The sequence below is a fragment of the Pleurodeles waltl genome, chromosome 12 (genome assembly GCF_031143425.1).
Source record: "Pleurodeles waltl isolate 20211129_DDA chromosome 12, aPleWal1.hap1.20221129, whole genome shotgun sequence".
Lineage (NCBI taxonomy): Eukaryota > Metazoa > Chordata > Amphibia > Caudata > Salamandridae > Pleurodeles > Pleurodeles waltl.
Window position 1 is genome coordinate 380,034,606 of NC_090451.1, and position 72,089 is coordinate 380,106,694.

Genomic DNA, 72,089 nt, shown 5'->3' on the forward strand with positions numbered 1-72,089 from the left:
GCCACTTTTAGAAAGTAGGCATTTTCTTGCTCAAACCATTCTGTGACTCTGCCTATTTGTGGATTCCCTGCACCTCTCCTCTAGACGGTGACAGAAAGGGAGCTGGGGTGTAGATTGCATATCCTGATGGGCCATCTGTGCTGGGAGGGAAGGAAGGAGTGGTCACTTAAACCTGAATGGACTGTGTCTGCCCTCACACAATGCAGTCTCCAATAACCTGGTGTGAGTCTGGAGCCTGGCCTGGGCACAGCAGCATCGTACAAACAAGTGAGACTTCCCCTTTGAGGCTTGCTGAGCAGAAGTGCTGCCCCTCCCTGCGACAGTGCTTTGCTGGGCTCTAGGCTATCCTGCAGTTGCTGCTTCTGCCTGTGAAACGGGGCAAAGACTGGACTTTGCTGTGCATTCCTGCTTGAGAAGAATCTCCAAGGGCTTGAACTGAGCTTGCATCCTGTTGTTGAAGTCTCAAGGCCATCAAAGACTTCTCCTGCAGGCACCTGGACTCTCTTCTGAGACTCCTGCCTTGCCAAGTGGTGCCCTTGAAAGTTGAAGCTGGCAGACAAGAATTGAACATCCACACACAGAATGACTTGCAGGGAAACTTAAGATGCCCCTACTGCAACATGGCTGATAAACAATGTGCCGCCGGCTTTGTGGGTGTAATCAGCGCTCCACCTCCATCGCGGCTGGTAGATTAATGCATCGTGGCTGGAGAAACAACGCACAATACCCACTTACTGAGGCTGATAACGACGCAAACCCCACGCGGTTTTCGAACAAAGCTAAACCTCTCTGAAGAGATGTAGTGACATTGAAACACATGTCAGGGGTTGCTTTTGCTTATTCCAGGTTGGTTTGGATGGCATTTTATCAATTCAAAGCTGTCCAGTCGAAGGCTTTGGCCGAAACGCATTGCCTTTTTCACGAATTGGCATCGAGCACTTTATAATTTGAATTGAAAAAATAAAATTTGAATTCCAGATCTGGTGGTGCTGCAGTCTCTTTTTTCAGGACCTACATCAGAAACGGAAGGTACAGAGGTCCCTGGAGAAAAAAAATATATATATATATGTATATATATATATATATATATATATATATATATATATATATATATATATATATATATTCAAAAAACAAGATTCTCTTTCTGTTTTAGCAAGAGAAAACCGCACTCTGTCGTTGTGCCAAAAATACCTTAACTTTTAATACATTAGTGAGATCATAAACAAACAAACAGGAAACACCTGTGAACAAGGTCTGGTGAGACCGAAACGCGTCAGGGGATTCCTGTTTGTTTGCTTATGATCTCACTAATGTATTAAAAGTTAAGGTATTTTTGGCACAACGACAGAGTGCGGTTTTCTCTTGCTAAAACAGAAAGAGAATCTTGTTTTTTGAAAATATGGTTGTCCTGCCTCAAACCAGCACCACCGGAGAATTAAGTGCGCCGTAACACGCAGATCAGGACATCTTTTCTTTCATATATATATATATATATATATATATATATATATATATATATATATATATATCATAGTTACATTTTCTGACCCCACCAGTCACATGCACATCTCTGTGCTCCCCCTCCAAAGGTAAGTGCCTATGTGGTGCAAGATGGTGAGGGGGACAGAGCAATCATGTGAAGCAGAACCCAATCACACACAGCATCAGGTTCAGCTTCACATTAAAGGCGTATTATATGTGTGCCGCCTGTTTCATTCATAGAAAGGCTGGATCATGCAAAAAACTCTCCCCCATTGGCAGGCAAGTTCCATTCATCTTGGGCACATTTTACTGTACAGACATGAGGACATTTTTCACCATCTCTTCTACTTATTTCTTGAATGAATAGTTCATATTTAATTGCAATTCATTTTCATAAAATGAGGCATTAGCATTAGTTTACACATTTTTACATAACTTCGTATAGAACCAAATTTTACTTCATATTCAAGCACACAAAGATGCCTAGTCATTAACAAAATATCAACATTTCCTAATCAATAGCACAAAAAAACAGAAAACTCAAAAAAATCAGGACACATACGGTATAGTAGCCCAAATATTAATAGAACAAAATACTTGGAATTAGTCTGCTCTTGGAAGTTCCAAATTTATTAGTCCCAACTCTTGATTCTGAATGCTAATAATAGTTATAGAGTCCCTTTGAGTGGGTGCTAATTGGTGTTTCTTCTTTTAATAAATGGTGACCAAATACCATTAGTGCATTGTACCAAAACACTGCACCACTGTGCCTACGTGTTTCAATCTCTAAGGGGTTTTCATTCTCTGAGATCTTCCTCTGGGACTTTACTTTCTTTAAAGAAGTGTGATTATATTTCCTTGTTCCGCTGAAGTTGCCACAGAAGTAGACATCAGGGGAAATGAAGACTCACTGGCAGTAAACCAGAACCAGCCTCTTAGATTTTCAGTCTGGGGGCCACTGCCTGAGGCGTTTTCTCTTATGAGAGAGACAGGAGATAGCATCAGCAGCTGGACCAGTCAAGAGGCCAACATGTGTGAAGCCTGAATTACTGGCACATTTAGGGTAAGGAACATGGTCTGGTTTAGGTAGTTAGAGAAATTGCATGACACATATAAGGGCTTATAAAAAAGAAAAATGTTTCTGGTAGAGTCTTTAAAAAATAAAAGACCTAAACAAAGGAGAAAAGATCCAAAGATTCCAAAATACACTTCATTTAATTTATCACCTGTGGCCACCATGACCCACGAAAATCCTTACATGTGTGGTGACTATACACTCAGAAGACCTAGAGGAACAAAGCAGGGGATCAAGCTTTGGCAGGGGTATACTCCTGTGCAAGGAAAAGGGGAGGTCATTACAGTGTTTTTGGGAAAAAAACATCTACCCCCCAGCACAGTTTATTTTTTGAAATAGAACTAGAAAATATATAGTTTTCATATTTTCCATACTGCCCTGAGTTTGGCAACATTCATCAATGAACAGCTCAGCATAATCTGTGATTCTGCAGCAATTCTGTGTTTGGTAGTGATATTAATTAAATGGTTGGACATACAATGTTCCTTAGGAAAATCCACATATATTTGGTTTTTCCAATGCCACACATTAACAGCAACATTTTCTTAGTGTAGGAGCCTGGCTCTCTATGTTGTGTGCAAAACCAGGCACACTGTACAGAGAGTCCAGGCAACCACACGTTGGTTTACAGAGGTAAAACTAGACCACGTAATGCTCTAATTTTTATGGTAGCTTGGTTGAGCAGTTAGGCCAATCTTTGAGAAGTGCAAAGCATTTGTTGTACTCACAGTATCAATTAAGCAAAACACACACTCAAAGGAATAACTCAAGAGCAATTTACAAAAATACTTCAGATTGTTATAAAATGTTTAAGACCAAGATCATCAAAATCGGGTAACTTTAAAAAATGTCAACGTTTAGCAAAAATATTCCTTTTTCTGTGTGAATACGCACCATATGAATCAATGGGATAAAACTTTAAAAATACATATCATATCAGGCAATGTTTTTACTAATGTCTCCTTTTGCATATATATTGAGGTCATCAAGAAGTCCTATGGACCAGCCAGAGGAGTTCAGGTGGTTCCCTGATTTGGCGGGAAAAGCTGCAGAATATTCCTTGGTGCATGTGCAAGACCACTGCAGTGGACCACTTGGGAAAGCAATGCACAGGTGGACTTCGAAGTGAGTCTGTTAGGTCCCCTTGGAGTGCAGATGTCAGAAAAGGTCAGAGACCCTTAGAGCACAGCTGGTTTTCCAGTACAGGGCCCAGGGAGGCCGGGTGCAGAGCAGATAGATGAGCCAAGAGCTGTGCACAAAGGTGCCCTTTAAAGCAGGAGGGAGGTCACTTTGAGGCTTGTTAGCAGGTTGGCAGAGCCACTCTGGTGTGTGGTTCTCGGAGTTTCTGAAGTTTCTTGACTGGGGAAACCTCCTGGTCCTTTGGGAATCCAGAGTGGTCTTTCCTTTCGGGTGTCTGACGATGAGTGGCCATAAGCTGGGCCTTTTACACGGTTCCGCCACTGGAAGGTACAATTCTACTAAACTTAGCACACTTGTAGTTTTTATCTTTATAGCCCATTAGGTGAAATTTGGTATGGGAGTCATGTCTGGTTCCTTGGTCAGCAGCCGTTCAGTGAACTGGACTACACTGGTCTTTTGGTCTTTGTTGCAGGAGAGTGATGCCTTCACTCTGAAGGGAAATTGTTGGCAATTTCTTAGGCGAGTTGAGGTCCTCTGGGGATTTTTAGAGTCTGTTTGATGTACGAGCAACCTCTCACTGCGATTGTCGAGTCCTGGGTGCAGCAGCCAGGGGTTGGCACCTTTTTCTTTGGAATCTGACTGGCGGGTCTAGGGGTGTCTACTAAATACTGCATTTAGTGGGTATTTGGGGAAGTACGTTGTAGTAACCAATGGGTCATCTACTTTTGGGTGTTTACACCCTCTGGGTCCCACTTCCTGTGGGCTGAGGTCTTTTCCCTATACTTGCTGGCCATGTTCCTGCCAGGCAAGATGGAGGAAAATGAAATGGAGGGTTCACCTTGCATGTAACACCTTAGCGGTGGTGCAAGCTGGGTTGGTCACTCCTGTCGTTTGTGTTTTCCCGCCGTTGCTCCTACCAAAAGTGGGGATTTGCAATGGGGGCAGCCATCTGCCGCTAGCAGCAGGGCTGGGGGTTGATTTCAAGGGCGGTAAGCCGTTTGAAACTCATAGGCAGGACTGTGCACATTCCTGGGGAGGAGGTGTAACACCTCTGCCCAGAAAGGGCTTTGTTCTGTGGACCCAGAGAGCACAGGCTCTCACACCAGAGTCCCAGAATCCTTTCTGGTGGTGGCAGGCTGGTTGTGAGCGTCCAGAAACCATGCCAGAGTAGTTCACTTTTGCAGGTACCACCTCTAAGGTGACTCCGGGGTACTTTTTGCATAAATTTAGTACTGGTACCAGTTTGGAGTCATCATTCTGAGTTGTTTGATACCAAACAACTCAGGGTGCACAGTGGTCATCATGTAGCTGTGAAATTCGTACTGAACAGTGTCCAGTATATGCATGTAAAATTGTTGCTCTGTTCACTTACCATGTCCCAGGTTTGGCAGGGGCACAGGAGGGGCATATTGCTCATTCATCTATGCTCACACATGCAGTATAGTGCACCCTGCCTTATGGCTAGAAGGTCTGCCAGAGGGGGGACTTACCTACATTGCATGCAGTGTGTAGTGGACAGGGCACACAGGCTGTGTGCCATGTGAGTTTTGCATTTTAGAATTGCACCAGGACTTCTCTGGGTGGGACTTCCATCACAATTGTGACAGAGTAACTTCTCTACCGATATCTAAATCAAGCCCTCAGTTCCCATTTGGCATTAAGCCCTTTGGATTGCATTGTGTTGAGATGGTTTATCCAGTAGATTTCCCTTTGTAATAGACGGCTATATTGATAGCCACAAAGGATTTCAGGAAAGGATTGTTTCAGAAACTTGAAATCTTAATTGCTGATTTTTGTTAATACTTTTAATTACATTTTATGAGATTACTCCAGCATAACAGAAATGTTGCCAGTGCCTAGTTATTACAGATTCAACTTTTTTATCTGTTTGTTGTTTTCAATATTGGACTCCTTCATCTAGAAAACATGTATGCACATATCTCATTGTAGATTCAAACACATTGTGATAACAGTCTGGTACATGTGTACAAATGTCATGCATTTTGTGAAATGTGGTATATCGTAACACAATACAGGATTGGCAGCTGCCACAGATCATGATGTACAATGCAACAACATAAAATGAACAATTTTGAAAACCTTAACATCCCACTCACCAACACAACCATTTTGATTGCTTGAATCCCATTTCCAAGATATCAGTCACAGGCTTTGGGACCCCAGTTTATTCATGTTCTTCTCCAGGTAGTGTATCCAGCACCTGCCCCAATTCTGAGTGTTCAAACTTCCCCAAGAGTTCACTCTATGCTTCCATGATGGGGTATTTTTGGCATCTCCTGCTATCTTCCAATTTCAGTGCTATGGGCTCACTCCTTGCCCATTGGATCATATTCCTTCTCAAGTGTGTGAAGGATGGGGCCCTACTGTCCTTTCAGTGAAGGGCTATGCATCTTTTGGCCAGTGTCAAAGCCAACATCAAAAAACCTAGAACCCACCGGTTTCTCTCTGGTCCCTTGTATAAGCCCTAGTAAGCATACTTCAGGCAGCCTTGGAATCTGACGCCCCAGGGCTCCACACAAACCCACCGGAATCTTCTTCCAAAACTCCTTCACCTCCACACATTACCATTCCATGTGCATAAAATCAGCATGGACTAGATCACATCAGGGAAAAGTTTGGACAACGGAGGGGAACATTTTCACCAACTACTTAGGGGTTGAGGAGAACATGTGGAAATAATTAAACTGCGTATTTTTAAGCCTCATGCTCTCTGTTCTAACCAACACCATAAACTTTTGCTTATATTTGAGTTGCTTCTGGAGGTATGTCTCTCATCTGGCCATTAAGGAATGAGGAGTGGCGTGAACATTTTCAGGAGTGTCTTGTAAAACTAGGATATCAATCTTCCTCCTCCTTCTAAAGTGAATAATAACTTCAGGGCTTCATGTGTGACCAGTTCAGAGTGTCCATTTCCCCACAGCTCTCGCACCATACATAATATTTATATATAAGAGAAAATATGTGGCTGGGAGGCCCTGCTCTTCCATCTTAGTCTGCCCCATCATGATTGTTCCTTCTCTATAGAAATCACCAATAATGAGGTTGTCCTATTCCGCACACCTCTTTGCGAGAGTCTCCTTTGTGCAGGATCAGCCTAGAAGCAGGTTTCTGAGTGAGGTTATTGGAGAATAAAGTGTCACCCGTTTTGTCTTATGTCTACAACTATTCAAACGCTGCACCACCATGACTCCCAAGCTTGGAAGGTCACCCACTTCCCAACATCATCCCAGCAGTCTGGACAGCAGATAACCTGGCATTGTGCCACTAGGTTGTGCCACCACATCTGATAGATGCTGCCCATCAAGCCACCTAGCTGCCCATTGCAGTGTTGACGCCAAATATCAAAATCAGGTACCTCCAGACTGTCACCAGCGAGCTGGGTTTTTAACCCCGGCAAGGGAAATCTGTATGGCAGTGTCCTCTGTCCATATGGTGCTCCAAACACTGGTAAATACAGTAATTATCAGTGGTCAGACGGGAGCCAGCAAAATCTGCATCCTCACTCCATGCAAGTAAAGCCATGCCCCCTTAGAGGTTGTACAGTTGAGAACAACAGTGTTTTTAATTCAGTGCAGGGGGAGTAGCATTGTTTTCTCGGTTTTGGGAGTGTTTCTCTCTTCTCTTTTTTTAACTTCTGGTGTACTCCTGTTTTCCAAGTTCAGAACGTTGGTTTTAGTGTTTTTGCTCCGATGTGATTACCTTTCTCTGTTAGAAGACAGTTTTTGTCTTTTCAATTCATTCTTTCCTTCATTTTGTGTATGATGTCATAACTGTTTCCTTTATCAAGGAATTATTTGCACATCTTCTGTCTTTCTTCATTGAAGTGCTCAAGTATGGTGGCCATGGTTTTTACTCTGATTTGTTGAGAATAAGGGAAGATTAATTTTTTAAAACCAAGAGTGAAACAAGTTTTAGTGAAAAATGTTGATATGGCCCTTGCTTTTAGTGTACAGATTGGTTTTCCATTTGTTGCCTGAGAGCTCATTCTCACATGCAATGGTTATCAAGGATAACAAGAGACACTGTAATCCACAGAGGACCAGTGGTAATTGTATGAAGTGATGCTCTTCATATTCTTTTCTAGAGCACCAAAAGCAAATCCTTCAGCTCAGACAATGACAAACACCACAAAGGGTCTCGGCCTTTAAATCTGTCGGGAGCAGGTCAGCTGCTCAGCAGTTTCCATGTCACTAAACCTAATAACCCATGTTAATGGCTCATGCTTCTTCTTTTGAGACCTCAAAATGCTCTGTTCCCTTTCAGCAGCTATGCTGGTTGTGTTTGATCATTGGAATATGGTGAGTTATGTAGTTGTGGAAACCCAGTCAGAAGCAGAGTCAATGGAACAAAAACATGCACTGGCTGAGTAGTGGTGGTGGATGTGGTAATATAGTGGTGTTGTAGTGGAAAATATATTAGCAGGACTGTTGGTGAAACTGGATCCAGACACAGACACAGCTCTAGTAGTTGAAATGGTAGTGTACAATAGTGCTGATACTTCATGGATGGGCACGTTTATTCAACATTCAAAGGGCATTGGAAATAAAACCAATGTAGGAAGGGGAATGGCCTATCGTCATATTTGTGTATGCTAAAAGAGGGTTGGTCAGTATTGTGAATGACACTTCAACAAAGCTTAAGTAAATTGACCCAAAGCCCATCTCTAACTATGCAATTTGTATCATTTAATGTGTCTAACAGATAAATATGTCATGGCAGTCGCAATCAGTCATTAAATGTTAGTCCTGAAGTAATGCATACTCCTGGTTTTTCAGGCTAGGTTAAAAATGTAAACTTTATCATGCTTTATCTTTGATAACTTTTTGTAGTTGTCTTTTCTTTAGGCTGGCAGTTCAGTTTCTTTCATTATGAATAATTAATTTACTACAAGAGACACATGGAGGTAGAATCTACCAGATACTTGAAACAAAAATGAATCCACAGAGACATGTAACCACATTCATATACTTGCATTTTGAATCACCAAGTCTTGAATACACTTGTCTTGCACCCAGTTTGTGCTAGTGGAGGACCACCATCCCAATTTATTAAATTCAATATATAGTATTGGAAAATGTTTGCATTTTGAAACTTCACTTAGGTAATACTGTGTTACTTGTTTTTGTCCCATGATATGTGTGCCTTTATTTGCATTCAATACGTTGACAGTACCAAAACATAAAACAAAGCTATCATAGTTAACATGAAGATAGGTACCTCTTAAATACAATATTGTTTCAGCCTCCAGTCTTAGTGCAATGGTTGTTAGGTGACTTGTAAAATTATTTGCACTCAAACCCATGACATAAACCCCATCTTTCACCGAATCCCAAATTACTTGACTTCACCCAAGGAACACATCACCCAAAAAATGAAGATGACCTGCTATCAGCTTTCTCTTCTAAAGAAAGTCTAACAGTTTCTTCCAGAAATTGACTTCAGCACTGCTGTTCAAGCAGTCGTACTCTCACATCTGGATGGTGGTAACGTCCTACTCCGTGTCCTCCCAGATTTCACACTAGCAGCCCTTAGGGGCATCCTGTATGCACAATACATCTCATTCAGGGGCTGTAGAATTATGATAACATCACCACCATCCTGATGAAAGTCCATTTGGCTCCCTAATTTCGACCTTAAGCACCTTCAAAACCTGCTGCTTCATTTAAAAAGCCATCACAAACAGCATCCCAGCATATCTTACATACAAGTTCACCGTCTATAGTTTTCAGCCCATCCACAGCCAAGACACCATGAGAATGCAGACTTAGAAGTGTAAAACAGAAACAAAACAAGACAGCAAGCCTTTTCGTCTATGATATTGCGATCTGAAACTTCATCCCCATTTCCATCAAGACCACCACAATGGTGCTTCAATTTATGAAAGTATTAAAGACACATTTTTGAAGAAAGCTACATCACAGCCCAGCTTTTTATCCTACTACTTATTGACTTAATGCTTGTCTTTAACCATGAACAGCATTTCACTGCTTTTGACTAGGTTTGTGCTTTAGAAATACCAGATACATACATACATACTCAATAATAAGGTGCATAAGGCATGCACATGCATCCCTTATATATATTATATTGCCAGTAACAGAGAAGTGCTAGTTATGCACGCTAACTGATTTATGGTGGTATTATACCTTTCATTGCCCCATTGAACTGTTTACACATCATGACATGGTGTCCACAAGATGCTCTTATTGCATATTTATATGTCAAAAAGGCAAAATAACCACTGTGTCTGACAGCAATTTTGTTAAGATGTCTTTTGTCCTTCCCAATAGGGGACAAACTCTTCCTGGTCCTGGGGAGGGAAAGGGGAGTTTGCCAGTGTATGATCATTTCTGTGCCCATGCAAACCAACGCTCACTTTCATGCAGCTTCAATATTATCTGTGTGACTGCTAGTGTTCATCACAACACATCAGATGGGTAATGGATTCGCCTGTGCAAATATACGCTTTTTTTCCTTCTCTGGGAAATATTTTTCCCCTTAAAGAAATCCTAAGGTGGAAAGAGAGCTGACTGAAGTTTGGGGATGTCCAAAAATGTACAGATTTCCAGGCATTCTCAAACATCTAAGGCTAATATCACCCTGGAACGTTCTTTTGCTGCCCCTTGGATCAAATTTACAAATGTGTATTTCTTCGCTATCTTCGAGGAGAAGTCTATACTCCTAAAACACTTTACCTCTGCCATTTCAAATTCATGTGGCATCCCTTTGTGATTTCCTGGCAGGAGATAAAAAAGGTTAATTTGTGTGAGAATAGATAGCATTGCTTTTAATCATATTTGATGTGCCACAGGTTTTGGAGTATTATGTGTAGTTTATTTTGTGTATTGGGCCATCTCAATTTCTGGACATCTCAACATGAAATATTGTTGTTTATTGTATCTCACAAAGGTAATGGAATATTGAAGAGAAATACTACATATGTTTGAGAAAACTGGGCTGATTGCAGAAGCCCCTAACATTTTGCCCCAATTTTTTGTTGGTACCCTGGGTATGCTAACCAGTCCCAGGGCCTGTGCGCTGTGTAAAATGAGTTTGCCAATTAGGCTAATTATAATTGGCTATATAAACCTACCCATAAGCTGGGTTGGGTGCAGTGCATCTATAAGCAGGGACCTTATAAAATATGTTTTATAAGCCCTGGTAAGGAAAAATAGCCAAATTTATTTTCTCTCATTGTAGTGGATAGGTTCCAAAGGCTAAAATGGTAAGACTTTATTTTAATCAATAAAGTTTCAAAAGGAGCTAGATATGACACGTTTGGTCACAAACTGATTGTTATAATAAATGCAATAACCTTCCATTGTTAGATTTAATATAACTAGTGTAGGGAAAGAGATTTAGAACTCCTTCTAAAAATTGCCAGTTTCAGCTCTGCAGTGTCCTTCTCTGATTAGTGAGCCTCTGGCAACTTGGCCAGGCTGCCTTGATGAGGTGTCAAGTGGCCTTGGAAGAACACAAAGGAAGTACCTGGGGGAGGAGATCTGCCTCATCAGATGGTAAAACAGGATGGGGAGAGAAGCCAAATTAGTCTTCAAAGGAGGGAAGGACATTTGAAGCAGGTCAGGACCTGCGCCATTTCCTGCAAACCCAGACAACCAGGTGCCCTCTTGATTAGATTAGGAGAGGGCGGGAGAGGGGTCTTAAGGATTTTTATCCACACTAGTGGTTGGACTCAGCCAGACCTAACCTCCAAAATTCAGTTTCTGCCATTTTGGATTTTAAGGAATGTTGCTCCCTGGGATTGATGTTTACCACACTTCCCAGGAAGAGGTCATCTAACAGGGCTGTGGCCTGCCTGTGATTGAACAGTTGCCCCCCTGCTTTTCACCCCAGGAGCAAGGATACATTTGGCAGAGCTGCACCCACATCTCATATCCCTGCTGGAAGAAGATACTGGAGAAGAAGGACTGTCCTGCTGGAACCCTTGACTGCACCTGGACACTGCACTCACAAGGACTGCACTACCTTCTCACTTTGGGCTTAAACAAGAAAAGGACTTTGTCTTGCTTCTGCAAGTCCAGGAGTGGAATCCCTGTAAGCTACAGGTACAAAGGAGCTGCTGAGAGTCCCCTGCATCAAGTCCTGCAAGAAGAGCACAGCTTACCTGCGTCCAGTAGCCATTTGAGGATTCTGACCACATGCATTCTTGGAATTGTAGTCCAAAATCCCAAGGAGGAACTCAGAGATTCTGGAAATTTGGATCAAGTTGTGGATACTTCAAGGACCCAAGAAGGACTTCTGGAAGAAGATCCAGGAGTTTGGAGACATTTGGAGCAACTGTTGTAAATAGCTCCATGAGCTGAAGAGGTACATTGTGGGAGTTGTAGTCCCAGATCCCAAGAGGCAACAGAGACTCTGAATCCATGGCTGGTGCTGTGGACCACTTCACTGTATCAAGAAACACATTGGAAAGTAAACGTAACAGCGTTACATCATGGGTGGCCTGAACTCTGGATTTTGTCCCTGTCCAGTGTGATTTTTGTTTACCCCTTGAGCGCTATTTGCTTCTAAGCGCTAGAATTACTTTTATTCTTTAAAAATTCATATCTCCGGTTCCCTTCATTGGATTGTTGTCATTTTGGTGTCATTCTAAAGATACAAATATAATCTATGTTTATACATAGGAGTTGGATTTTTATTGTGGTTTACTTATTTACTGTTTTGTGATTTTTAAGTACTTGTCTCCTGAGTTAAGCCTAACTGCTCATTGCCACGCTACCGAGGGTTGAGCTGGGATTAATTTGTTGAGGCCTGACTGGACCTATTGGGGGTTAGTGGCCTGTTGCTAAATGTAGGTACTTACCTGCCCTTTCCAATAATCAATTTCCAACAATATGTGTGATTCAAAGAATGACATACAAACAACATCATTGTGTAAAATAAAAGTGAAAGGATGTGTGCTCTTACAGATACAAATAGCACGTAGGAAGAGGAAGTGTAAAACTGAATGGTTAAACACTTACTCTGTTTACGTGTAAAATGAATAGCATGTTTACAGGTTTTAGACATGCTTTTTAAGTGTTTTTAGATTTTTATATGCCTGTATACTTTGCTAGGATTCATTGTTCTTCTCAATTCAGTTATTTGTAAGCGAAGTTGAACAAACCTTTAAAGGAGTAGCCTCTTATGGCTCAATTTTAAACCTGCATTCTCACACAATATATTTTTATGTGTAACCTTTCTTTAATATACATTAAAACACTTTTCATGGAGTGAGGATTGTAGAAGTTTTAGAAGAATAAGGAGAAGCATAAGAAAGTTCTGACCTTGCAATCTGGATTCAACGTGAGCAATGAATCTTTCAGCAAGGGTCTGTAACCTCAGTTAACCAAATAAGATTTAAATATGTTGACTAGCAGCAGACCTTTGGAAGGGAGAAAGGGATTGGAGAGAAATTATATGCCTTGATATCGTCATTTGATTTTTTGCTCAGCTGACCTCTACTAAGCCATACCAAAAATCTAAATACAGCATTGAGATCTTTAGTATCCTATCAACATGATTCAGTGACTAATACATCCTATTACAAACAACACATGTTCAGTATATCTCTACATTTCTGACTTTGCGTTTCAGTTAATTCTGCAAACTGAAACACAATATCATCAATAAATCTGAAGCCATCAGTTTTCACATATTTTGCTTCTCTCACTGATGAGCAGATACCTTATGTTTTGTGAGCAAACACTTACGTTCAAGAATATGTTCAAGGTTGTTTTCTCAACTGCAGACTTCTCTTCTTCTTAATAAACGTTAATCAGAATTAAATGTTCACATAAATACCACATAATCATTTCCCTGTCCTATGCTGCTACTGTTGACGCAGATATGCTAATTGAGAAAATGATTAATGATTCATATGTTGATTACTAATGAGAAAATGCAAAGAGAAATTAATCGTAGAAAAATAATGTGCATGTTTGAAAAATGTGCCCTCGGGTTATGGTCACCATGTGTACTAAAATTATTGAAAATGTAAAAAATAATGAAAATATATGAGAAAGATGTAGTAATATGTCATAATGAGATGCATAACCTCTGTTTTGTATTATGAAGTTAGATGAACTAAAGGCCTACTTCCACTGGGCCTCGCACACTCTGAACATGGAGAAACCGGACGTCTTGCAAAGGACTGGAAATCATGGACTGCAGCCTTGACCCATTTGAAGTTCAAGTTACTTAGGCTATAATTTTCTGCCATGTACCGGCGGAAAGGAGATGATGAAGACAATTTGATAAATTACGTGTAGAGCAGGCCAAATGTACTTTCCCAGGACTTGAACAATAGAGGCACTGACTGGAGAGCCATATGCAACAATTTTGATACCTGAAGGGCCTGATGATGAGGGCATCAAATGAAGAACCAATCCGTTTCGTGTAACTTGAACTTTATGAAAATCAGAATCAGAATTGCGGGGAGAAAATTGATGACGTCAGGAGGCGCTGTCCGAGGTGCTGATATTGGGTTCATGCTCTGTGAGCCTGATCCGTAGCTGGCTAATTGATGACCTGAAGATGAAGACTGACTTGTTGTTGATACATCCTGGATAGGTAGCTTTGAAAATGTGACTGACAATTTTGTGCCTTTTCTTCTAGGTACCAAATGCGCTGTTTATAGAGATTCACACTTAGATAGATTTTTCCAAATTAATGTTTTCTCTATATTGTCTTCGCATGAAGACCCCATGCTAATCTTGGTTAGGTAGGCTGCTAGGGGTGACGGTGACGGTGACAAATGACTGACAAACTGAATTGCTAAATTACATTATTAATGCTGGTATTCATGGCTTACGGTGTTGCTTTGTCACATACTTTTTCTTTAAGAGATATTGGCCCTCATTACAACCCTGGAGGTCGGTGGTAAAGCGGTGGTAAAACCGCCAACAGGCCGGCAGTAAAAAAAATGGAATTATGACCGTGGCGGAAACCGCCAACATAGACAGCCACTTTAACACTCCCACCGCCACAGCAGTACAAACAAACAGCATGGCAGTCACCGCCAACAGACAGGCGGAAGACAATGTACTACCTACACTATTATGACAGGCCAATCCGCCATATTTTCCGGGGCAGATTCAACGTAAACAAAAATACGGCGGAAACAGGACTTGGAAGGGAAAACACTCACCTCTACACACCCCACGAGGAACCAGGATGCCATGGAGCCTGAACTCCAAAAACTCCCTGCGATAGTCTTCCTGTTCCTCTACCAGGAGAACGACTGATGGCGGCGACGACCGCGGTGAGTACTGCACCTACAACACAGGGGAGGGAAAAGAGAGTGACACACACACACACACGCAACACACAACACCCCAACCCTCACCTACAACAACACACACATCAATACATGCTGAAACATTACATTTACACCCCCGCTGGAAGAACGCAATGACAAAAGGAAATGATTGTAACCGTTGTAATCAATAAACATCCATTAGTCCAAAATGTATATACACTATAAACAAATATGTACACCAAGAATTCAAGTCCAGGTACTGCACCTATATAGTCCGTGGACCACTGGGCCCAAAATGCATGGGCATGGCCCACACAAGATACCCGATCGAAATGGAGAGAACACTGCAAGGGCATCAGATCGAAATAAAACAGGCACATCAGGGGGAAAGGAAGGGGGGGCACCTCAGCCGGATGAGTGCACAACACCAGCTCCACGAGGGGGCTCCATGACCATTAATGTATCCTGGGGAGTGCAAAGCCACAGTCTCTCAAGTCTCTCCAGTGGGTGGTTTTCCCACTGCTTTATCCTGAGGAGTGGAAAGCCACAGTCTCTCAAGTCTCTCCAGTGGGTGGTTTGCCCACTGCTTTATCCTGGAGAGTACAAAGCCACAGTCTCTCAAGTCTTTTCAGTGGGTGGTTTGCCCACTGCTTTATCCTGGGGAGTGCAAAGCCACAATCTCTCAAGTCTCTCCAGTGGGTGGTTTGCCCACTGCTTTATCCTGGAGAGTGCAAAGCCACAGTCTCTCAAGTCTCTCCAGTGTGTGGTTTGCCCACTGCTTTATCCTGGGGAGTGCAAAGCCACAGTCTCTCAATTGGATAACAGTCTCCACTGGTTCGGGAGGGGGCTTTGCTCCCAGAGTGCTTCATCCTACCAAGGACTGAGGTAGTGGATGAGATTCTCCACTGGTTCTAGAGGGGGCTATGTGCCCACAGTGCTTCATCCTGCCAAGGACTGAGGTAGTGGATGTGTCAGTCCACTGACGGTGGGGCAACATGGAAGCTGCCCAGGCCCCTGGAACTGATCACCAGCCACGTACAGATGACCACTGGGGATGGCAGCCATGTCTGCGGTGGTGCCATTGGCTCAGGTTGTCGTGGGTCTTCTGGCGGGGCTGGCGGCGGTGTCATTAGCGGCGGTGCTTGCGGCAGTCATTGTGGCGGTAGTGCTGGTGGCGGCCTCACTGACTGCTGTGCAGGTGGCTGGCTCACTGACTGCCGTGCTGGTGGCTGGCTCACTGACTGCCGTGCTGGTTGCTGGCTCACTGACCGCAGTGCTGGCGTCGGTGTCAGTAGAGGCGGTGCTGGCAGCGGTGTCAGTAGCTGTGGTGCTGGTGGCGGGCTCACTGACTGCGGTGCTGCTGAAGGGCACAGTGTCTACGGTGCTGGTAAAGGGCTCAGTATCTGGGCTGCTGGCGGCGGTGTCTGTGGCGGCAGTGCATGTGGCGGTGTCTGTGGCGGCAGTGCATGTGGCGGTGCCGGTGGCGGTCTTGTCCGCCGTGCAGATTGGCAGCGATGTTGACTTGCCTTTATTCTTCAGGCCCTTCCCCACCTTGGATGGTGGCACAGCTGTCTTGCCACTCCCCACAATTGTCTTGCCTGAACCTTTGGTGGCAGGTGTTTTGGCCTTCTCCCTCCGGGATGTGTGCAACTTTTTCTGTTTTGGAGGTGGGGGAATGTCCTTGGCCTCGCTCCTTGGGACACTGGCAGCCCTGTTGCTTTGCGCACTCCAAAATCCGGGTATTGCTGGCACCACTGTGCCCGGTGATGTGGTGGCTGAGGTGCTGGGTTGGGACCTGGAAAGGTGGGCCCTAGGGGATGGACGGGGGGGGAGGTGTTGGGAAGAAGTCAACAATTAAGAGGAAAAGTTTTTTAGACACACTGGGACGGGTAGATGGAGGGGGTTTGGTAGTGGAGGAAGAGGTAGTGGTTGTAGGAGGTGTTTGTTTGCTGACTTTGGGTGAAGGTGCATGGGCTGGAGGCTGCTGTGAGGTGGATGGCTGGTGGGTGGGTGTGTGACTGTGTTTGTGTACTTTAGGAGGAGGGCTCACAGACACACTGGGGATGTGTGAATGGTAGTGGGGGCGGTGAGTGCACATGAGCCGTGTGTGGTGATGGGCGTGCTGGTGATGGAGGTAGTGGCCGAAGATGTAGTGCATGCAGGTGTGAGTGGAGATGTGACAAGGAGGGAGAAGGGAGACGTGGAGGAGGGGGACACAGTGGAGGCAGTGGATGTTGGTATGTGTGCATGGGTATGATGCTTGTGTGAGTGCTAGTGGGATGTGTGGTGCTTATGTTTGCCAGAGCCACCCTTGTGTGTTGAGGTGTGTGCCTGCTGGTCTGATGGTGTGCTGGGGATGGGCTGAGATACAGGGGATTGGGTCTGGGTGGAATAAGTTGAAGGGGGGATGCTGGACACAGGGACAATGGATGCCATCAGTGCAGAGGCCAGAGCCTGAAATGCTCACTGTTGGGCTGCCTGGCCAGAATGAATGCCCTCCAGGTATGCATTTGTCTGTTGCAACTGCCTCTCAACACCCTGGATGGCATTCAGAATGGTAGACTGCCCAACAGTGGGGGTTCTCAGGAGGTCAATAGCCTCCTCACTGAGGGCAGCAGGGCTGACTGGGGCAGGGCCTGAGGTTCCTGGGGTGAAGGAGATGCCCACCCTCCTGGGTGAGCGGCCACAGGACACACGCTCAGGGGCTGCTGGGAGGGCGGTGCTGGTAGGGGTGGTGGCGGCTGTACCTGTAGCTGTGTTGGGCACAGAGGGGCCCGCCACCGCAAGGGAGCTCCCATCAGAGGAAGAGTCGGTGTTGCTGGTCTCCGCTCCTGTCCACACTGTGGAGCTCCCCTCGCCCTCTGTCCCACTGGTGAATTCAGACTCCATTGTCTGGCCCTCCAGTGCCATGTGGGATGCAGCTCCCTCCTGCTCCGGTGGCACAACTCCTCCGCCTGATGATGCTCATACACACAAGAACAGGGAGACCACAAAAAGGGGAGGGAAGAAAGAAGAAAGACATGTTCAGTGCATACAATACCGCTACCGTCGGTGGACACTGCAGACACAGCAGCCCTCTGCACTACGCCATGCACTTAGAGTTCCCTAATTAATCACAGGGACATGGGGTACATAGCCGATGCCCGATTACTGCACATATGGAATTCACAGGAGCCTGACTAGGTGTAGATGGCTCTTACCACTGGTGGGGATGGGGTGCCACTTAGCCTGCCTCTCAAAGGGTCCTTGCCTACAAAGCTCATCCTAGCCTAGGGGAACCCACTGCCCACCTCCCCCACCCAGACACCTCCAATGCATGCAGAGACAGCTGAATGAGAGAGTACTCACCTCCTTGTGGCTGCTGTGATGCCCTCAAGTGCCCATCCAACTCCAGATACGCCACCGCCAGGATCCGGAACATCAGTGGGTCATGGTGCGACGGGCACCCCTCCCACATTGGGAGGCCATCCCCAGCTGGGCCTCCACTGTCATCTTGCTCCAGTGGCGAAGGTCCTCCAATCTTTTTCGGAAGTGGGTGCTCCGTCTGTGGTGGACCCCCAGGGTCCGGACGTCCTTGGCGATGGTTCGCCAAAGATCCTTCTTCTGGTGGGCGCTGACGTAGAGGAATAGTACAGGGGAAAATGTAAATCTTTTACCGTCCGGACTGTCACAGTCATTGTCCAACGTTCCCACCCTTGCCCTGATGCACATACACTCACCGTCCGATCATGCAGGCCTCATCTCTCCCCTTGTATCTTCCATCTACACCACTCCAAAAAGGCATTGCCCATACAGCATGCTCACAGTGTACTCACCTGTTTGTCTGGAGGACTGTAGAGTAGCGTGTATTGGGGGAGGACCCCATCCACTAGTTTATCCAACTCCTCTGATGTGAAGGCAGGGGCCCTTTCCCCAGACACATGAGCCATTGTCACTTCCAGACTGAGGTCACAGCAGCACTTACAGTGTAGGTCCTCTCCTGTCGAAGATCAGATATCAAGTGAGTGAACAGAGAGAAAATGGCAGTCCCGTCCGCAGCAGTGCGTACCGTCACCACTGGCGTACATCGTCATTGGCTCCTGGAACCCATAGGGCCCAATGTTAACCAATGCAGGATTGCGCTGCGGTCTTCGAATGCCTACTGCAACGGTGTACAACGCCAGTGCAGTTACCTCATATCCCCTTGTCCCACATTAGAGGTCAGGCAGACGCCATTTCAGGGGGCCACATGGCATCAATTTTTAATGCGTCACACATTTATAGGCCTTGCATATACACAGAGACAGGCACATAGTGTATTGACAAATGTGTGCAATAAAATTATTGTCTTACTACCTCAGTGCTGGCTGACTCTGTGCTCGCTGTTCTCCTCCATAGGGCACGTCCGCCAGGGCAGGTGAGGAGATGGCGGCATCCTATGGTGTACAGACTGCTGGTGGACCTGTCGACAATGGAAGAGAAACATGTAATAGTCACCTACAGACTTGATCGTGCCACAATCCATGAACTGTGTGCCCAGTTGGAGACAGACCTGATGTCAGCTATCCGCCATCCCACAGGAATCCCCCCTCTAGTGCAGGTCCTGTCAGTACTCCATTTCCTGGCAAGTGGGTCTTTTCAAACAACAGTGGCCATAGCATCACATGTTCTCTAACGTGTTGTCCAGAGTGTTGTCTGCCCTGCTGAAACACAAACGCAGCTACATCGTGTTCCCTCAGGTGGAGGATTTGCCTACAGTGAAAGGTGACTTCTATGCCTTGGGACATATCCCCAACATCTTAGGTGCCATTGATGGGACACATGTGGCCTTGGTACCCGCCTGCAGGAGTGAACAGGTGTACAGAAACAGGAAGAGCTACCATTCAATGAATGTGCAGATGGTGTGTTTGGCCAACCAGTACATCTTCAATGTGAACGCCAAGTTTCCAAGCTCAGTGCATGACGATTACATTTTGAGGAATAGCAGCATCCCTTATGTGATGGGGCAACTCCAGAGGCACTGTGTGTGGCTAATAGGTGAGGACAAAGACCCTATACCGTGTGAAGAGTTGTCTGGGTCTGGGGTTGTCCCTAAGGGTTAGTGTGTGTCTAACAGTTGTCCCTCGACATTTGCATGTGACTCTGGGTACTCCAACCTGTCATGGCTACTGACCCCAGTGAGAAATCCCAGGACAAGGGCAGAGGAACGGTACAATGAGGCAAATGGGCGAACTAGGAGGATTATTGAAGGAACCTTCGGCCTCCTGAAGGCCAGGTTCCGGTGCCTCCATATCACAGGTGGTTCTCTGTACTACTCACCAAAGAAGGTGTGCCAGATCATTGTGGCCTTCTGTATGCTGCACAACTTGGCTTTGAGACGACAGGTGCCTTTTCTGCAGGAGGATGGTCCAGAAGGTGGTCTTGTGGCAGCTGTGGAGCCTGTGGACAGTGAAGAAGAGGAGGCAGAAGAAGAGGACATAGACAACAGAAATAACGTGATCCAGCAATACTTCCAGTGAGACACAGGTAAGAAGACATCACTGCCTCCTACATCTGATAAGTTTGTTAGACCTATCATCTGTCTGTCACTTTCACCCAGTGTATGGACCCTGATTTGTCACTTTGCCTTACCATTTCACAGATGTGGCTCCCACTGTGTGTCCTCTGCTATGTTACCTCATGGACTAGAGCTGTGTGACATAGGTATGTTGAAAATAGAATGGACATTGCTATTTTCCTCAGTTATTGCAAATACACATTTGTGAAAGCACAGACTGAGTCCAGATTGTTTTGTGATTCAAGGGTGTTTATTTAAGTGCAAAATAGTGGAGGGGGTTGTAAAATGGTCAGGGGTGATGGTGGAGGAATATCCATGGCAGACTCCAGTTATTAGTCTCACAGGTGCATTGTCCAAAGGGGCATAGGAAGTGGAGCTAGGGCATTTTAAGGATGGACAGGGTGACAAAGTGGGACAGAAGGATGACATTCAGGGCGGTCTCATTTCTTGGCATTGTTCTCTGTCTTTGTCCTGGATCTCAGGGACTGCTTGCTGGGTGGTTCTCCATCTGCAGGGGGTGGGGTGCTGGTGTCGTGGTCCTGTGATGGTGCCTCCTGTCCACTAGCACCGGCGGAGGTGGTGGGCAGTTCATCATCCCGGCTAGTGTCAGGGGCCTCTTGTTGTGCCACAGTGTCCCTCCTGGTGTTCACAAGGTCCTTCAGCACCCCTACAATGGTGCCCAAGGTGGTATTGATGGACTTGAGTTCCTCCCTGAACCCCAAATACTGTTCCTCCTGCAGCCGCTGGGTCTCCTGAAACTTGGCCAGTACCGTTGCCATTGTCTCCTGGGAATGATGGTACGCTCCCAGGATGTTGGAGAGGGCCTCGTGGAGAGTGGGTTCCCTGGGCCTGTCCTCCCCTGTCGCACAGCAGACCTCCCAGTTCCCCGGTTTTCCTGGGCCTCTGTCCCCGAACCGTGTGCCCACTGTCACTGCCCCCAGTTCCCTGCTGTTCTTGGGTTTGTGGGTTTGCCTGGGTTCCCTGCAGTGGTGGACACACTGCTGCTTGACGTGTCCTGGGGACAGAGGTATGGGCCCGCTACGTGGGTGCTGTGCTGGTGTTTCCTGGTGGGGAAGTGCTGTGGTGGCCTGTGACTGTGTCAGGGGAACCTACTGTCCCGAGGTCCCTGATGGGCCGGGCTGGTCATCTAGATCCAGTTGGACAGAGCAGCTGTCATCACTGTGGGCCTCTTCTCTGGGGGAGTGGACATGTCTTAAACCTCCTGTCCGGTGACGTTGGGTAGGGGTCCTGAAGGGGTGTAAAGGCATGATTATTGCATCTGTGTGTGCCATGGTGTGCAATGGGTGGGTGACCCTGAACCCCAGTGCTTACATTCTTGTGTAGGACCTTGTGTGATAATTGTTTTTGGGTCTGTGTGGGTTTGTGTAGGGGACATGCTTTGGTGATGGGTGTCCATGCTTTGGTGTTGCATGCAGGGCTTGGTGTTGGGATGTGTGGTTTGTGATAATAGGACATATGTGAGGAGTTGGAGAGATGGGGGTGAGGGTGGGGGTATGTGTTGGCATGCAGGTAGGGTGGGGGATATGGTAGTTGAAGATTTGACTTACCAGAGTCCATTCCTCCTGCTACTCTTGTGAGGCCCTCAGGATGCAGTATAGCCAAGCCGTGCTCCTCCCATTTTGTTAGTTGTGGGGGAGGAGGTGGGAGTCCGCCGCCAGTCCTCTGCACTGCAATGTGGTGTCTTGAGACAACGGAACGCACCTTCCCCTGTAGGTCGTTCCACCGCTTCCAGATGTCATCCCTTGTTCTTGGATGTTGTCCCACTGCGTTGACCCTGTCCACGATTCTGCGCCATAGCTCCATCTTCCTAGCTATGGACATGTGCTGCACCTGTGATCAGAATAGCTGAGGCTCTACCCGGATGATTTCCTCCACCATGACCCTGAGCTCCTCCTCAGAAAACCTGGGGTGTCTTTGCGGTGCTATGGGGTGGTGTGGGTGATGTGTGAGGTGGTGTCTGTTGTGATGTGTGGGGTGATGTTTTGGGGTGTGTGGTGTTTTTTTGTGTGGATGTGTATGAGTGATGGTGTTGTGTGCCTCAGTATGCTGGTGTGGTCTTTGCTTTTCTGTCTCTCTGCTTCTTCCAAATTGTTCGTTGTAAGGGTTTGTGGGTAATGTGGGTGGGTGTTTTATATTGTATTGGGTGTGTGGGAGTGGAGTGTGTATGTGTATCAGGTGTGTGTATTTCGCATTGTCCAATATGGTTGTGTTTTGTAAATGTGTGTGTATTTTAAGCACAGCGGTGTGTACCACCAATGGTTTACTGCGGTTGAAAGACCGCCACGTGGATTCGTGGGTCGTGATAGTGTGGCCGTGACGGTGGAGGTTTTGTTATCGGCAGTTTATTACTGACCTTTGGTGCGGCGGACTTGTGTGGCTGTATGGATTTTTGCGGATTCCGAGCTGTGGGTCGTAATAGCTGTAGCGGATTTCTGAGGCCACAGCAGTGTGTTGGCAGTCTTCTGCACAGCAGTAAGGGGGATTTACCGCCTGTTGTAATGAGGGCAATTGTCTTTTAACTAATTAATTAATGAAGAGTTAATTTGAATAAAGTTGATCTAACAGATGATTTAGAAATTGTAAGCAATAGGGAAATAAAACTTGTTAACCCTTTTCTGAGTAGTGGTTATTCTTGATTAGTATGGTTTAACGTTGTGATTTCATAGAGTGTTTTCCTGATTTTTGATGTTAGTTATTGATTCAATAGTCCCTGCATGACTATGATACTCCATGCGATTCAAAAGATTCATTGAACTATATGCATCCCCTTGTAAGTTTACTTACTAAGGACCAGGCGCGCTAGCACTACCTTGATACAAATGTTCATCATGAGAAAAATAGCAATCCTTTGAAAGTGATGAGGCCCTGGCACTGGTGGTTGATAATGCAAGCTGCGACTTTTGGTGGGTGAGGTTTGTAATGAGCATTGCCTAACAAACCTCATCCACCAGAAGTTGCAGCTTCCACCACCACCCACAAGTAAGTCTCTAACACATTCAAGAGTATACATTCTAACAACCAGGAAACTACAAGGTATTCTAGAACCGACTTCAGGAATGCTGATATCAGCTGCTCTTGAGCCAGCTGTCCAATGGGCTATGGAGAGATGAGAGGTGAGGGAATCATTGAAGAACCCCAATAAAGATTGCTGTATCCTGGTGCTCTGTAAGGTCATCATATACTGTTCGTCAAAAACGAATACAATTGAATATATATTGAAAAATGTGTTGTAGAATGCACTGTTTTTGCCACTTTTTCCTAACTTTTCATGGAGGGGAGAACCCATCTAAGCCCCATTGTAGTGGCCAGGATTGCTTGCTTTTCACCCTGTGGGGGCTGGTCCTGACAATATCTGCAAGGGCTGCTTTGTCGTACCAGTCCAGCCCTGGTGACACCAATCCCTTTTTCTGCATGTATCCAGATGTTTGGCTTTTCTCAATGAAGTTTATTGGCCTTTCAAGGAGTGTTGACCATATACTACTTTTGAAACGTGTGTCAGCATAATCTATAGGTTAGACATGCAAAGGAGCCTTTTTACCATGTGCTTTTATGAAACCTATTTTTATGTTTGCTTTTTCTCAGCATGAAAGGCTTCAGGTAGTGTGGGACGATTCACTTTACACATCCCCTCCAATGCAATCTATTCATGCGCTTTTTTTTCCTCCAAGGAAATAGGTCATCCTTTTGATGCAATTATGTTAGAATTGTGTTAAAAGCATACTCTGATGAATTTGTATGCTTGCCTTTCTCATCAGAAATATGCCACTTGGATGTCAGCACACTTTTATCTTCTTTCAATAGGCATTCGCGGAGTTTTGAATGAGTGTCGCACATGCAATATTTTCACAAATGTCCCATCGAAATCTAGTCAAATGCTTATTTTTTCTGAATAGAAATACATCTACCTTTCAAGGAGTGTGAGTAAGACTAATTTTGAACACCTGTTATTCAGTTTCTATTCATGTGTTTGTTTATTTTCATTAAATACAAATAAGGCTTTCAAGTGTAGGGTAGTGGGCGAAGTCAAACTAGATTCTTAAAGATGCTGAAATGAACTCTACTTTTTATTGAGAGTTTAAATGCACATATAGCAATTATGTGATGAAAAAGCATTAGTTTAAGGAAGAAGAACGGGGAAAATATAAACTGATACTTCAAAGGAAACTTTTTGTATAACATAACTAACTTTTCAATGATATCAAGGACCTGTATGAACGTTATAGACCAGGTATAGACAAAGTACGGACCGCGTGCCTCCTGCGGCCCCTCTGACCTTTACATGCGGCCCCTGGGGCAACAAGAGCACTGGGCCGCTGTTTGCTGGACTCACACTAACAAAAATATTAAATACACATGCAATCATTTATTTCAAACTTAATTGGTGTTTAAGAAAGGAAGTAACTAGGGACTCCTGCACTCAAATTTAGAAACGCCTTCATTTTAAAGACGTCTTGCAGCATAAGTGTAAAACTAAGACAGTCTCTTCAAAATTAATAAAGTGTATTTGGTTAACATGCAGAACCTTTTCCTCTTAGTACAATTTATTTTATCAGTGCATTGAGATGTATTCATTTAAAAGTGATAGTTTTCAAACATAAATTTGGAAACATTAATTATTTCCCTTACCCTGAGAACACCACCAATAGTAAATTAAAGAGGTGAGTCACTTGGTATGTGCACTTTAAGGGTGGCCTGGGTTCCTATCATACATAAACAACATTATAGTTTATTAAATCAAGCATAGAATCAGGTTTTGTGTAGCGCACACCATGAAACATGTATTTCGAGGTCATCCTAAATGTGATAATGCAGAAAAAGGAGGGAAAGTGACACTAAACAATTGCCTAGGATAACACAATTTGGAAAAGTTGGTAAGCCGGGATTAATTCCAGGTTTTCTGGTATCCCATTGTTTATTTCAGCCACTAGATGTATATCCTTTGCTTCCCCTACACCTACCTTGTCACCAATCCCCCTAGCCAGCCCACCCAACCGCCACTGCCATGGCAGCAATGCAGCCTTCAGGCACGTCACAGACCAAACTTTTTGGCCCCTGGGAAAATGTTTGCGAGTACCCATGTTATAGACCCTCTTGTTTAGAATGAGTATTTGATACATTACAGCCTTCTAAACAGCACTGACTTATGATGACTCTGAAAACTGTCAACTGTCTTATAAGCTATTGTCTCCACTCATTTCCTATAACAATAAACTTGCCACAGAAATTGCAATAAAATAGGAACTTGGTGATGGGGTAGTTCCTTATCATTGTACACCCAATGCAACTTTCCATAATGTAGGAATCTGTTCAGCTCTCGTAGTCCTATAAATAACAAATACCAGTATTTTGAGAGTATTTTGGTGACTATAGCCACTTCCATGGTAGCACGTTGGTGTTAGCTAAAAAAGTGTGTGGGTCAGTCGATCCAGTGTCTCATTGTATTCAATAAACAGTACTGAAATGCTGAAAATTGTTTTGGGGGGGCTGCTGCATTATGTTTGTCTTAGTTACTGACATTTGAAAATCATCTTTGCTTGTGAAATCTCTGGTCCATCCAGAATATTTTTAGCTTTGTTTGTTTATTGGTATATCCACTCAACGAACAAGTCATGGATTTTATGACAAATTTACTTTGCTACAAACATTTTTCTAGGAAATGTGTTGACCATCAACTAGTCTTTATTTTTTCAGAAAATATCTTAGACTTGCAGATATTTTTTTTTAAATGCTGTGAGATTTTAAATGGTACCAGTTGTCTAATCATGCAAAATATTCAGAATTCCCTCGAAAAAAGTGATGAATTTTGGTGGAGTTGGCTGATTCCCCAAAAAAGCAGCTGAGTCTGAATAAACATTAGGAAGCATAGGATTTACAAAAAGATGAAAGAAGATAGGAATGGATGAGTACCACAAGTACACAATGTAATTTGCCATTTCTGAAAGATTGCTATCAAAATAATCAGCGGAGACCATCACTGAATGCCAGTCCTTCATATTACACCTTCTCCACACAGTCTTGATCCAACCATGTCAAGAAAGTATCCCAAATTCTAGCCTCATTGCCACATTTCCCCCACTTAGAAAAAGTATGTGCATTGCTTCAATTCATTTAATAAAAAGTTGCACCATGGCCCCCAACACTAGACAGCATACCAACCTTTGTGCAGAGATATCTTACATACGCTAGTCATTGTTCATACAAAAAAAGAATCTTAAGAGTTGACATCTTGACTCTTTCTTGGAAATATTGTGATTGAGTCTTCCACTGCAGATCCATATAGTGTTCTTTCAGTTCTTTGAAGGCTTATACCTTCTGGCAATTTCATTTCATTTTGTCCTTCCCTCCTTGACCTAGTAATGTTCTTTGATGATCAAACTACTGAATGCCCCATTTACTGGCAGAAAAGGATCGCAATCCGTGTGCCAATTAGGCAACATTTGAATCTCAGTACCCTCAGGGGAATCTTGCCTTATATCCTTATTGTGATTAGGGAGCATTTAATTGAAATTTCTCTAACAGGTCACTTTGTTACACATTTCTTCCCTGTTCATATTGTGTCAAGGGTGCAGTCTCCCATCACTTGGCTACGTTCTGGCTACAATATGTTGCCTGCTAGCTCAATGTTAGATCTTGAGTATGAGTATAAGGGTGGATGCTAGAGTAAGATGTCAACATTTAGAGTGCCAGAGATATCATTAGAGAAGAACGCCTACATGACTGCATAAGGTTGCCAAAGCAATCTCTTTGCATTAGTATTAGACTTGCAAGCTTGCAGTATCCGAACTCTGTCAGACACCCCCTTTAAGCCCACCTACTGAGCTCAAAATTCACAGAGTATTATTGGTTAGTTTTAAGATGAATGTAAAACAGTGCAATCTCATGTCGGATGTAAAGGCTGATTCTAATGTTGAAAATGATTACAATATTTCATAGCTACTTCTGACATTTCCATCCTAGTCATTTTCCAGGGAGAATGAGAATAAGAAAATAGCCTTTCCCCCCTATAACAGCTTCACCATTTATAATATTAGCAAACTGTTACTCCAAAATAGAATAAACATTGCTTCCACTCTGTCAAACTTTCAATAGTGTAGTACTTCAAAAAGACAAAAAAATTAATTTGGTCTACTATCATCTGTAACCAACTCACATTTCCAGATTACAACATTTGCACGATTTTTTGGGGTGCTAACTATGGACCTATCAATTTAAAAAAAGATATCTTGTCAGAGGTGGTACAAAAAGGAATGCTAATTAAAGAAATCTTAACTTACATAAAAAGTAAAAACTAGCAGATCCAACATTTGTGAAATCCTACAGAAAGCTAGGAAATGTTATAAAGGTCCTATCTGTTGCACGAAACTAGAATAAGATGAAGCTAACTGAATAATCCTTGAAAAAACTGTAGAAAATAAGGACCATCATGCCTTTTGACAACTAATGTTCAACAGTGATAGTACCATGTTACACATACCTGCAGATGTACCTGTTAATAGATTAGTTTCCATTTTGCACAGTTCATCCATCAATCCTTGTGATATAGACATAGAGATCCCCAGTGGTGAAGGTGCCATAACCATCATAGACACTGAAGCAGGGTGGTATGATCCTGGACTTCTGAAATGGAAACTGATTATATTGCCCCCCCCTAACTCACCACCAAATACATGTTGCTCAGATCATCCCAATACTCAAAGAAAGCCTCAGTGATGAAGGAAGATTATTAATCAAATCAGCCTGAAAAATGACTTTCAACAGATTTAGAGAAAAAGTTATTAGGTCATATGGAATAGGTGATGTATATTAATAACATTATCAATTGTTGTCAGAGAGAGGGTCATATTACTATATTGGCCATGCAAGGACAGCCACTGCTGTGGTGGCAGTTGGACTGCTACATGCCAGGCAGTACAACTGCCACATTACGACACTGATAGTTAGACCACCAGGAGACAGCTGTACCTGCCAGGAACATGGTTCCCGATGGGCTGACGGCAGTTGGGCTCATACTCATCTATGGAGTTGCTGAGTTCAGCATTGTCATGCTGGGCACAAGTCCCCTTTCCGCCAACCTTTCCATTGTGTTTCAACTGCCATGGAAAGGCTGTGCTAGGGGCCACGGGGGCCCTACACTGTCCATGAGTATCTTGTGGGCAATACAAGGGCCCCCTTGCCCAGTACCCTCGGAATGCACACTGTCCGCTTTGCTTTGGTATGACGGTATTGGCCTCTGCTCCTTCGACTTGGGCTGACTGGTAGGAATGTCATAATATGATGTTCCCGCCTGTCAGCCTCATGGGAACATCGTAATATGACTGGAGATTTTTTTTTTAAACATAGTATAACTGATCAGGTGATAGGTCTATCTATCTATCTATCTATCTATCTATCTATCTATCTATCTATCTATCTATCTATCTATCTATCTATCTATCTATCTATCTATCTATCTATCTCTCTATCTATCTAAGTGCCAAACTTCTATGGGAAGATTTCCAATGTTAATATCCTTTGCTCATTGGCACAGTAAAAATGGCTAATCAGAATTCCAAAAGGTTGGCAGCAATTTAAAACTTAATTTAGGAGGCATGCTCTTCATTATTTGGTGTAAATGTGTTCAGAAGGTTTCATAAAAAATGTGCATTCACGGAGGTGCTTGGGTGGTCATGAAGGGGTTAATGATCTGGAAAAGTCAGTGATATCTGGATGGCTATGTACTGCAGGATTCCCTCCATAACTAATATATGTCAGGCACAGCGGCTCAAAAAATGTTGAAGTGACAATTACACAACTCCCCAAATTGGTTCCCAAGTTCTGAAAAGATTTTCTAAAAAGGGTATGGGGGCAAGGTAAGGATATCCTGACACCCAGGCACTCCTGACGAGGACCCAGAGTGACCGACCCTGCAATTGAAATAAAACAAAATTGGACATGGGTACAACAGTGCTTTCATATTGCAGCTTTCCCGTGAGGTGTCATAGTATATTCACAGTACCTGACTTGCACTCTTACGCCCCATAGTACTACAGTCCTATGCAAGCTTCACTGTGGAAGTTTACCGGGAACCCAGGTACCAGGAGATGGAAGCCTGCAAGATGGGTACCCACATTTTATTTTAGAAAACCAATAAGTAAAAGTAAAAAGGCTCTATGGGATGGGTGTGCTTGGCCAAAGGCTGTGAGGGGTGGAGGCATGCCACATGACCAGGGCTCTTGAGCAGTAGGGTTTGACTGCTCACAGGGAGGGATTGGATAGGCCAGACCCCTGAGGCCAACCCTGCTGCACAGAAGATTATGCCTGCATGTGAAGGGATGGCTCTTGGTCCAAATTAGAATATGATTTAAAAAAACTGAAATTCACTGAAATAAACTTTTGGAGGGTGTAAACCTTCCTTTTTTATATATTTATATGTCACTTCTAATGTAGGCCCTAGGACTTCAGAATTTCACCTTTGTTCACATGAAAGCTTAATTGATGCCAGGAACTCAGTTGAGCAGAGGTCAGCAGGTCTCAGGCAGGTTCAGTTGTAGGTCCAGGCAGGTCCAGTGCAGCAGGTCAGCTGGACAGTAGCAGTGAAACCTATGGAGCTACCACACCCCGTGCCATCAAGTGTCTGTTTCCCAGGTCCACGTTGCCCCTTGTCCCAGGGCACCAGTATTCTCCCCAGACTGTGGGCTCCGGTACTCAACATCATGCCTGCCCATTTAGAAAGCACTGTTCTGCCCATGTAGAAAACACTTACTGTAAGCTTGGTACACACCTTAGTAGCCACTGGAATACGCAGTGTTCTGTGGTAGCCAGAACCAATGATGTCTAGCAGATATTTGGTTAAAGGAGGTCTCCTACGTGAACACCAGGGTTTGACTACTCACTAGGAGGGGTCAAAAGGCCAGACCCCTGTGGCCAACCTTGCTGCACAGCAGATGTTGCCTGCATATGAAGGGATGGCTCTTGGTCCAATTTAGAATATGATTTAAAAAACTGAAATTCGCTGAAATAAACATTTTGGTGGATGTAAACCTTCCTTTTTAATATACTTATGTCACCTCTAAAGTATTCCCTAGGACTTCAGGATTTCACCTTTGTTCACAGGAAAGCTTGTCTGATGCCATGATCTAAGTTGAGCAGAGGCCAGCAGGTCTCGGGCAGGTCCAGTGCAGCAGGTCATCTGGACAGTAGCAGGGAAACCTATGGAGCTGCCACACCCCTTGTCATCAAGTGTCTGTTTCCCAGGTTCACATTGGTCCTTCCACCCCAGGGCACCAGTATTGTCCCCAGACTGTGGGCTCCAGTACTCTGACATCATACCTGCCCATTTAGAAAGTGCTGTTCTGCCCATATAGAAAATGCCTACTGTGCACTTGGTGCATACCTTAGTAGCCATTGGAATATGCATTGTTTTGTGGCAGCCAAGACCATTGATGTCTAGCAGTTATTTGGTTAAAGGAGGTTTCTTACGTGAACCATGGAGCTCTTTTTTTGGCTTAGCCCATTGTAAAACTACCACAAATTTGCCGAAGCCTGGCAAGTCTTTGGCAAATCCCGGCAGCCATCTTGGGCATAGTCAGTATTTAAATTGTGCCAAGCTCAATAGCATTCTTTTGCCTTTAAGACTGAGACTGAGAAGGGTCTTGGTGTATTCCTGCATTTACCTGTAAATGCTGCTGCAACATCGCATTTACCAGTGGCCTGACAGCATTCATAGTTCAGATTCCTAGAGTCCAGTTGGATTGTCTCTCAGCCACAAAAGTTCTCAAATGAAAAGAGAAAGACGGTAAGCTCTGAATCTATAACATGCACAAAAGTAAGCTAAGCTACAGTTTACTTATTACTTACGCATAGCTATGCACTAAATAAGCACTCAAGTAAAAGATTGATGACAAGCCGTAGAATTGTATACGTTCACTATCTAAACAGATGCAAGACAGATCTGATCTAAAAATAATTTGTAAAAAATACGTGGTTGCTCATGATGAATTAAGGGCAATTCCTTTCACAGAGTGTTGGGAAACACTGAAGATACTGCAAGCATTTGGAAGAACTATCTGTTCAAAACATAAAGCAAGCTGTTAAAATAAAAATGAACTGCATTTGTGAACTGTGATTGTTTGACTAAGGCTAACCATTAATGTTGGTTTAGTAGACCATTCTGCAAATACCCCCCAAAAAACGGAAGACACAGACAAGATCACATCATGTCTTCTCAGGTTCTAACTAAAAGTGCCTACCCACATTTCTGAGCAAGTTAACCACAGGGACAAAAGAGATTGTACTAGGATGGGAAGGTAAGGAGAGACCTCAGAGGAGACTGCTATAAAACTGAAAGAGATCTTGTTTGTAAAGGTTTGACAGCAGCCTATTGAGAGACATGAATCAGTGCTACAAACAAAGTCCTCTTACCTAGTCCAGACCAACCATCTTTGCCTGTGTTGATATTCACAAGTAAGAAAGGTAGGTCATGCAGAGTTGGGTCCATATTGCCCCTGCAACATCACAGCGTGGACTTGCAAAGTAAGAGTTGCACTATGTGATCTGGCAGGAGTGAGTTTGGTCCCTGTAGCTTAGAGAGGGGGTCAGCCAACCGACTCTTAGAGTCACTCAGGTTAGCATGGGATGAAGGCAGCAGATCTAGTCTTCCTTCTTAGAGGGCAAGGTAGTCTTCATGCAGCAGTACAGTCCTCTGGTAACACCAGGGCAGTCCTCTGGGGGGCAAGGCAGTTCTTCCTCTGTAATGTCCACAGGTACAGGAGTGCACTCATGAGTCATTCTGGCGGTCCAATATTTATACCTGGCACCAACATTTGAAGTTGTGAATTCCCTATTTTACCTCGACATCTGGTTCTGTAAAGTCCTTACCTTCCCCTGCCAAGGCTCCAAGAAGTCTGGGGTGACAAAAGTCTAGTGTCAAGTTATTTTATGTGTGTGGGAGCCAAGCCCTTTGAAATATGAGATGGGAAGGGAACACCACTACCCCTTCCATCCTGGCATGATTGGCCATCCTGCCAAAATCTAGCACCTCTTTGTCTCACTGTCTGGGAAGAATACACAAAAGCCAACTGACACTCTATTCACAGTCATGTGACCCAGACACAGATGGCAGAGACCAAATGGTTAGGGAAAGATAATGTTAACATTCTAGAAGAGCCACTTTCAGAATTGCGACTTAAAATCGGACTTTACCATTAAAGAGGTATTTTAAATTACATTTTTTTAAACAAAATATGACTTTTCTACCTGTTCTCAATCAAAGGTTAGCACATATTAAATGTAATAAGGTAACCCAATGTTATCCTATGAGAGAGGTAGGCCTCACAGTAGTGAAAAACAAAGCTGGGAGTTTCAGTACACCATGCCCTATTAGTTGTTTAGTGCCTTATATGTATTAAAATAGGATGTTTAGGCATAGCAAATTGGCTATTTTGTTATATCGAATTGGCACTTTAAAGCTGCACACTGGCTACTGTGGAAGGCCTGAGATATATTTTAAAGGTCTACTTAAGTTGGTGGCACAATAAGTGCTGCAGGCCCACTAGTAGTGTTTAATTTGCAGGTCCTGGGTACATGGTGCACCACTTTACTAGGGATTTATAAGCACATTAAATGTGCCTTTTAGGTGTTGGTCAGTTTTACCATGTTTTAAGGGATGATCTCAACAACTTTAGTACTGGTTAGCAGTGGTAAAGTGCATAGAGTCCTAGATCACACACAAAGGAAATTCAGGCAACAGGAGGTGATATGGTATAATGCTTTGAGGAAGACCACATTATGGGCTGTCAAGTGAAACAGGTAATATATCTAGCAAAAACATTGTGATTGCATATCACCGGTTCTACTGATTAGATTTTTTGTGTTTGGATAACATTGTATTTATTAACATTTTCTCTATTTTTCTGAAATGGTTTGGGATTTTTTGTGTGTTGTGTTCTCACTTTATTATTGTTTGTGTGCTACAAAAGTACTTAGCACTGTGCCTCTAAGTTATGCCTCACTCTTTTTGTGCCTAGATACTGGAGGGTTAAGCACAGGTTATTTTTTTACTTTTGTGGTTCACCTTTTTGTGGTTGTTACCTGAGTGAGGCTTCCACAACCCCCCCTACCAATAACCCAATTCCTTACAATACTCCTCAAAGCCTCTTCATGCCAAAATAGTCCATCAAAGTTGGAAAAATGAGGAAGGCTTAATGCCACTAGTGGCACTGGCAATAGATTTCTACTTCTCATCACCAGCCACTTTCTTGGCATGAATCTCCTTCTTTTGGGCCATCTTTTGTATGGGTTAGTAGCACTTAGCACAATCTTAAGCACTCTTATGTCTCTAGTATCACTGTCAGCTAGTTCACAGACTTGTCTTTGTCTCAATATTGTATATTATGTGGTATCTCATGCGCCGTCAAGCAAATTAAAATTAAAAGGGAGGTCAATGAGACTTTGGAATCTAGCCAATGTAGTACAAGTCATCATCATCATTGCTCCCATGCATAAATTAACAACTTTTTGCTAGACATTGCGCAGGTAAAGCTAACATGATTCCCCTCCAGGGCCCATGGGGACCATATAGTAGACGGATGCCAGGGGCTCAGAAAAAAATCAAATAAATGCATTAAATATTTGTTCAGCCCTACAGGGCCCATTGGGCACCCAATGAAAGGTTATAGGCAGGTAAAAACCAAAATAAATAAATTAAATAAATGCAGGTGCCCATTCAGGGCCCATGGGTGCCCTATGGGAGGCATAGGTGGCAGGCGAAAATGAAATCAAGAATAAAATAATTGTTGTTGTCTATCCAGGAACTATGATGATCCTATGAGATGTAGCTGAAGGAGGCAAAACTCACACAAATGATTTTAAGAGTTGTTGGTATCCCTCTAGGGTCAATGAGGATCCTATGGGGGGGCAGGCAAAAATTGAATAAAATAATACAACAATTGCTGGTGCCACTTTTTGGGAACCCAATCAGAGCCTAAGGGATCAGCAAAAATCAAATATAAGAATTAAATGATAGCTGGTGTCCACCTAGGGCCCAATGGGACCTTAGGGGAGGCCAGCGAGGCAGCAATAAGAAATGGAATAATTTAATAAAATAATTGCTGGTGTCCATCCAGGGCCCACAGGAGCTCCTTGGATGGGGTGAGCAAATATCAAATAAATTAATTAAATATTTGCTGGTGTTTCTCCAGAGCCAGTGGGTACCATACAGGTTGTGGGGTGTCAGGCACAAATTGAGTAAAGCAATTTAGTAATAGCTAGTGTCCTCCAGTACCAATGGTCACAATACGGGAGGCAAAACTCAAAAAAATTAATTAAATAATTGCTGGTGCCCCTCCGTACCCATGGGAACCCTATATGGGACAGAGGCAGGCAAAAATCAAATATATTAAATTCATAATTACGGGTGCTCCTCCAGGGTGCATGAGTATCCTCTGGGAGGACGGCAAAAATGGAATAAGTGAATAAAAAACAATAACACTGTATTACAATCAGCCACATGTACAAATAAATATATCAGAAAGAAAACAAAAAAAGAATAAAAATGTAGTGGACTTTGTCAAACACTGTTCCTAGAAAATGGCTTTTAAATGTGGCATAAAAGGCCGCGAATGACGGAAGCACCGCCGACAGGCTGGCAGTGCTTCCCTGCCCATTCTGACCGCGGCGGAAAAGGCGCGGTCTGAAAACCGGGTCCGGCGGGTTCCCGCCGGATTTACCCCGGCTGGGCGAATCCGCCATGGCGGCGCATTCTGACCCCCTTACGGCCAACCTGTTTCTGGTGGTTGTCACGGCCAGGAAGAGGCTGGCGGTAATGGGTTTCTAGGGGCCCCTGGGGGCCTCTGCACTGCCCATGCCACTGGCATGGGCAGTGCAGGGGCCCCCTAACAGGGCCCCAGCCTGCTTTTCACTGTCTGCTTAGCAAACTGTGAAAAGCGTGACGGGTGCAACTGCACCCGTCGCACACCTGCAACACCGCAGGCTCCATTCGGAGCCGGCTTCAGTGTTGCAGGCCACCTTCCCGCTGGGCCGGCGGGCGCTAACATTGTTAGCGCCCGCTGGCCCAGCGGGAAGGTTGGAATGGCTGCTGCGGTCTTTTGACCACGTAGCGGCCATTTGGCGGTTCCCGCATGGCGGCGGCTACCGCCGCCCGCCGCGGTCAGAATGACCGCTACTGTCTCCACAAAATGGTGGTGGACCATTCTAACCTCAAATGGAAGCCAGATGAACACCGATTGAATTGGGGTAAGGTGGTGTGATCTTCTTGCACTAGAGATTAGACAAGCTGCAGATTTTGGGCTGCTTTTAAACAATTGAGTATTTAGATGACATGCCAGAGTGGAGATTAAGGCCCTCATTACAACCCTGGCGGTTGGTGTAAAAGCAGCAGTAATACCGCCAACAGGCTGGCGGTAACAAAAATGTAATCATGACCATGGTGGAAACCGCCAACACATACAGCCACTTCAACAGCCCGACCACCACGGCGGTAGCAACAAACACCACTGCGGTAGCTGCCAACAGACAGCTGGAAGACACTGTTCCGTTCACCCCATTACAACCCGCCCATCCACCAGCTTTTCCCGGTCGGTACCAACGCCATCAAATGCACGGTGGAAACAGTACTTTGAAGGGAAACCACTCACCTCTTGACACTCAAGGAAGAACCAGGACGCCATGGAGCCCGAACTACAGGTGTTACCCATGCTAGTTAGTGTATCTTCTAATATACCAGGAGTACCAACGCCGGCGGCGACGACCAGGGTGAGTACTGCACCTAGTACACATGGGAGGGGGAGGAAAAAGAGAGTGACACACACACGCAACACGCAAAATCCCCACCCCTACCCTCTCCCCAACAGCTCCCCAACACATTACACACAAACACATGCAACATTACATATACACCCCGTAACCCTCTGGAATAATGCAAGGACAAAAGGAATGGAATCAAATGAGAAATATGTTCATAAATAAATAAACAGTATGTACAATATACACAAAATGAGGGACAATGTCCACACAAAAATAGTCCGTGGCCCACTGGGCTATAACACATAGGCCAAGCCCATACTTGACTCCTGCCTCAAAATGGAGAGGACACTGCAGGGGCATCAGGTCGAGAACACACAGGCACCTCAGGGGGAAGGGATGGGGTGGCACCTCAGCCGGAAGGTGGTACTACACCACTGCTCCTGGAGGGGGCTACATGCTCACTGTTTGTTCCTGGGGAGTGGAAAGCCACAGTCTCTCTAGTGGGTGGTTTGCCCACTGCCTGGTCCTGGGGAGTGCAAAGCCACAGTCTCTCAAGTCTCTCAAGTGGGTCGTTTGCCCACTGCCTGGGGAGTGCACAGCCACAGTCTCTCAAGTCTCTCAAGTGGGTGGTTTGCCAACTGCCTGGTCCTGGGGAGTGCAAAGCCACAGTCTCTCAAGTCTCTCAAGTGGGTCGTTTGCCCACTGCCTGGGGAGTGCAAAGCCACAGTCTCTCAAGTCTCAAGTGGGTCGTTTGCCCACTGCCTGGTCCTGGGGAGTGCAAAGCCACAGTCTGTCAAGTCTCTCAAGTGGGTCGTTTGCCCACTGCTTAATCCTGGGGAGTGGAAAGCCACAGTCTCTCAAGTCTCTCCAGTGGGTGGTTTGCCCACTGCTTGGTCCTAGGGAGTGCAAAGCCACAGTCTCTCAAGTCTCTCAAGTGGGTGGTTTGCCAACCTGCTTGGTCCTGGGGAGTGCAAAGCCACAGTCCTCAAGTGGGTGACATGTTCCACTGGTTCTGGCGAGGGCTTACTCCCCAGTGTGCTTCATCCTGCCAAGGATAGGGTGAGTAGATGCCTTTCTCCACTTGTTCCGGAGGGGGCTTGGTGCCTAGTGTGCTACATCCTGCCAAGGATAGTGTGAGTGGATGCCTTAATCCACTGGTTCTGGAGGGGGATTTGTGCCCAGTGTGCTTCATCCTGCCAAGGATAGGGTGAGTGGATGCCTTTCTCCACTGGTTCTGGAGGGGGCTTGGTGCCCAGTGATGCATCACATGGGGGTGCCAGGTCACACTCCCTCACCTGGGTGCCACAAGATTTACAGTGACCAGGATGCATGATAGTCCATGAAGGGAGGACTACCGTCCATCCGCCAGCGGCTATGGCTGCACAGTGTTGGTAGTGCCGGTGCTGGTGCTGCCACTGGTGGGGAGAGGCTCCAGCCCTTCTCCTGCAGCCTCAGACGGCTGCTCACTGGGGCTGCTGCTGCTGGCAGTGGTGATACTGTCAGCGGTGCAGGTGGCGGTGCTTGCGGTGGTACAGGTAGGGGTGCTGGCCATGGTGAAGGTGCTGGTACTGCTAGTGGTCGGGGGAAACTCCAGCCCTTCCCCTGCAGCCTCGGATGGCCACCCACAGGGGCTACTGCTGCTGGCAGGGGTGCTGCTGTCAGCCATGCAGGTGGTGGTGCTTACGGCAGTGCAGGTGGGGGTGCTGGCCATGGTGCAGGTGCCACCACTGCCAGTGGTGGGGGGAGGCTCCAGCCCTTCCCCTGCAGCCTCAGTCGGCTGCCCACAGGGGGCTGCTGCTGCTGGCAGTGGTGCTACTGTCAGCGGTGCAGGTGGCGGTGTTTGTGGCAGTGATTGCTGTGGTGTTTGCGGTGGTGCTTGCGGTGGTGCAGGTGGCGGTGCTGGCCGCAGTGCAGGTGCCTGTGCTGCCAGTGGTGGGGGGAGGCTCCAGCCCTTCTCCTGCAGCCTTGGACGGCTGCCCACTGGGGCTGCTGACAGTAGTGGTGCTTGCGGCAGTGCAGGTGGTGGTGCTTGCGGCAGTGCAGGTGGCGGTGCTGGCCGCAGTGCAGGTGACGGTGCTGGCAGTTGTGCTGGTAGCCACCAGGCCTTCACCTGCAGGCTCGGGGGGCTGACGTGCCTTGACTGGTGTTTTGTGCTCCTTCCTGCCCTTGGCAGATGGTGGTGTCACCTTGGGTCTGGCAGCTAGAGTCTTTGAGGTGGCCTTGCTGGGTGGTTGTGGCTCCTTCCCCTTGCGGGATGCTGTCCCCTTCTTCACCTTATCAGGTGGCAGAATGTTCTTGCCTTTGGCACGGGTTGGTAGCACACTGGCTGGGCTGACGGGTGCCACCTTTGAGTCTCTGACAGCTGCAGACACCACAGCGGACCTGGATTTGGTGGCTGAGGTGCTAGGCTGGGTTTTGGCCACCCTGGCCCGAGTTGAAGGATGGGGGTAGGGAAGAGGTCAATGTTTGCAAGGAAGAGCTTCTTAAGGACATTGGGGCGGGAAGAGGGTTAAGGTTTGGGAATGGAGGAAGAGGGAGTGCTTGTAGGAGGTGTCAGTCTGCTGTGTCTCAAGGCGCTGGGGGGGTGCTGCTATTGCTCGAAGAGCCAGGTCTTGAGGCATCTTCTGAAGGAGAGCAGGTCTTGGGTTTGACGTAGGCTGGTCGGGAAGGTGTTCCAGGTCTTGGCGGTGAGGTAGGAGAAGGGTCTGCCACCGGAGGTCTTACGTTGAGGGAGAGGTTTGCGGAGCAGAGCTGTCGGGTGGGGGTGTAGAAGCTGAGTCTGTTGTTCAGGTAGGCTGGTCCGGTGTTGTGGAGTGCTTTGTGTGCGTGGGTGAGGAGCTTGAAGGTGATCCTCTTGTCGACGGGGAGCCAGCGAAGGTCTCTCAGGTGGGGGGTGATGTGGCTGCAGAGGGGCACGTTGAGGATTAGTCAGGTGGAGGCGTTTTGGATGCGTTGTAGGCGTTGCAGGTGCTTGGCCGGGATGCCTGCGTAGAGTGCATTGCCGAAGTCTAGCCTGCTGCTTACGACGGCCTGTGTCACTGTTCTTCTTTTTTCGGTCGGGATCCACTTGTAGATCCTGCGGAGCATGCAGAGGGTGTTGTAGCAGGAGGAGGAGATAGCGTTGACCTGCTTAGACATGGAAAGGAAGGAGTCAAGGACGAATCCAAGGTTGCATGTGTGGTTCGTCGGTGTCGGTGGGGTTCCCAGCGAGGTTGGCCACCATGAGTCCTCCCAGGCGGAGGGGGTGGGCCCAAGAATGAGGAACTCCATCTTGTCCGAGTTCAGTTTCAGACGGTTGCTTCTCATCCAGTCGGCGACGGCCTTCATTCCCTCGTGGAGGTTGGTTTTGGTGGTGTGTGGGTCCTTGGTTAGGGAGCAGATGAGTTGGGTGTCGGTGTAGGAGATGATGTTGAGGTTGTGTTGGCAGGCCACTTGTGCGAGTGGGACATGTAGATATTAAACAGCGTCGGCCTGATGGAAGAGCCCTGGGGTACGCCGCAGATGATGTCGGTGACTTCGGATCGGTAGGGGGGAGGCAGACTTTCTGGGTTCTGCTGGAGAGGAAGGATGTGGTCCAGTCGAGGGCCTTTTCTTGGATACCAGCTTCATGGAGGCGTGTTTTCAGAGTGCAGTGGCAGACCGTGTCGAAGGCGGCTGACAGGTCCAGAATGATGAGGGCAGATGTTTCGGCGTTGTCGAGTTGGTGTCTGATGTCATCTGTGGCAGCGAGGAGGACGGTCTTGGTGCTGTGGTTTTGTCTGAATCCGGACTGAGAAGGGTCCAGGATGTCGTTGGCTTCGAGGTGGGGGGTCAGTTGCGTGTTGCTGATTTTCTCGATGACTTTCGCCGGGAACAGGAGTAGGGAGATGGGCCGGACATTCTTGAGGTCCTTGGGGTCGGCCTTGGGCTTCTTGAGGAGGGCGTTGATTTCGGCGTGCTTCCAGCTTTCCGGGAAAGTCACTGTTTCGAAGAAGATGTTGATGACCTTCCGTAGATGGGATGCGATGGTTGCATTTGTTGTATACGTGGTACGGGCATGGGTCTGACGGTGATCCTGAGTGGATGGAGTGCATGATCTTGCGTGTTTCGTCGTCATTGACATTGGTCCATGAGGTCAAGCGGTTGGTACGGGTGGTGTTCCCAGATGTGGGGTCTGGCGTCGTCAGGGTGGACGTGGTGTTGAAGCTGTCGTGGATGTCGGTGATCTTCTGGAGACCCTCGCGGGTAAGTAGAGCGCTTTATAAATACAATGATTGATTGTTTTGGGTGCAGGTGCATGAGCTGGATGCTGTTGGGAGGTGGATGTCTGTTGGCTGGGTGTGTGCTTGCGTTTGTGTACTTTGGGAGGAGGGGTCACGGACACAGTGGGGGAGGACACAGGGGACGTGTGCATGGAAGTGGGGGTGGTGACTGCCAGTGAGGGGTGTGTAGTGATGGGCGTGCTGGTGATGAAGGTACTAGATGAGGATGTGTTGCATGCAGGTGTGAGTGGAGACGCAACTGGGGGGGAGGTGGATGATGAGGAGTAGGGGGACACAGTGGAGGCAGTGGATGTTGGTGTGTCTACATGTGGATGGTGCTTGTGTGAGTGCCTGTGAGATGAAGTGAGGTGCTTGTGTTTGCCTGAGCCACTTCTGTGTGTTGATTTGGGTGAATGCTGGTCTGAAGGTGTGCTTGGGATAGGCTGGGGTTGAGGGGATTGGGACTGGGTAGAGGAAGTTGGAGGGAAGAGGCTAGATACAGGGACAATGGCTGCCATCAGTGCGGAGACCAGAGCCTGAAATGCTCTCTGTTGGGTTGCCACGCTAGAGTGAATGCCCTCCAGGTATGCATTTGTTTGTTGCAAATGCCTCTCGACACCCTGGATGGCATTCAGTATTGTTGACTGCCCAACAGTGAGGGATCTCAGAAGGTCAATAGCTTCCTCACTGAGGGCAGCAGGGCTGACTGGGGCAGGGCCTGAGGTGCCTGGGGCGAAGGAGATGCTCATACTCCTGGGTGAGCGGGCACAGGAAACACGCTGAGGGGCCGCTGGGAGGGTGGTGCTGGTAGGGGGGTGGCGGCTGTACCTGTTTTTGGCGTGGGCACAGAGGTGTCCGCTACCACCAGGGAGCTTCCATCGGAGAAAGAGTCTCTGTCTGTAGTGTCCCCTCCTGTCTCCATCGTGGTGCTCCCCTTGCCCTCCGTCACACTGGTGCCCTCACCCTCGGTGGATACGGCCTCCATGCCCATGTGGGATGCAGCGCCCTCCGTCGTCGGTGCCTCTGCTTCTCTGCTAGATTATGATAATGCACACAAGGACAGGGTGACAAAACAAAAGGGGGGGAGAGACAGAGGATACACTTGGTCAATGCTAGCAACAACACTTCTGTTGGCATACACAAAACACAGGGAGCAGCACTATGCACTAGGCCATGCACTACCAGTTACAAAGATAGTCACCAGCCCTTGGGGTACATAGCATAACACCATCAGCTGCACACCTGAAACAAACAGGTCCCTGACCAGTAGGAGATGCCCACTAACACCATTGGGGTTGGAGTGCTTCAAAATCTGCCCAAAAAGGGACCTACCCTGCCATGTTCACTCTGGCCTAGGGGCACCCACAGTCCACATCCCCACCCAGGTAAAACCTTAACACGCACAAAGTCATGATTCTGAATTTGTACTCATCCCCTTGTGGCTGCTTTGGTGCCCTCAAGCGCCCACCCAACTCCGGATAGGTCACCACCAGGATGCGGAACATCAGGGGCGTCAGGGTACGATGGGCACCCCTTCCTCGTTCGGAGGCCAGCCTCAGCAGGTCCCCTGCTGTCTTCCTTGCCCAGCGGTACAGGTCCTCCCACAGTTTGCGGCACTGGGTGCTCCGCCTGTCAAAGACCCCCAGGGTCCGCACCTCCTTGGCGATGGCACACCAAATACCCTTTTTTCTGAAGGGTGGTGACCTGCAGGAAAAATACAGCAGAAAGGAGATTAATCATACCGTCCAGACTGTCATACTCATGGCCCACCATATCCCTCCCATCCCCTTATGCACATACATTGACCACCACACATGCAGCACTCTGCACAGGACACCTCAGCCCCCCACACATGTGGCTTACACACACAGCACTCCATACATTCATGGCCCACTCATCATGCTCACAGTGTACTCACCTGTTTGTCTTGAGGACCATAGAGTAAAGTGTACTAGGGTATGACCCCATCCACCCGTCTCTCCAACTCCTCCGAAGTGAAGGCAGGGGCCCTTTCCCCAGACACATGAGCCATTGTTGCTTCAAGACTCAGGTCACAGCAGCACTTGCAGTGTAGGTCCTCTTCTGTTGAAGGTCAGGTAGCAAGTGAGTGAACAGATAGAAAATGGGGGTCACGTCCGCGGCGGTGCGTACCGTCACCGCCAGGGTACATCGGCATTGGCTCCTAAAACCCATAGGGACAAATGTTAACCAATGCGAAGTTGTGCGGCGGTCATCGACCGCCGACCTCACTTGTCCCTCCTCACAGGTTAGGCAGCCGCCATTTCAGGGGGGCACAGGCCATGGCACCTCATTGCATCACAGCAGACATTGGCACACCAACTGACTCTCAGATTCACATACTGGCTCTGTAAATGAAGATATGCATCATTATTTCAATTGATGTGTGAATATGACCCTCTGCTCACCGTTTTCCTCCCTAGACTTAAACTGCTGAGGATGAACATGAGATGGAGACATCCTCCAGTGTACAGACCCCTGGTGGACCTGGCAACAATGGAGGACAGACACATTATCCTAACCTACAGACTTAATCGGGCCACAATCCAAGAACTGTGTGCCCAATTGGAACCAGGCCTCATTTCAGCTATCCCCCACCCCACAGGTATCCCCCCTTTAGTGCAGGTCCTGTCAGTGCTCCATTTCCTGGCAAGTGGTTCCTTCCAAACAACAGTGGCCATGGCATCAGGGATGTCTCAGCCAATGTTCTCCAACGTGTTGACCAGAGTGTTGTTTACCCTGCTGAAACACATGAGCAGCTACATCATTTTCCCCCAGGTGGATGATTTGGCCACAGTGAAAGCTGACTTTTATGCCCGGGGACATATCCCCAACATCATTGGTGCCATTGATGGTACACATGTGGAATTTGTCCCCCCCCCAAAAAAAGAAATGAACTGGTTTACAGGAATAGAAAAAGCTATCACACGATGAATGTGCAAATGGTGTGTTTGGCGGACCAGTACATCTCCCATGTGAATGCCAAGTATCCTGGCTCTGTGCATGACGCCTTTATCTTGAGGAATAGCAGCATCCCATATGTGATGGCTCAACTCCAGAGGCAGCGGGTGTGGCTAATAGGTGAGCCCAAGGTCCCCACCCAGTATATATATATATATATATATATATATATATATATATATATATATATACTGTATATATATTTAGGGTGAGTGTGTGGCTAACAGGTATCCCTCGGTATTTGCTGGTGACTCTGGTTACCCCAACCTCTCAATGGCTACTGCCACTAGTGAGGAATGGCAGGACAAGGGCAGAGGGATGTTACAATGAGGTACATGGGCGAACAAGGAGGATAATTGAAAGAACCTTTGGCCTCCTGAAGGCCAGGTTCCGGTCCCTCCATCTGACTGGTGGATCCCTGTACTACTCATCCAAAAAAGTGTGCCAGATAATGGTTTCATGTTGCATGTTGTACAACCTGGCCTTGAGACACAAGGTGCCCTTTCTGAAGGAGGATAAGCCTGGAGATGGTCTTGTGGCAGCGGTGGTGCCAGTGGACAGTGAGGAAGAGGGGGCAGAGGATGAAGATGTGGACAACAGACATTCTCTCATACAGCAGTACTTCCAGTGACACACAGGTAAGACAGTGTAACTTCACTTTACATTGCAGTTTTGTGTTGGACATTGGACATGGCAGCATGATTTCCGCATGTCTATGGCCACTTACTGTACCCTTTGGCATCTCTATTTTCAGATCTCTGTGTTCCACTCTGGCTTCTGGTGTGTTTACTGTTGCCCACTACAGGTCATACCAATGTATATATAACTATACATATGAATTGCAATGTTTACAGATTATTGAACTAAAACATTTTCCAATCAATCGATAGACTTCAGACTTGTATTTGTTCCAAGGGTGTTTATTTAAGTGCTAAGAGGTTGAGGGGATGTGCAATGGGTTTGGGTGATGATGATGATGGAGGAATGTCCAGTTAGAGTCCAGTCTCTTTGTGTCACAGGTGCATTTTCAAATGGGGCACAGGAAGGGGAGGAATGGCAGTTCAAGGTGGACAGCGTAACAGAGTGGGACACAAGGGTGACAATCAGGAGTGTCTTATTTCCTGGCAGGGGTCTTGGCAATGTCCTCTGTCTTCTGCCTGGATTGTAGGGACCACTTGTGGGGTGGTTCTTCTTCTGCAAGGGGTGGGGTGTGGTGGCCTGTTGTTCCAGTGGCGGGCCTCCTGTCCACTAGTGCTGGCGGAGGTGGAGGGCTGTTCTTCAGTTTGGATAGTGTCAGGGGCCCTTTGGTGTTCCACTGCCTCTCTCATGGTGTTGGCTATGTCAGCCAGTACCCCTGCAATGGTGACCAGGATGGTGTGGATGTGTTTGAGGTCCTCCCTGATCCCCAGGTACTGTCCCTCCTGCAGCCGCTGGGTCTCCTGCAACTTGGCCATTATGTGGCTCAAGGTCTCCCTCAATCTGAGCCACAGAACACCATCACCCATACACCATCCACGCACCTCACAGCACACACCACAACATATCACATATCACCCCACACATCCCCTCACATACCACTCATACCACATCCATGGCACCCCAAAGACACCCCAGGTTTTCAGAGGAGCTAAGGGTCATGTTGGAGGAAATCATCTGGGTAAAGCCACAGCTATTCGGATCACAGGTGCAGCAAACATCCATTGCAAGGAAGGTGGAGCTATGGCAGAGAGTCGTTGACAGGGTCAATGCCATGGGACAGCACCCCAGAACAAGGGATGACATCAGTAAGAGGGGAAGGTACGTTCCACAGAAGCAAGACACCAAATAGCTATACAGAGGACTGGCAGTGGACCCCCACCTCCTCTCCCACAACTAACAACATGGGAGGAGCAAGTCTTGGCAATCATGCATCCTGAGGGCCTGGCAAGAGTAGGAGGAGGACTGGACTCTGGTAAGTCAAACCTCTATTACTATCCCCCCCTACCTGCTTGCCATCACATACCCCTACCTTTACCCTCACTCCCATCACTCCACCACCTCCCACATACCCCACCATCACAACCCACTCATCCCAATACCAAGCCCTACATGCAACACCAATGCATGGACACCCCTCACTAAAGCATGTGCATTAGAGAGAATCACCTAGCCCACAAAATCACTACTCTCACAAGGCAAAGCTGCCAGGGCAATAACAACCATACAGGGCAACACACCCATGCACAAGATGACACCCACAGAAACAATAACACTGCATTTACATCCCCACAGATCCCTCACCCAACGTCACCGGAGAGGAGGTGCCGGCAATTTCCAGTCCACCCCCAGAAGAGGCCCGCAGAGATGACAGCAGCTCTGGATGCCTGGATCTGGATGACCATCCTGGCCCATCAGGGATCTCCGGACAGTCGGGTACCCAGGCACAGTCCCATACCACCACAGAGCCTCCCCCGTAAGGAAACACCAGCACAGTACCCACCCAGCATGCCCATACCTCTGTCCCCAGGAGACGTCAATCAGCAGCATGTCTAGCACTACAGGGACCCCAGGCCACCCCACAAACACAGGACGATGAAGGACCTGGGGTCAGTGGGCACATGGTTCAGGGTACAGAGGCACAGAACAACAGGGAAGCTGGGAGGACAGCTGTGCAACAGGGGGAGGACAGGCCCAGGGAACAAACTTGCCAGGAGGTACTCACCAACATCCTGGGAGCATACCACCATTCCCAGGAGATGATGGGCCAGATACTGGACAAGTTGCAGGAGACCCAGCGGCTGCAGGAGGATCAGGGAGGACTTGAAGGACATTATCATCACCCTGGTCTCCATTGCAGGGGTGCTGGCAGACATGGACAACACCATGAGGAAGCCAGTAGCACACCGCCGGGCCCCTGACACTAGCCAAACCGATGAACAGCCTTCCACCTCTGCTGCCGCTAGTGGACAGGAGGCCCTGCCACAGGAACAACAGGCCTCCAGCAACCCACCCCCTGCAGAAGGAGAACTACCCTACAAACGGTCCCTGAGATCCAGGCAGAAGCCAGAGAACATTGCCAAGACCCCCACCAGGAAATAAGACTCTCCTGATTGTCACCCTTGTGTCCCACTCTGTCCACCTTGAACTGCCATTGCTCCCCTTCCTATGCCCCCTTGGACAATGCACCTGTGATATAAATAGACTGGACTCTATCCTTGACATTCCTCCATCATCACTGCAGCCCATTGCACATCCCCCTCTAATCATTAGGACTTAAATAAACACCATTTGAATACATACAAGTATGGAGTCTCTCAAATCATTTAACCATTTATTTGTTTAACAAGCTTTAAACACTGCAATATAACTGTACAGTAATGTATACATAGGAATGACCTCTAGTTGGCTACAGCCAACACACCAGGAGCGATAGAGGGGCACAAATATCTGAAAATGGAGATGCAAAGGGTACAGTAAGTGATCATAGAAGTGGGAAAATCAGCCTGCCAGTGACAATGTCAAATACAAAACTGTCAATGTAAAGTGTAATTACAGTGTCTTACCTGTGTATCATTGGAGGTACTGTCGTATTATTGCACTTCTGTTGTCCTCATCCTCATCCTCTGCCTCCTCATCTGCACTATCCACAGGGTCCACTGCTGCCACACGCCCATCTCCAGCCTCATCCTCCTGCAGAAAAGGCACCTGGCGACGTAAGGCAAGGCTGTGCAACATACAGCATGCCACGATGATCTGACATGAAACCTGGCATTCAGGAGCCTGAATGTCCTTTCTATTATTCTTCTTGTTCGCCTATGTGCCTCATTGTAACATTCCTCTACCATTGTCCTGGGATTCCTCACAGAGGTCAGTAGCCATGGGAGGTTGGGGTGACAAGAGTCACCGGCAAATATCGAGGGACAACTGTTAGACACACACTAACCCTTAGGGCCCACACCATACCCATACATCAACAATACCTGGGTGGGAACCAGGGCTCACCTATTAGCCACACCCGGTGCCTCTGGAGTTGAGCCATCACATTTGGAATGCTGCTATTCCTCAGGATAAAGGCATCATGCACAGACCCAGGATACTTTCGATTGACATGGGAGATGTACTGGTCCGCCAGGCACACTATCTGCACATTAATGGAGTGAAAGCTCTTTCGATTTCTGAACACCTGTTCATTTCTCCATGGGGACAAATGAAATTTGTGTACCATCAATAGCCCCAATATTGTTGGGGATATGTCCCATTCCATAGAAATCAGCTTTCACTGTGGCTAAATCCTCCACCTGGGGGAAAACGATGTAGCTGTGTATGTGTTTAATCAGGGCAGAAAATACTCCGGTCAGCACTATTGAGAACATTGGCTGAGACATTCCTGCTGCCAAGCCCACTGTCACTTGGAAGGAGCCACTTGCCAGGAAATGGAGCACAGATAGTTCTTGCACAAGAGGGGGGATCCTGGTGGGCTGACGGATAGCAGATATCAGGTCAGGTTTCAATTGGGCACACAGCTCTGTGATTGTGGCCCTGTCCAGTCTATAGGTGAGGCTAATTTGCCTGTCCTCCATTTTTACCAAGTCCACCAGGGGCCTGTACACGGTGGATGTCTCCATCTCCTATTCATCCACATCGGTTGCAATATAGGGGGCAAACGGTGAGTAGCTGGCCAGTATTCCATATTTCCAAACACTATGCTGCATTGCATGCTGTGACTGTAACACAATAGTGTTGTATAGGCCCAAATGGTGCCTATGTGTACTGTGATGCAGTTAGGTGCCATGGCCTGCCCCCCCCGAACTGGATTCCACCTGTCTTGTATGGAGGGACAGGTGAAAACGAGGTAATTCCTCTGACGTTGTGCGCCGTTGCGGGAGGCGGTGGAGAACCTCCGTGCAAATGCTCATTGGATCCCATTGGGCCCTATGGTTTACAGTGGCCAATGGTGATGTACGCTGGTGGTGACGGTATGCACTGCAGCGGATGTAACCTCCATTTTCTATCTCTTCACTTACTTGCTACCTGACCTTCAACAGGAGAGGACCTACACTGCAAGTGCTGCTCTGACCTGTGCCTGGAACCGACCATGGTTCCTGTCACTGGGGAAAACGCCACTGCCTTCACCGCTGTGGAGTTAGAGAGACTGGTGGATGGGGTCCTACCCCCAGTACTGAATGTTGTATGGGCCTCCAGACCAACAGGTGAGTACACTGGAAGCACAATGAATGGGGCATGAATGCATGAAGTTCTGTGTGTGAGGGCCTCGTGTAAGGGGAGTTGGGGTAAGGGCCCTGGGCAGCGTGCTGCATGTATGGTGGGCCATGTCTGTGCATAAGGGGATGTGAGGGCTATGGTGGGTCATGAGTGTAACAGGCAGGACGGTCTGACTGATACCTTTTCCTATGTGTATTTCTCTGCAGGTCAGCGCCCATCAAAAAAAGGGTATATGTCGTTCCATCGCCAAGGACGTGCGGACCTTGGGGGTCTACGGCAGGTGGAGCACCCACTGTTGCAAAGGTGGGAGGACCTGAGATGCTGGGCACGGACGTTGGCAGATGCCCAGCTGAGGATGGCCTCCCAACGAGGAAGGGGTACCCATCGAACCCTGACCCCCCTGATGGCCCGAATACTGGAGGTTGCCTATCCAGAGCTGAATGGGCGCTTGGGGCATCACAGCAGCCACAAGGGGGTGAGTACAGTGTCCCAATATACCTCTTGGGCGTGGTGGGGTAGCATCCGGGTAGGGGATGTGGGCCTGTGGGTGCACCTGGGCCAGGCTGGCCAGTGCGGGGTAGGGCCATGTTGGGCAGGGTCTGATGTCAAACTCCTCGAAACAAGCTAGTAGGCCTCCACTAGTGGGCAGGGGTCTGTGGGTCTCAGGTATGCTGCAATTGGTGTTAGGTATCCCTGTCCATGGGATGGTGACTATCATTGTGACTGGTAGTGCAGTGCCTAGCATGTAGGGCTGTTCTCTGTGCATGAGTGTGTTGTGCACACCAACAGTGGTGTTGTTGCTGCCATTGACCAATGGTATCCTTTGTCTCGCCCCCCCTTTTTGTTTTGTCACCCTGTCCTTATGTGCATTAGCATCATCTGGAGGAGGAGCAGAGGCACTGGCGATGGGGAGAGCTGCATCTCACATGGCCCAGAAGGCAGAATCCACCAGCGGTGAGGGTACCAGTGGGACGGAGGGCGAGGGGAGCACCACAGCGGAGATTGGAAGGGATAGTTCTGACATTAATACCTCTTCCGATGGAAGCTCCCTGGTGGTGGTGGACACCTCTGTGCCCACCCCAACTACAAGGTGCAGCTGCCACCCCTGTCCCAGCACCGCCCTCCCAGCAACCCCTCAGCATCTTTCCCAAGCCAGCTGACCCAGAAGGGTGGGCATCTCCTTCACCCCAGGCACCTCAAGTTCTGCCCCAGTTAGCCCTGCTGCCCTGAGTGAGGAGGCTATCGACCTCCTCCGATCCATCTCTGTTGGGCAGTCAACCATTGTGAATGCCATCCAGGGGCTGGCAACCCATTTGCAACAAACAAATGCTTTCCTGGAGGGCATTCACTAAGTCATGGAAGCCCACAGAGATCAATCCAGGCTCTGGCCTCCTACATGATGGCAGCCATTGTCCCTGTTTCTAGCCTCCCCCCTCCAACCTCACCTGCCCAATCCCATTCTCCTCAACCCCAACCTATCACAAGCACACAGACAGACCAGCATGCACCCAGGACAAGACACAGGAGTGGTTCAGGCATACACAAACACCACACATAATCACACAGGCATTCACACAAACACCATCCAGATGCACACATACCAACATTCACTTCCTCCTCATCCCCCTCCCTCCCAGTAGCATCTACACTCACACCTGCATGCACTACATCCTCATCCACTACCACCATCACGCCTATCACTACACGCCCCTCACTGGCAGTCACCATCCCCACTTCCATGCACACATCCCCTGTATCCTCTCCCACTGTGTCTGTGCCCCCTCCTCCCAAGGTACCCAAACGCAAGCACTCAGACACCCAACAGCCATCCACCTCCCAACAGCATCCAGCCCATGCACCTGCACCCAAACACAGCAGACAGACACCTCCTACAACCACTTCCTCTATTTCCACTCCCAAACCTTCACCCTCTTCCCGCCCCAGTGTCCCTAAGAAGCTTTTCCTCTTCCCTCCCCCTCTTCCCCCATCCTTCATGGCAGGCCAGGGTGAAGAAAACCCAGGCAAGCACCTCAGCCACCCAGTCAGGGGGCACAGTAGTGTCGACAGCTACTGCAGGTGGGAGAGGATCCTGGGCACCAGGCAGCTACACTGACAGGGTGCCTGCACCAGGTGCAACAAAGGAAGGGCAATGAGGCACCACCCACTGTGACTAGAAAGGGCAAGGAGGCACCACCAGCTGCAGGTTTGAAGGGCAAGGGGCAACCCCCAGCTGCTGACAGGAAGGGCAAGGGGCCTGCACCAGCAGGCAGGAAGGACAGGAGGCCTGGTGCTGCGACTCATCCAGAGTCCCCACCACCAACCATGGTGGTTCAGCCGTCTGAGGCTGCAGGGGATGGGCTGGAGCCTCCCCCCAACACTCCCAGCATGGCCACCAACACCGCCACCAGCACTGCCACCAGCACCACTGCAAGCAGCAGCAACCCCAGTGGGCAGCCGTCCGAGGCTGCAGGAGATGGGCTGGAGCCTCCCCCCACAAGTGCCAGCCCCGACACCAGCCCCGCCACTACCACCACTGAGCAGTCGTCACTGCCGGCGGACAGTGTGTAGTCTTGCCTCCATGGGCTGTTGTGCATCCTGGCCCCTGCAAATACAGTGGGTCTGACACCCAGGTGAGAGACTGTGATCTTGCACTCCCCAAGATCTGCATCACAGGGCACAATGCCCTCTCCTGAACCAGTGGAAGAAGCCATCCACTCTCCGCATCCTTCCCAGGATGAAGCACACTGGCCATAATGTCCCCTCCAGAACCAGTGGCAGAAGCCATCCACTCACCCCATCCTTCCCAGGATGAAGCACACTGGGCACAATGCCCCCTCCAGAACCAGTGGAAGAAGCAATCCACTCACCCCATCCTTCCCAGGATGAAGCACACTGGGCACAATGCCCTCTCCAGAACCAGTGGAGAAGCCTTCCTTTAGAGAGACTGTGGCTTTCCACTCCCCAGGACCAAGCAGTGGGCAAACCACCCACTTCAGAGACTTTGGCCTTGCACTCCCCAGGACCAAGCAGTGGGCAAACCTCCCACTAGAGAGACTGTGGCTTTGCACTCCACTGGACCAAGCAGTGGGCAAACAACCCACTTGAGAGACTGTGGCTTTGCACTCCCCAGGACCAAGCAGTGGGCAAACAACCCACTAGAGAGACTAGCTTTGCACTCCCCAGGACCAAGCAGTGGGCAAACCACCAATTAGAGAGACTGTGGCTTTGCACTCCCCAGGACTAAGCAGTGGGCAAACCACCCACTTGAGAGACTGTGGCTTTGCACTCCCCAAGACTAAGCAGTGGGCAAACCACCCACTTGAGAGACTGTGGCCTTGCACTCCCCAGGACATTGTACAGGGCATGTAGACCCCTCCAAGACCAGTGGTGTTGTAACATCTTCCGGCTGATGTGCCTCCCCCATTGTACACCCCCCTGAGGTGCCTGTGTATTTTCAACCTGATGCCCCTGCAGTGTTCTCTTTGTGTTATTGCAGGAGTGAGGTGGGGCCTTGGCCTATGTGTTGTGGTCCTGTGACCCACGGACATTGAGGACTTGAGTGACCCTACATTTGTAAATATGTATATATGTTTGTAATTTAATGCACTTATTCATGTTCTTTAATCGTATTACACTCACTTTCTTCTAATCATTTTGTCCTTGCATTATTCCTGAGGGGTACGGGGTGGATATGTAATGTTCCTGCATCTGGTTGTGCGTATAGTGTTGGGGATAGGGGTGTTGTGTGTTGCATGTGTGTGTCACTCTCTTTTCCCTCCCCTCTCCTTGTGTGCTAGGCGGCAGTAATCACCGTGGTCGTCTTCGCCGGCGTTTGTAAGGCAGGAAAAGCTAGACAAGCATGGGAAATATGTGCAACTTGGGCTCCAAGGCATCGTGGTTGTTCCCTGAGTCTCCAGAGGTGAGTCCTTTCACTTCTGTGTTCTGTTTCCACCATGCTTTTGATGATGTTGGTACCACACAGGAAAAGCTTGCGGATAGGCTGGTCATAATACAGTGAGCGGTACATTGTCTTCCACCTGGCTGTTGGCGCTTACCGCAGTGGTGCTTGTTACTACTGCAGCGGCGGTCGGTGTGTTAAAGTGGCTGTGTGTCTGAGCGGTTTTCGCTGTGGTCATAATTCCATTTTTGTTACCGCCGGCCTGTTGGCGGTATTACTGCCACTTTATCACCGACCGCCAGGGTTGTAATGAGGGCCATTATGATTTAGTGTGCTGATAGAAGAAAATCTTGGACTTTATGTGAACAATTGGTGAGCCCTGTTTCTATACAAATGTCAAGGCTGTTGAAAGTGATCAGATCTGCAATTTCCAGACAATATTTGACTGTTGATCTACAATTATTTAGGACACATTTTAGGTATAAGTGATTGTTTTCTACAATGGGAGCAGTAACAGTTGGATTTTGAATCAGATTACCAAGTTTGGTTCCAACTCCTTTTGATGGGGTTGAAGATCTCAGTTTCTCAAGAAGACTTTGGTATTAGGAGATGGAGTACAGAGTTTATGGCAATCAGGTTAGTTGTAAAAAAGTAGTAGATCTTGAGGCCTCATTTGTGAGGCCCTAATGGCATACTACCTCACCAGAGTGTCATTTTGTTGATGATCAGGTGGCGCTGTGTGCCAGCCCATACTTACAAACCCACCTTGCTTGGCTTCTCATGGCCTCATAAATATGGATCGCTTTCATGCATAACACTGCATGAGAGGGGCATGCCGTGGGTGCTTGGTATGTTTCCACGCCCATGGAACCTGACACATTCACACTTTTAGAATCTGGGAATGAGTCATATTCCTATGCCACCTCAAGGGTGGCATAAGAATAAAGCAACAGGGAAAATATTTTTATTTCACCCTATTTTTTCCTATTTCTAGAAAGAGGAAAACACCTCTTACGATAGTGTTTGTGCAGGAAGGTGTGCCTTCCTGCACAATAACAAAGATCCCCACAATGCAGGTACCCTTGCACCATAGTGCAAAGGTTTCTGCATTGGCGCTAGGCAGCAATTTGGGCACCATTGAGGTAGAGAGGACAGAAATGCACTGTATCTTGTAGATACAGTGCATTTCCACCCTTTATTGGTTGCGCAGGGCAGCGCAGTAAGGTATTTGCTACACTGCCATGCGCCACTGGCCACGTAAATGAGGCCCTTAGCTTCTTCATCAAATAGGAATTGGGTGACTCTTCTTGGACAATGCTCCTTGTTTCTGCAAGGGGGATATATTGGATGCATGTGAGAGGAATTTAGAAGGGACCTTGTTGGAAGGTGAGCATTTAAAGTGAGGACAAAGAGGATAGTTGGCTGACGAGGGCATCAAATTGGTCCTAAAAAGAGATTATTAGCCCAGGTTCAAGTTTAGGTGTTAGGTGTTGTAAAGTATAAGGATAAATGTCAGAGGCAGTGATTGATATCACCTAGCTATCTGCACTGAGTGGAGATCTGGGAGCTTAGTAGGTAGTTGGCACAAGAGTGAATAAGGATCGGTGAACTGAATAGATGAGGGGGAACTTGTGATTAGGTTAGACAATGCATTTCAGTCAATTGTGGATGAGTGTGAAAGTGAGGTAGATGTAGGATTAGAAGAATGTGAGGAGTATGAGAACCAACAACTGGCTCTTTTGAGGGCCCCAATGGTGAGCCCATGTGGAATCTTTTTTTGAAACTTTATTTTTATATTTTTCCATTAAGACAGATTAATACAGAGGTCCACAATGTAAACAAGTTTTAACACAACACCTACATTCAGTTCAGATCTTGTTACATAGCCAATTTGCATTCTACCTTGCCTGCTCCTGCCCTGGATCCCTGACAGAATATTTGTAACCACCCATAACCCCATGTATAAACCATCAAAGGAGGATTGGGTGTCAACTACAACCTGTTGGATTACCTGGGTGTCAGTCAGGTTTTCAACATCCCTACCCATTCTGCAGGTCCTTCTCTGCCTTATTGTTTGTTTGGAATAACCTCAGTCCAGTTTATTCTGCGAGGGCTCACTCTGACATGTCCTTGCAAAACTTTGATTTCCTGACTTCCTAACTATTTCATAGTTTGCAGTGTTTGCCAGGTGGAGGCCTAAAGTTGCAAATCTGTTGGACATCTTCGCCTGTTTAGGCGTGAAGTCAATGTTTAATAAGCAGTACCATTAGTTGTAAGTGTATCTTCATCACTCTTGTGATTCTAGTCACTATCTCTTTCTAGTACCCCTCCAGTCTGGCACACATCCAGGCTACTTGGAAAAGGGTGGCTTCAGGGTTCCCATATCTGGGGAAGGACGTAGGTGAGTTAGGGTATATTCACTGTATTCTATTTGGAGCTAGATATGTGCAATGCAGGTAATTGAAGTGAATCAATTTGAACCTGACATTACCTGCTACCTTGTGGTCATGTGCACATGCCCTACTCCATTACGCATCAGTCAGCAGGGTCTACAATTCACAGTCCTAGGCTGCTTGTATCCCCAGAATCACTGGTGGCTTCTCTTCCTTGAGCACCATATATATGTGTGACATCTTGACCAAACTTCTTCCTCCACCACCCTCCAGTATCAATTACAGCATGGCCATAGATGGTTGCGTTGCTTGGAAGCTGCTCCACACCTCTCAGGCAATACAGGACAATTTGGCAAACTGCAGGAAATATCCAGCAGGGACACCAAATGCTTCCATGGCCTTATCAAAGGTTAAAAAATCCCCCATATAGAGGTCCCCAAATGTCAGACGGCCCATTTCTTCTGGTGGCCATTGTTATAACCTCTCAGATCACTCAAAATGGTTGTAGCCACTCAATCAGCAGAGATCTAATAGAGGGCAGTCATTTCAGCACTCAATTAACAGCCTGTTCCCACAGCAGGGCCACCTGCCCCTCCTCACCTCATAGAGTATACTGGTTGTTTCACCCCCATCATGAGGTAGACCAGGAGGTGACCCTTCATCACTATGCCTCTAAGGAGTCTGTTTTTCCAGTTTGGGGTCTCATCACACCATTTAACTGTCTGTTGTATTTGGGAAGTGATATAGTATGATTCCAAGTCTGGGAGATGCAAACCTCTCTTCTCCTTATTCAATGTCAATCCCTCCAGGCGTACACTATTCCGTTTCCCGGCCCACACCAATGACCCCAACAGGATGGCCATTTCTCAAGAGCGGACCTCAGCACTGGGCACATGTCTCCTTGCAGCATATACAGGCATTGTGGCAGGAGGATCATTTTCTCGAGTGCGACCCTTCCCATTAGAGAAAGTAGGAAGGTGTTCCAGAAGTTTACCGAAGCATGTAGTTCCTGCAACACATGATCAATATTACATTGGCTGTGGGTTAGAGCCATGTAGAGAGAACCAAAACTCATGCAGTTCCCATTGAATCCAGATCTTTGGCAGGTCTGTGTGAGGAATCCCACGCAGCGGTATCACAGGGTGTAGTGCATTCTTCTGTTTATTACCGCCGAGGCCTGAGGACATCACAAAGGAGTCTTATTCATGCAACAGGATGGGAATTGATTCTCTAGGTTGAGTTAAGAACACCAAAGTGTCATCGTAATACATGGATTCAATATGTGAGGTTGCTTCCGTGCAGCGATAGAGGCCCACACTGTCCTGTCCTACTCTTGACAGTCCATTTCTCGATAGGTCATTTTTGGGCAAGTATGCCCCAAATTTTACTCAGGCTATCAGTGCTCTGTAAAGGGGGCAGATGCAGGCTAACACTCCGGGACTAAAATCCATTCTGTCTACGGTCTCAAACATGTATGCCCAGCTGAAGGAATAAAAGACATTTTCAAAGCTGAGTGCAGGCAAGGCATCATCCACCAGTGAGTCCTCCTTAGAGAGCATTGCATGTTGCAGACATCTGAAATTCAACAAAGTGTTGCATCCTGAAATAAACCCACATTGGTCTTTGTGAACAATAGCAGTCAGCGCTGGCAAGAGGCTTGTGGCCAGTATTTTGGCAAACACTTTTGCTTCAATATTCAGCATCAACATAGGTCTATATGAGGCCAGGTCCACCGGGTTCTTAACCCCTTCGCTGCCAAGCCTTTTCCCCCTCAGGTGCCAGGCCTTTAGTGGCTATTTGGGAAGTTCACGCTTAGGCCCTCATAACGTTTTGTCCACATAAGCTACCCATGCCAAATTTGCATCCTTTTTTCCAACATCCTAGGGATTCTAGAGGTACCCAGAGTTTGTGTACCCTGAAGGAGACCAAGAAATTAGCCAAAATAAAGCGAACATTTAAAAAAAAAAAAAAAAAAAAAAATGGAAAAAGGGCTGCAGAAGAAGGCTTGAGTTTTTTCCATGAAAATGGCATCAACAAAGTGTTTGTGGTGCTAAAATAAACAGCTTCCCAGCTTTCAGGAACAGGTTGACTTGAATCTGAAAACAACATTTTTCAACACTATTGTGGCATTTTAATAGGACATACCCCAATTTTGCTATTTTTTGTGCTATTAGCCTTCCATTAGTGACAGAAATGGGTGTGAAACCAATGTTGGATCATGGAAAGCTAAACATTCATGAAAAGAAGACAACATTTTTAATTCACAAAGGGGTCATTTGTGTAGATCCTACATGGTTTTTCTATAGATAATAACAGCTGAAATAAAAAAAATATATTGAAATTGAGGTAAAAAAACAGCCATTTTTCTTCACGTTTTACTCTGCAACTTTTTACTGCGATGTCAGATTTTTGAAAGCAATATACCAAATAAATCTCCTGGACTATTCTGGTTGTGAGGATATATAGGGCATATAGGTTCATGAAGAACCCTAGGTACCCAGAGCCAATAAATGAGCTGCACCTTGCAATGGGTTTTCATTCTATACCGGGTATACAGCAATTCATTTGGTGAAAATAAAGAGTGAAAAATAGGTATCAAGAAGACCTTTGTATTTTCAAAACGAGCACAAGATAAGGTGTTGAGAAGCAGTGGTTATTTGCACATCCTGACTTCTGGGGACCCCATTCTAGCATGTGAATTACACTGCATTTCTCAAATAAAATTCTTTTTTACACACTGTCTGACATTTGGAAGGAAAAAATGTAGAGAAAAACAAAGGCCAATGACACTTGTTCTGCTATTCTGTGTTCTGCCAAGTCTCCCGATAAAAATGCTACCTCATTTACATGGTTAGGCCAAAAGCCCGCGACAGGAAACGCAACATGGACACATCACTTTTTACATTGGAAACTGATGTGTTTTTTGGAAAGTGCCCAACTGTGGATTTTGGCCTCCAGTTCATCCGACTCCAAGGAAAACCTACCAAACCTGTGCATTTTTTTAAACTAGACACCAAGGGGAAACCAAGATGGGGTGACCTGGGGGGCTCCCACCAGGTTCTGTTACACAGAATCCTTTGCAAACCTAAAAACTTGAACCAAAAAACACTTTTTCCTCAAATTTTGGTGCCAGAAAGTTTTGGAATCTGAGAGGAGCCACAAATTTCCTTTTCTCAGCTTTCCCCCAAGTCTCCTGGTGAAAATGGTACCTCACTTGTGTGGGTAGGCCTAGTGCTCGTGACAGGAAATGCCCCAAAACACAACATGAACATATCACATTTTCCCAAAGAAAACAAAGCTGTTTTTTGCAAAGTGCCAAGCTGTGGATTTTGGCCTCTAGCTCAGCAGCACCTAGGGAAACCTACCAAACCTGTGCATTTTCAAAAACTATACACCTAGGGGAATCCAAGATGGGGTGACTTCTGGGGCTCTCAATAGGTTCTGTTACCTAGATTCCTTTGCAAACCTCAAACTTTGGCCTAAAAAACACCTTTTCTTCACATTTCGGTGACATAAAGTTCTGGAATCTGAGAGGAGCCATAAATCTCCTTCCATCCAGCATTTCCCCAAGTCTACCGATAAAAATTGTACCTCACTTGTGTGGGTAGGCATAGTACTCCGGACAGGAAATGCCACAAAACATAACATGGACACATCACATTTTTCCAAAGAAAACAGAGCTGTTTTTTGCAAAGTGCCAAGCTGTTGACTTTGGCCTCTAGCTCAGCCAGCACCTAGGGAAACCTGCCAAACCTGTGTACTTTTGAAAACGAGACACCTAGGGGAATCCAGGATGGTGTGACGTGTGGGGCTCTCACCAGGTTCTGTTACCCAGAATCCTTTGCAAACCTCAAAAGTTGGCAAAAAAAACACTTTTTCCTCACATTTCAGTGACAGAAAGTTCTGGAAACTGAGAGAAGCCACAAATTACCTTCCACCCAGTATTCCCCCAAGTTTCCCCAAAAAAATAGTACCTCACTTGTGTGGGTAGGCCTATTGTCCACGAAAGGAAATGCCCCAAAACACAATGTGGACACAACAAAATTATCAAATATTAAACTGATTTTGCAGGGGGAGGGGACCTGCATTTTTGGTACTGGGCTCAACAGCTATATAGGGAAACCTACCAAACCCAAACATTTCTAAAAACTAGACACCTGAGGGAATCCAGGGAGGTGTGACTTGTGTGGATCCCCCAATCTTTTCTTACCCAGAATCCTCAGCAAACCTCAAATGTAGCTAAAAATCAAATGTTCCCACATTTCTCTGTGGGATCACCACACTGAGACAAATTTCCTCCCACCCAACGTTCCCCTCAGTCTCCCGGTAAAAATGATATGTCACTTGTGTAGGTGGGCCAAGTGCCTGTGACAGGGAATAGCCAAAAAGATGTCAAAATTGAGGGGGAACCAAAGCGGGTCCAAAAGGGCAGTTTGAAAAAAAACATTTTAGACTGACAAGTGGGGCAGAATTTTTATCAGTATAGATGAGACAATGCTGGGTGATAGAAAGTTTGTGGATTCCTGCAGATTCCAGAAGGTTCCATAACAAAAATGTGGGGAAAATGTGTGATTTCCAGCAAAGTTGGAGGCTTGGAGGGCATTGTGGGTAAGAAAATGGTGCGTGTGCATGTAAAGCACACCACCCTGGAATCACCCAGATGCTTAGTTTTCAGATGTGTCTAGGTCTTGTGGATTTTTGTACATGACAGCTTTCCCAAAGTCCAAAAAGTGCAGCCCTCACCATTCCAAATGGGACAAGTTTGAGAGTTATCCAAGCTCTCATGGCCCAAATGTAAAACCAGAATCCAAAATAATCAAATGTCCTCTTGCTTGCCGTGGGATCAAATGTTTTAGTATGCAGGGGAGAGCTGAAAGACTGTTAGACCAGAGAGCTGGTAGACTTTCTGCCCCCCCCCCCCAGGGTGTGAATCAGGGGTAATTGCCCCATCTGCCCACTTGGGGGCAGAGCTACTTTGGCCCCACCCTCTTATTTTGAAAAAGAAGTCTTCCCTGGTCTCTGGTGGGTTTTCTGTCAACCTTGGGGGCAGATGGGCCTTCCAATGAGGGCAGAGATGGCCAACAGTAATGTGCCCCCATGGGGAGCAACCCTTGCCCAAAGGGCTGCCCCCCAAACAAGACACACACATACACACACGGCAATCCCTGGTGCCTAAGTTGTTTCTGCCCCACCCTGGGGCAGATCAGCCTAATAGATTTAGCAAAAATGGCCTAAAATAAATTTGCCCCCCCCCACGGGAGTGATCATTGCCTAAGGGGTCGCGTGAAATTGGCAAGAAAAAAAAAAACCAGGGGCCTAGAGGTTTCTGTCATCCTTGGAGAAGATCAGCCTAATAAAAATTGGCCGATCTGTCCCCAAGAGGGGGTGGCAGAAATGGCCTAAAATAAATTTGCCCCCAAGGGGAACGACCCTTGCCTAAGGGGTCGCTCCCCTTGCGTGAAATTGATGCAAAAAAATACAAATCCCTGGTGAAAAGTAGTTACTGCCCACCTTGGGGGCAGATTGTCCTGATAAAAAAGCCAATCTGTCCCCAAGGGGGGCAGAAATGGCCTAAAGACAATTTGCCTCCCAGGGGAGTGACCCTTGCCTAAGGAGTCGCTCCCCCCACGTGAAACTGACAACAAAAAAACATCCCTGGTGTCTAGTGGTTTCTTCCCCCCTTGGGGGCAGATTGACCTAATAAAAATTCCTATTGAGGACATCAGAATGGACCTAGGCATTAAGGAGGATCTCAATATTACTAGTGGTCTTAAACTACGGTCCAAGTTTACACCCATTAATACACATAGCAATATTGACTTATTTGCGAACAAGGTGTCATCTGACCTCTTTAAATATGTGAGCACGCTCAAAACTAAGTGGTGGCGAAAAGACAACTTATCGACATTAGAATGCAAGGCTCTCACTGCCCTAAAAAATTATCAATCGATTGTAATTCGTGAGGCAGATAAAGGCGGTAACGTAGTCATTATGAATAAAATCGATTATATGCAGGAAATAGATAGGCAACTGGCTGACACTGCTTGTTACAAATGTCTCACCGCCAATCCAATCTTTGGATTAACAGAATATATCAATAACAAACTGTGGTATGAACGGGGCCTACTCTCCAACTATGAATACAAATACCTTCTTGTGAGGTATCCAAGATATCCGTGCATATGTATCCTCACTAAAATACACAAAGAAGGTGACTTCCCACCTGGTAGACCTATCATATTGGGGATTAATTCTCCTACTGAGAAGCTATCTGAGTTCGTGGACCTTTTCTTAAAAGGGGTTTGTCTGCAACTTACCTTCATTTATACAGGACAGTAAAGATATACTCAATAAGTTCGAGGACCTTCCGTGGTCTGATGACCTTTTATTTGTTACAATGGATGTCAGCAGTCTTTAAACTTGTATCCAAAAATCTTCTGGACTGCTGGGTGTTACCTCCTACTTAAACACCGCTCTGCTGATCACTATGACCATAACCAGATGCTCCTTAAAATGATTGACATTATTCTGTCTAGAAACTATTTTATGCGTAATACCAGGTGGTTCCAGCAAATACAAGGGACGGCGATGGGTTCGAAATTTGCACCATCATATGCCTGTCTCTTCATGGGCTGGTATGAAAAAATTCATGCATGGGGTAAACACGCCTCCCCCTGGACGGAATTTATTGTATTTTGAGGGAGATATATTGATGATATCATTTTGATTTGGAATGGGTCCATAGAACAAATTACCTCTTATCATGCTTTTCTCAACGACAATCCCTATAATGTAAAACGTAGTCTTCACTACAGCAAGGACACTATTGACTTTTTGGACATAAGATTTTTCATACAACACAACTCCATTCAAAGTGTTCTCTACAGGAAGGCCACTTCCTGTAACAGTCTCTTACACGCAACCAGTGCACATCCATCTTCCGTAATTAATAATATTCCTTTTGGTGAGATGATACATGTGCGACGCAATTGCAGCACCGAAGACTATTTTCACCAACAAATTGGACTAGTTAAACAGAGATTTAGTAATAGAGGCTACAATCCCAAGATCCTTTCTAAAGCAGAACAACGTATTATGAATACATCTAGAAAGGACACGCTGGTCGTGAAGAATAAGGGAACTGATATTCATCGCACTGAACACTTATCTTTTGTGACTAGGTACACGGTCCATTGTCAAGGCATTTACAAAATACTTAAACAACATTGGCAATTGCTTATTGATTTGCCAGGACTTAAAGGGTCCCTTCAGAGAACACCTAAGATCTCCTACCGTAGAGGTAAAACATTGAGGGACTATCTGTGCCGCAGTTACATCTCTGTACCTAATGTTACTACATGGCTTCCTGCCAAGCCCTCTGGTTTTTACACATGCCACAAATGTAATGTTTGTGCTTTTGGTCTTGACAAAACCAGTACTTTTTGCTATAACAAGACTTGGACTTACACTATCAAAAGCTTCATCAATTGTAACACTAAATTTGTGATCTACATTGTAGGGTGTGCATGTAATAAAATATATGTGGGGAGCACCATAAGACCTCTCAAACATAGGATACAGGAACATGTACGTGCCATTAAGAACAATTATACTAGGTACCCACTATCTTCACATATGGCACTGGCTCACTCTCAAGATATTACGATTTGGTTTCAAGGGATTGACCATATTCCACAAGACCCCAGAGGAGGAAACAGAGAATTACAATTACGAAGGAGTGAGGCAGCTTGGATATGTCGCTTACGAGCAGTTGAGCTGGGACATAATACTGATCATGAACTCCATTATTACTTATAAGTGTGTTTTTTGGTTCTCTTTATATTTGAACATTTACAAGAATTAGTGTTCTCTGATGACTACAACTCATGTTCTCCCCCCCCCACCCCTATCTGATTATAGTATATTGAAGTTTCCTGTATTCAATTCTTTTGATTGACCATGTGTCCCTCATGACCTCCTCCTATGTATACCTCACAGGAAATATATCTTTTCAAGTTGTTACAATTATTCTTTATACTCCTGGAATTCGGAGCTCTTTACATAATTCCTCCCCCCTCTTTTCCTTGGGGGTTGTTCAATAAATTATTCATTTAATCCTTTTTCTTGCTATCATATTAATAGGTTCTCTCTAGATACAAATTTGCATCGTTTTGTTATTTGTTCTGTAATTTTGCACTTTTCTATTGATTTGAATTATTTAATTGTTATGGCTACGTTGTTGTTTTGCTGATACAAACATTGGCTCCTATATTTTTAATATGGTGCTCCTTTCTATTCTGGGTTCTTTATCGTTTCCCTCCCCTTTTTCATTTTTATCTTTACTAATTTCATTATGTATTCTCTCACCGTAGATTCCCTAATTTCTCCTTCACTTATACTTTCCTTTTTGTATACTTTCTTCTTTCCTTAATTGTTTACACTTTCGGTTTATTACCTCTGGGCACATTTCCAATATTTCAATATGGCCGCTGCATTTCGACTAACTAGGATGACTATTTTCTGATAGTCCATCTTCTATTTCCAAATTTTTCTCTGGCCCGGGCGGGACCTTTAAAGGATCGGCGTCCTGTCTACAATTTACCTGCACGGTATGCCGAACCTCGACACTTTCAGCGGGACGGTGGCAGACGGCCGGGCCCGGTTGTATTGAGACTCCCAGCCCTGGATACTATTCCAAGTGCCGCACGGCATTTCTTTACTGCGTCTTTCTCCCAAACGGTGGGACAGGAGGCCTAGGACTTGGCTCGTCTGTCCTTTTAACTACCTGTTACACACATCACTTCTCTGCCGCGCAGCAACATACTGCAGAACCTTTTACACAGGTAAGGGCCAATTTGCCTTTACCCTAATTATGTGTCTCAAACATGGTTACTACAATGAATGACCCTTTACTTATCATTGGCACTAATGGGTCTATCAAATGTCTGTTTCTTTGCCCTCCTTACTATATAATAAATCAACAAAAATGGTTTTTCCTCTGTGGGGAGCATAATACTATATATATTACTCGTCCGGTTTTGTAAATGACGTTTCCCCTCCCTGTCCTTCTTCTTTTCCTTTTACATATATAGCTATAGGCCCTTTTATAGATCTTGTTATGGTCCTTTTATTCCATGTTCTCCTTATTTTCACTAGGATTAACCTATGTCCCTGAGCACTTGCTCTTTGCAAATCAAACCTTTTCCTGCTCAATTAGGAGGACGATTCTGTTATGTCTTTTGCAACTTGAAAACACTTCTGGCTTTTTCCCGTCCTGCTTCTTTGGCAATTTTTGGAAATCTGGTTCTATTGGTAGTGGGATCTCTCGCTTTGCATTAATACAAACACAATGCTTCTTTCCTTATGGGAAGAATTACTCTATTATCTTTGCACATACAAATATATTTTTTTTATGTTGTACTTTATCTTATTTTTATTTTATTTATTTTTTATTTTTATTTATTATTTTTTATTTCATGTCTTTTTTATCTTTAACTGTATGCACCCATCCTTGCTAGTTCTGGTCAATTAATTATGCATGACCTGACGTTGGTTGGGATATTTTTGACTGCTTAAATTTTGTCTCTCTATTGTTATTATACCTATAAAAGTAGTCTTTTGTTTGTTCAAATGTATACAAGATAGCTTTCTCTATGTTAGAGTATCTCCTTTTTCTTGTCATCGTATTTATGTTGTTTCTTTACACGTTGTTGTTGTTATATGTTACTTTACAGCCCTGAAGAAGCCCCTTTTTGTGTCGGGCGAAACGCGTTGGCTGTTCCTTTGCTGTATCAAGTTCCCTACACTAAATAAAAAATCTTCTGGAAGAAATCCACAAATGTCTCGTATGGTTACTTACCGAACATCATTGAACTTTCTACTTTGACTTGCCTCGAATTGGATAACTTGGAGTGGTGCACCCCCATATGTCCTACATTGTTGGGGCCTTCTTTGCCTCTTAGGTCCCTTTCTTGCAGCAGGGGCCTTGGTAGAGCTGCACATCATAGGACTACACCATTACTACTGTTATACGTATTGTGATTTCCTTGGTAAAAATAGGGATTGCTGCGTTCTTGATAGGCCTGCTGCATTTTGTTCTTCTTTTTTAACCTTTGTTAAGGCCCCTACGCACTCCCTACCTACACTCAATATGTCACGGTTTAAGGATAATCATGAAGAACTGGCAAGGGATCTATTCACTCACGCAACCAGTTCGGTTTCAACTAGTACATTTTCACGTCAGACTGACAGTCTAAAGGTAAAATTTCAAAGACTAGAAAAAGTTAAAAAAACAAGAGCTAGCAAGATGGTGGGATGCAATCACTTTACAAAAATATTTATATAATCACAAAGTACCCAGAGGTCTTAGAATTTTGATATTTCCAACCTATGAGGACCTAGATGAGGAAGCACTCAAGGACTGGGAAGATAATTTGCAAAATGCAACATTTAATATGATGCATATTCTAATTAAACACAATGACAAAAAAAGTCTCTAAACTACAGGATGATATAGAGATATTAGAAAATGAGATCGACGAACCTCCCCAAAAAGACTCTATTAAAAAGAACTATGAGATTTTGAATAAAATAGTAGATGACTATCAAATCTATCTTCATGACAAAAAGCTATGTAAAGTCAAACGTGATGACCTTGACTATAAATTAGGTAGAATTTATACTTTTGCTCGTAAATTTGATAACGTTAAAGTTACTCAACCTGCCACTATTAAGGGTACACATTCAAGGGATACGGATCTTTCTAGTGGTGGCTCTATGTCGTCACTGGATAGTGGTGCTTCCAAAGAAAGTAGTTCTTCTAGGCTAACATCTCACAGTACCTCCAATTTTTTAGTCGAAATGTAGCGACTACGTCTTGGTACTAAAAACAACCGGAGAGACACAAGACTAGAAGGGTTGGTAAACAATGGAGAAAAAGGTTTAGAAAAGCAGGGGGTTCACACCCGCTCCAAGAAGGATTAGAATCTACTCCCCCAAGGCAAGTGAACCAGAGTGCGATTTGACTATTGTTAACTTATCTGACCGTCTACTGAGCGGAATGGAATGGAATTTACTGAAGAAAGGTTTGGGTTTTTGTCCCACACAGACCAACGACCAGGTGGAAATTTTTGTTGATCTTTTCAAATTTACCCACCAATTGAAACTAAAGAATTATTTTTCCTATCATTCTGGTGAACATCAAAGTGGTACAGTCCCTACATTTCAGACAGTGGATCGTACTGGACACGATACCCATTCAGCAATGGAATCTATATCTGATTTACATGACATACAATTACTAATGTCTTTACAGGATGATGGAGAAATTCCTATTGAGGACATCTGAATGGACCTAGGCATTAAGGAGGATCTCAATTTTACTAGTGGTCTTAAACTACGGTCCAAGTTTACACCCATTAATACACATAGCAATATTGACTTATTTGCGAACAAGGTGTCATCTGACCTCTTTAAATATGTGAGCACGCTCAAAACTAAGTGGTGGCGAAAAGACAACTTATCGACATTAGAACGCAAGGCCCTCACTTCCCTAAAAAATGATCAATCAATTGTAATTCGTGAGGCAGAGAAAGGTGGCAACTTGGTCATTATGAATAAAAGCGATTATATGCAGGAAATAGATGGGCAACTGGCTGACACTGCTTGTTACAAATGTCTCACCACCAATCCAATCTTTGGATTAACAGAATATATCAATAACAAACTGTGGGGGTGGTATGAACGGGGCCTACTCTCTGACTATGAATACAAATACCTTCTCGTGAAGTATCCAAGATATCCGTGCATATATATCCTCCCTAAAATACACAAAGAAGGTGACTTCGCGCCTGGTAGACCTATCATATCGGGGATTAATTCTCCTACTGAGAAGCTATCTGAGTTTGTGGACCTTTTCTTACAGCGGCTTGTCTGCAACTTACCTTCATTTATACAGGACATTAAAGACATCCTCAATAAGTTCGAGGACTTTCCGTGGTCTGATGACCTTTTATTTGTTACAATGGATGTCAGCAGTCTTTATACTTGTATCCAAAAATCTTTTGGACTGCTGGCTGTTACCTCCTACTTAAACACCCCCTCTGCTGATCACTATGACCATAACCAGATGCTCCTTGAAATGATTGACATTATTTTGTCTAGAAACTATTTCATGCATAATACCAGGTGGTTCCAGCAAATACAAGGGACGGCGATGGGTTCGAAATTTGCACCATCATATGCCTGTCTCTTCATGGGCTGGTATGAAAAAATTCATGCATGGGGTAAACACGCCTCCCCCTGGACGGAATTTATTGTATTTTGGGGGAGATATATTGATGATATCATTTTGATTTGGAATGGGTCCATTGAAAAAATTACCTCTTATCATGCTTTTCTCAACGACAATCCCTATAATGTAAAACTTAGTCTTCACTACAGCAAGGACACTATCGACTTTTTGGACATAAGGGCCCATATTTATACTTTTTTAGCGCCGCATTAGCGCCGCTTTTTGACGCAAAAACGGCGCAAACTTACAAACTACGATTGTATTTTGTAAGTTTGCGCCGTTTTTGCATCAAAAAGCGGCGCTAATGCGGGGCAAAAAAAGAATAAATATGGGCTAAGATTTTTCATACAACACAACTCTATTCAAAGTGTTCTCTACAGGAAGGCCACTTCCTGTAACAGTCTCTTACATGCGACCAGTGCACATCCATCTTCCGTAATTAATAATATTCCTTTTGGTGAGGTGATACGTGTGCGACGCAATTGCAGCACCGAAGACCATTTTCACCAACAAATTGGACTAGTTAAACAGAGATTTAGTAATAGAGGCTACAATCCCAAGATCCTTTCTAAATCAGAACAAGATATCATGAATACATCTTGAAAGGACACACTGGTCGTGAAGAATAAGGGAACTGATATTCATCACACTGAACACTTATCTTTTGTGACTAGGAACACGGTCCATTGTCAAGGCATTTACAAAATACTTAACCGACATTGGCAATTGCTTATTGATTTGCCGGGACTTAAAGGGTCCCTTCACAGAACACCTAAGATCTCCTACCCTAAAGGTGAAACATTGAGGGACTATTTGTGCCCTAGTTACATCTCTGTACCTAATGTTACTATATGGCTTCCTGCCAAGCCCTTTGGTTCTTACACATGCCACAAATGTAATGTTTGTGCTTTTGGTCTTGACAAAACCAGTACTTTTTGCTATAACAAGACTGGGACTTACTCTATCAAAAGCTTCATCAATTGTAACACCAAATTTGTGATCTACATTGTAGGGTGTGCATGTAATAAAATATATTTGGGGAGCACCATAAGACCTCTCAAACATAGGATACAGGAACATGTACGTGCCATTAAGAACAATTATACTAGGTACCCACTATCTTCACATATGGCACTGGCTCACTCTCAAGATATTACGATTTGGTTTCAAGGGATTGACCATATTCCACCAGACCCCAGAGGAGGAAACAGAGAATTACAATTACGAAGGAGGGAGGCAACTTGGATATGTCGCTTACGAGCAGTTGAGCTGGGACGTAATACAGATCATGAACTCCATTATTACTTATAAGTGTGTTTTTTGGTTCTCTTTATATTTGAACATTTACAAGAATTAGTGTTATCTGATGACTATAACTCATGTTCTCCCCCCCACCCCGATCTGATTATTGTATGTTGAAGTTTCCTGTATTCAATTCTTTTGATTGACCATGTGTCCCTCATGACCTCCTCCTATGTATACTTCACAAGAAATATATATTTTTAAGTTGTTACAATTATTCTTTATACTCATGGAATTCGGAGCTCTTTACATAACTCCCCCCCCCTCTTTTCCTTGGGCGTTGTTCAATAAATTATTCATTTAATCCTTTTTCTTACTATCATATTAATAGGTTCTCTCTAGATACAACTTCGCATCATTTTGTTATTTGTTCTGTAATTATGAACTTTTCTATTGATTTGAATGATTTAATTGTTATGACTACGTTGTTGTTTTGCTGATACAAACATTGGCTCCTATATTTTTATTATGGTGTTCCTTTCTATTCTGGGTTCTTTATCGTTTCCCACCATTTTTTCATTTTTATCCTTTACTAATTTCATTATGTATTCTCTCACCATAGATTCCCTAATTTCTTCTTCACTTATACTTTCCTTTTTGAATATTTTCTTCTTTCCTTAATTGTTTACACTTTCGGTTTATTACCTCTGGGCACTTTTCCAATATTTCAATATGGCAGCTGCATTTCGACTAAATAGGATGACTATTTTCTGATAGTTCATCTTCTATTTCCACATTTTTCTCTGGCCCGGGCGGAACCTTTATAGGATCGGCGTCCTAACTACAATTTACCTGCACGGTACACCGAAACTCGACACTTTCAGCGGGACGGGTGGCAGACGGCCGGGCCCGCCTGTATTGAGAATCCCGGCCCTGGATACTATTCGAAGTGCCACGCAGCATTTCTTTACCGCGTCTTCCTCCCAAACGGTGGGACAGGTGGCCTAGGACTTGGCTCGTCTGTCCTTTTAACTACCTGTTACACACACCACTTCTCTGCCGCGTAGCAACATAATGCAGAACTTTTTACACAGGTAAGGCCCAATTTGCCTTTACCCTAATTATGTGTCTCAAACATGGTTACTACAATGAATGACCCTTTACTTATCATTGGCACTAATGGGTCTATCAAATGTCCGTTTCTTTGCCCTCCTTACTATATAATAAATCAACAGAAATGGTTTTTCCTCTTTGGGGAGCATAATACTATATATATTACTCGTCCGGTTTTGTAAATGACGTTTCCCCTCCCTGTCCTTTTTCTTTTCCTTTTACATATATTGCTATAGGCCATTTTATAGATCTTGTTATGGTCCTTTTATTCCTTGTTCTCCTTATTTTCACTAGGATTAACCTATGTCCCTGAGCACTTGCTCTTTGCGGATCAAACCTTTTCCTGCTCCATTAGGAGGACGATTCTGGTATGTCTTTTGCAACTTGAAAAACACTTCTGGCTTTTTCACGTCCTGCTTCTTTGGCAATTTTTTTAAATCTGGTTTTATCGGTAGTGGGATCTCTCGCTTTGCATTAATACAAACACAATGCTTCTTTCCTTATGGGAAGAATTACTCTATTATCTTTGCACATACAAATATATATTTTTTATATTGTACTTTATCTTATTTTTATTTTTATAATTTTTTATTTTTATCTATTATTTTTTATTTCATGTCTTTTTTATCTTTAACTGTATGCACCCATCCTTGCTTGTTCTGTTCAATTAATTATGCATGACCTGACGTTGGTCGGGATATTTTTGACTGCTTAAATTTTGTCTCTCTATTGTTATTATACCTATAAAAGTAATATTTTGTTTGTTCAAATGCATACAAGATAGCTTTCTCTATGTTAGAGTATCTCCTTTTTCTTGTCATCGTATTTATGTTGTTTCTTTACACGTTGTTGTTGTTATATGTTACTTTACAGCCCTGAAGAAGCCCCTTTTTGTGTCGGGCGAAACGCGTTGGCTGTTCCTTTGCTGTATCAAGTTCCCTACACTAAATAAAAAATCTTCGGGAAGAAATCCACAAAAGTCTTGCATGGTTACTTACCGAACATCATTGAACTTTCTACTTTGACTTGCCTCGAATTGGATAACTTGGAGTGGTGCACCCCCATATGTCCGACCTAATAAAAATAGGCTGATTTGGCAGAAATGGCCTAAATACAATATGCCCCCCAGGGGAGCGACCCTTGCCTAAGGGATCGCTCCTCATATATAAAAAAAGAAAGTAGACATTAATTATAATAGGCCGATCTGCTCTAGTGGTGGGGAAGGCCTAAAAATGTTTGCTTCCCTGGGGAGCAGCCCTTGCCCAAGGAGTCCCTCCCCTAATGTATAAACATAAATAAAAAAACACAACTCTCTGGTGTTCAGTGGTTTCCCAAGGGGGGCAGAAATGGCCTAAAAGTAAATTTGCCCCCAAGGGAGTGACCATTGACTAAGCGGTCGCTCCCCACATATATAAAAAAAGAAACAAAAAAAATATCCCTGGTGTCTAGCGGTTTCTGCCCTCCCGGGGGCAAATCAGGCTTATTATAATAGGACTTAAAATAAATTGCTCCCCTGGGGAGCAGTCCTTGCCCAGGGGGCCGCTCCCCTTAGTAAATAATAATAAAAATAAAAATAAACTCCCTGGTATCTAGTGGCATTTCTGCAGCCCGATCGCATCACAATCGGGCAGCAGAAATGCAGAGAGAGACATCAAAGGAATGAAAAGGCCTTTTCTTTCCTTTGATGCCTCTCTCAGCCCCTCCACATGATCAGAGAAGAAATGCTTTTGCATTTCTCCTCAAATCAGCGCTGGAAGCTGAGCTTCCAGCATGGAGGGTTAAGCCTCTGATGAGGTCAGCTTGCGATCGAGCGCTGATGTCATCAGATGCCACGGGGTGGTCAGAGTGAGCGGGGGTGGAAGGGGAAGCAAGGGGTTAAGGAGCTCGGACCCCATAACAATAATCGCCTCTCACATTGACTCGAGTAGGGCAGACTTTTGATTTATAAACTTCCAGCAGATTATCCGCTAGGATGCCTTCATATATCTAATGGAATTCTGATGGAAATTTGTCACCCCTTGGTACATTTCCACAAGGGAGAATGTCTATGGAGACTAGAAATTCCTCTCTGGCTAACTCACATTCTAATGCAGCCCTGTCCATTGGAGAGATTCTCTGTAACTCTAGTCTGTCCACAGGACTATTGTCCTGCAAGAATTCCTCCCCATCCAGCTTCCTATATAGGAGACGACCACAGTGAGTACTTCTGCCTAGCACTCAAGGGAGGGGGAGGAAAAAAGAGAGTGAAACACACATGCAACACACACACCCCCATCCCCAACACCATACACACAACCAAAGGCAGCAACATAACATATCGACTCCAAACCCCTCAGGAATAATGTAAGGACAAAATGATTTGAAGGAAATGAGTGTAATACAATAAAATACTATGAATAAGTGCATCAAAATCCAAACACATATACATATTTACACATGCAGGGACACTG